Source organism: Chiroxiphia lanceolata, chromosome 16 (assembly GCF_009829145.1).
Source record: "Chiroxiphia lanceolata isolate bChiLan1 chromosome 16, bChiLan1.pri, whole genome shotgun sequence".
In the NCBI taxonomy this organism is placed as follows: Eukaryota; Metazoa; Chordata; class Aves; order Passeriformes; family Pipridae; genus Chiroxiphia; species Chiroxiphia lanceolata.
In genome coordinates, this window is record NC_045652.1 from 11,393,627 (window position 1) to 11,463,204 (window position 69,578).

At 48.5% G+C, this 69,578-nt stretch overlaps 2 protein-coding genes across 3 annotated transcripts in view; both read right to left on the bottom strand.

Moving 5' to 3' along the window:
* Positions 1-11,943: 11,943 nt before the first annotated feature.
* MICALL2 (MICAL like 2) lies at positions 11,944-36,177 on the bottom strand. Its single transcript, XM_032704280.1, has 17 exons — positions 35,966-36,177; positions 29,550-29,598; positions 25,850-25,991; positions 23,730-23,890; positions 22,977-23,098; positions 21,936-22,607; positions 21,562-21,731; positions 20,617-20,692; positions 20,184-20,299; positions 19,523-19,672; positions 16,702-16,757; positions 16,070-16,193; positions 15,397-15,487; positions 14,967-15,040; positions 14,549-14,663; positions 13,578-13,624; positions 11,944-13,486 (listed from the first exon to the last, which is right to left on the bottom strand). The coding sequence occupies exons 1-17, from the start codon at positions 36,106-36,108 to the stop codon at positions 13,389-13,391; spliced, it is 2,406 nt and encodes an 801-aa protein (XP_032560171.1). The 5' UTR covers positions 36,109-36,177; the 3' UTR covers positions 11,944-13,388.
* A 9,501-nt stretch (positions 36,178-45,678) lies between these two features.
* INTS1 (integrator complex subunit 1) overlaps positions 45,679-69,578 on the bottom strand; it is a 27,410-nt gene continuing 3,510 nt past the window's right edge. Inside the window, exons 8-47 of one of the 2 annotated variants that reach the window (XM_032704248.1) lie at positions 69,574-69,578; positions 69,154-69,295; positions 68,614-68,790; positions 68,256-68,364; positions 67,500-67,620; positions 66,762-66,839; positions 66,084-66,241; positions 64,979-65,075; positions 64,483-64,574; positions 64,093-64,153; positions 63,498-63,695; positions 62,971-63,100; positions 62,645-62,824; positions 62,404-62,553; positions 61,641-61,820; positions 61,351-61,455; positions 60,351-60,518; positions 59,891-60,002; positions 59,400-59,558; positions 58,514-58,660; positions 58,016-58,114; positions 57,525-57,649; positions 56,571-56,825; positions 56,128-56,287; positions 55,374-55,514; positions 54,811-54,991; positions 54,604-54,727; positions 53,952-54,070; positions 52,845-52,932; positions 52,000-52,226; positions 50,871-50,994; positions 50,268-50,401; positions 49,675-49,867; positions 49,282-49,409; positions 48,694-48,806; positions 48,456-48,569; positions 47,482-47,552; positions 46,877-46,968; positions 46,692-46,801; positions 45,679-46,294 (exon numbers count right to left, since the gene is read on the bottom strand). The exon at positions 69,574-69,578 is cut by the window's right edge and continues 141 nt beyond it. In XM_032704248.1, coding sequence (XP_032560139.1) covers positions 46,179-46,294; positions 46,692-46,801; positions 46,877-46,968; positions 47,482-47,552; positions 48,456-48,569; positions 48,694-48,806; positions 49,282-49,409; positions 49,675-49,867; positions 50,268-50,401; positions 50,871-50,994; positions 52,000-52,226; positions 52,845-52,932; positions 53,952-54,070; positions 54,604-54,727; positions 54,811-54,991; positions 55,374-55,514; positions 56,128-56,287; positions 56,571-56,825; positions 57,525-57,649; positions 58,016-58,114; positions 58,514-58,660; positions 59,400-59,558; positions 59,891-60,002; positions 60,351-60,518; positions 61,351-61,455; positions 61,641-61,820; positions 62,404-62,553; positions 62,645-62,824; positions 62,971-63,100; positions 63,498-63,695; positions 64,093-64,153; positions 64,483-64,574; positions 64,979-65,075; positions 66,084-66,241; positions 66,762-66,839; positions 67,500-67,620; positions 68,256-68,364; positions 68,614-68,790; positions 69,154-69,295; positions 69,574-69,578 — 5,283 coding nt within the window. In that variant the 3' untranslated portion in view covers positions 45,679-46,178. Of the gene's footprint in view, positions 46,295-46,691; positions 46,802-46,876; positions 46,969-47,481; positions 47,553-48,455; positions 48,570-48,693; positions 48,807-49,281; positions 49,410-49,674; positions 49,868-50,267; positions 50,402-50,870; positions 50,995-51,999; positions 52,227-52,844; positions 52,933-53,951; positions 54,071-54,603; positions 54,728-54,810; positions 54,992-55,373; positions 55,515-56,127; positions 56,288-56,570; positions 56,826-57,524; positions 57,650-58,015; positions 58,115-58,513; positions 58,661-59,399; positions 59,562-59,890; positions 60,003-60,350; positions 60,519-61,350; positions 61,456-61,640; positions 61,821-62,403; positions 62,554-62,644; positions 62,825-62,970; positions 63,101-63,497; positions 63,696-64,092; positions 64,154-64,482; positions 64,575-64,978; positions 65,076-66,083; positions 66,242-66,761; positions 66,840-67,499; positions 67,621-68,255; positions 68,365-68,613; positions 68,791-69,153; positions 69,296-69,573 lie in introns of both variants that reach the window. The other variant, XM_032704247.1, reaches the window with a different exon arrangement.

A 69,578-nucleotide genomic window follows, 5' to 3' on the forward strand; every position in this document is an offset into this window, starting at 1 on the left:
CTCCCACTGTGTTTCTCTCTGGAACCCTCTGCCATTGTCGTCAGCACTGTCCCATACCAACCACCCTAAACCACCTAAATAAGACTCCAACCAAAGCCCCAGCTCCTCTAAGCAACTGACACTGCCACCAAGTTCAAAATTACTCAGTTGGTGCCTCTGTCTCTTCTGTCCCAGGCTACTTGTTCCTCCATCCTACTCAGTAACAACCTAGAATCAGGTGGGAGCAGAGGAGCCCTCACTCTGTGACCAATTGGGAGCTGCAGGAGTGCAGCATATCCCAACCATTCCCCCCTCCTCTCTGCAGCCCGGTGTGAGGAAGGCAGCTTGAGGCGCAACTATCAGCTTATTCCTACTCCATGACAGCTAGAGAAGCTTTGTCTGCCCTTCCTGATGTGCAAAGCACCCCCAGCCTCCCCTAGCCCACTGAGCAGCACCATCCCATGGCCTCTGATGGACATCATCCATCCGATCCTGGGAACGTCCCTCCCCACCATGGGCAGCACTGCCAGGCTGTTTGCTGCCGGAGATTTCTTTCCACCCTCTGCCTCCTGGCTAGCTCAGTGCTCCAAGCTGGAGGCCGGCTTGACATCTCAATCCAGAGATTAGGATGGAGACTGGTCACTACCCAGTTCTGGCGAACACCCTTCAAATAATTTGATTAATCATCTTAGCCCCACTCGGCGCAGTTGGCATCCTCCAGAATCAAAGCTTTTCCTGAAATGCTGTGTCAAAAACACATAAAGCTGCTGTAAAGGTTCAACCAAGCATGGACCAAAGCAGAATCCGGTACTCCAGAGGCTGTGCACTGGGTTGGCTAAATACTCCCTCTAAATATCTCAACAGCTCACAGTCAGACACATATGAGATCTCTAACAAGTTGCACAGGGACTGCTTTCCTTCTCTCACTGTTAGGAAGAGATTTTTTTTTCCCCTCTTGCATTTCTATTTATCACAACGCAAAAAAAAGAAATGTGCCAAAAGGATTTTATATTTTCACTTGGAACCACAACATTTGGACAGCCCCAAGGATAGCAATTGCAGCAATCATGAAAAAGTAATACTTTGCGCTTCTGTAGTCCCTTTCATCCAAGCATCTCACAGCACTTTGCAAACGTTGGCCCTGATCCCGTGGAGGCCCATACACATGGATCATCCAATACAGGAATTCATTTCACTGGGTTCAGCAAATCAGGACTGTGGGGCTCTGTGGGGCTCTGGAGTTGCTCACCTCCATGCTCGCCGAGTCAGCTGCTCCATCAGCACTCACATTGCATCCTGAGGTATTTGTTGATATTTAAGTCTGAGCTCCTGGAGTCAAGGGATTGTGTTTCCATTTTTCAAACCTCTCTAGTTTGTCATCTTGGTGCAATCCCTACAACAGGAATCCTAAAATCCCAGAAAGCAAAAGAAAAATAAGACAAACCAAACATACTCCCTTTCCAGCGTGGTGCTGTTTTGCAGGCTCATCTCTCTTTGGACTCATGCTTCAGGACTTTTGTATTTATTTTCACCAGAAGACAGCAATTCCTGCACTACAATACTCATAAAAGAATAAACCCAGCTGATCTCAAACTGCTCAGGGAAAACTATGGCAGAGAGAGCAATTTGCCAAAATCTGCAGCAGTGAAAAGAATAAACCTCAAATGTCCTTGTTCCCAGTGCCTCCCCTGCCAGACAGACAAACACAGTCCAAATAGTTGAACATTGAGTTGGAGTTTCTACTGTCATTATTTTCTTAAATAAAATCAAAAAAAGTTGTCTTTCTTGCTGTATCAATGCCCCAAAGCCCCACCAGGTTTGGGAGGCCAAGAGCCCCCATGGGCAGAGTCCTTCCTTCTCCCACTCATGCTCCAGTGCCAAAGAGTGGCCAACATTCACGACAAAGCTTGATCTACAGCCCTCAGGGCTCCTGAGGATCATCCCCCCTCAAATGGAGACCTTTCATATCACCCTTTTGGCCCTGGGCTTGGTACCTCCATGGAGGATGACCCCACATCCCATCACTAGTGAAGCTGCCAAAGTGAAGCTGTGGGAGACAATCAGCTATTGCTATGAGAGCAGTTTCCTTTAAGCATGAAGGGGTGGCCCCTTCCTTTCCGCACCCCAATCCTGGCTTTATTGGGTCACCAGATTCCTCCCGAGCGTAGGGACAACGATGTGTTTGCAAAGATCCCTGGAGAAGCCATTGGCAGTGCATCACTGGGGCAGCTCATCTGAGCAGGAAGCATTCACCCACAGAGGTGCTGGCACATCATCCAGCGCTTTGCTGGGCAACTTGAAGGTGTTTACGGCTACCCTGGCAAGTGTGGCCTGAAGTGACCGGCTACCAGCCAGGGCTGATAGCCCTTCGGGGCTGTTTTCTGCTCCTGGGGGCATTTCCAGCAAATGATACAGCCTCTTTGTGGCCCATCTCCTTCCTCTTGTGAGGAAGGACATGTTTGATGCACTCGGAGATGATGTACAGCTGAGCAGTGCTGCAGCCTGCGGTTAAAATCCAGCAGAACTTCAAACCACCCTTTAACCTCACTTACCTCTGTGCTATCTTCCAGTGAAATGAACCTCTCCTATCTGCCCACTCCAGCACCATAGTCCCAGCAGAGGCTGCCTCAGCCTTGCCTTCCCTGACCCCCTTTCCCTCCAACGTGCTCCTGCAGACACACGCACGCAGGAAGAAGCGCCCTTAGCAGTGGACGGGAGCGAGACGCCGAGGAAGAGCATTAGGTGGAATGAGAGATAGCAAAAGCACAGGCATATCAGACGTCTCCAGGCAAGATAACACGATAAATAATCAATCAATCCCTACAAAATCCTTAAGTGCTTGATGTATCCTCCCGCAAATTGAATCACTTCTCCTAGCAGGAAGTTCTCTCTTGTAAATAAATGAGAGCAGAAATGGCCCATATTGAAAAAATAATGTTGTTTAAAAACCACTGATTAAGTTTTACACAAGCATATGAGAGCAACTAAAAGGTTTTAGCTTTTTAATTTAAGAAATGAGGAATATGATATAATTTCAATTTGTGGAGATAAGATGTTCTCGATATGGCTTCAATTGGATTATATCCTAATGTACTTTTATAAAGTGTCAGGCAGCTGCAGATTAAGGTTATGTGTGTAATATCTTTATTAACAATTTAATGACTTGCTTCACTCTATCCATCTTAATCAGTGTTTCCAGTCCACCTGGGAGATCTAGTTAGAGCAGAACCTGAAACTCCAACCTGATGAAAGAGAGAACTCAGTGATCCGTCAGTGTCAAAAACAAGAGGGAAGCACTGATAAAAGACTGTTGAGGATCATCTTTAACCTCCTGTCATCAGCACCACTCCAAAAGCTCTCAACAACTGCTCTTGAGTCACTCAATGAGACATATGCCCTCCTTAGATCTGCATCCTTCCCCTGCCAGAAAATAAAGGGGCTTTTGGCAACAAGCAGAACTTCCCAGATCACAAAACGTAGTTGCCTGATCTCGAGAGACCTGCTCCTAATCCTATTTTACAGTCAAACTCCAGTGTAAGACAGCCTGTTGTGTGGATCTCCAGCGCTCGACCACAGTTCTCTGCTCTGGTGTTAGACACTTCCATCCCATTTCTCTCTAAATTTATTCATGACTAGTTTATATCTGCATGGTCTGGTATCAACATTGGCCTTTAGCTTAACCAGCTCCTCTCCCCCCTTGGTTATCTGCCTGTGCAACCACATCTCTCAACCTTCCTTTCGTTAGGCTAAATAAGCTGTGCTCGTTTAGTCACCTCTCATAAAGGGGCTTCCTGACACTTTCCCCACTCTAATGACCTGGCTCTGCACCTCTTTCAGTTTTCCAGACTGCACCACACCATCCAAAATCCCACTGTGCTTCTAGTGCAAATGGTTTCCCACCTCTCTAGCAAATGCCATCTCGCCAGATAGCTCCAAGAACCAAGGTGCTACCCCAGCCAGCTCCTGCTCTCCAAGCCCTCACCTCTCCCACCCTTAGGCACCCCATGAGGGGTGCGTCCTCCACCCTAATGAAGACCTTTCATACTGCAGTTCTTGGTGAGAAATTGCTATTTCACACACACTTCAGCCCACCACAGGGTGACCAGGATGGCTTGAGATAACGCTGCACGAGATCTCACCACCGGCCTCCCCTTCCCCGACATGGGACTGCCACGTGCATGCACAAACAGGGACTTGGTGCACAGAACTGTGAGCAGCAGCCTTGTAAATAATGGCCAATCAGAGGAGGGAAAAAAAAGTATGCACATCTCATCTCCTTTAATTCCCTTGCAATGCGATGATTCTGCAAGGGTGGGTTGGTCGTAGCTGCAGGTGCTCCTGGACGGGGGAGGAGCACAAAAATGAAGTTGTTTGCGGCTTTTGATTCCATCCCTGGAATTATTTACAGCTGCAGGCAATATTAAACTATGTAGAGCAAGTGTCCTCATTTACATGCTAATTCATTTATACCCTCTGGATTGATTTCTCCAATTCATTTTCAGCCCACTAACTCTTCTGATATGAATTATATTATCACCTCCAGAACAGCAGCAGGGAAATGTGACGAAGCTACCCCAGCTCTTCTGATCTCTAATTGCCCTGGCTGCTCAGAGCCGGCATGGCCAGCTGCAGCTTTGCCTCCCGGCTACCAGCACCCAGCTTCCTTCCACCTCCTGGAGAAAAACCAGCGGTGTGGCTCGGAGTGTGAATCATCCCACCTCCATTGCTCGCCTTATTCTGGGGAAGACCCAAGCGAGAGGACCTTGGGCTTGCTGCCTCTGGAAATCATTCCCTCTTTCTGCCCAGGAGAAGGAATCGCTTCATTTCAGAGAGCAAAACTGAAGTCCATCTGTGTTCTGCAGTGGGAAGTCCTGGAGCCGTAAAGAAATTGAATTAATCCTCGATTTCCCAATGGACTTTCTGAGGCTTCTCAGCTTTTCACAGCAGCCTCACACTGTACTGGACAGGCAAGATACATTCCCAGTCCTCCCTGCCTTGGGAATGAGGTACTCACCAGTGGGAAGGACATGTGCCCAGAGGATGGAGGAGAGCAGGGAAGTCTGTCCATAGGTAGCAGTATCGGGCAGTAGTAGGGCTTTGCTCCCATCACCATCACTGGTGGATGACAAGGTTTAGGCATCCTTTTCCAGGAGGCATGTCCAAATGCACGGATGCCTCTGGAATCTCTGGTTAAGGTCTGCCAGGATAACAGCAGAGAAAAGACCCAACTCCTTCACTACACCTAAGCAGAAGGGCGAGTCTCCAGGACAACAGATGGATCTGAGAGAGTGGAGAGAAGCCATCAGCAAACAGCGGAGGGCACATGCAATGCTGGGGGGCAGTGAAGGCTGCCTGCACCCTATCTCCCTCAAAATAGCTGTGAAGTTGTGCAGGTTAAACCTCAGATTCCATAATGGGAAGGATTTTAGCAGCCAAATCTCTCATTAACTACCCCTGACACCAGTTTTAGTCCTGGACCAAACACACAGGCCAGATTTTGCTCATTAAAATCCTACCCCTCTGCAGAATGGGCGTTGCACTCTCCTTCCTCATGATGGTTCAGCATTTAATTTCTCAGTTTTCAATATTTTTTTTTTTTACAAATATTGAAAAAATAAAGAAACACTGAACTTAATATAACTCTATGCTCAGGGATCATTTTTCCCTTGATCCGTGACATGGGTTGATGGCCTTTTAGCAGAGGACATCCACATCCACTCTTTGACTCAACATTTCAGCATGGATATCATTACTGGTTATGACAGAATTCAGCATAAGGGACTCTGCAGAGCACTTGTGCATCCACCTTCCTGCAGCCAGACTTGGGTGCATCAGTCCTCTCCAAATCCACCTCCTTTAGTGATTTGTGGCAGGACCCCCTCTGTGTATATCCCCCAGATGTCACAACAATGCTTTATAGGCACTGTTTAATCAAGGTGCAAACTCAACTCCAGTACCTGAGTCAGCAGCTGAGGAGCTCATCCCAAAGGAGATGTTCAGCTGGACAAGACATCCAAGTCTGGACCACTGTGGTTCATGCTGGCCACATGCTTCCCTCCCCCTTTGGCCCAAAGAGTTGTTCAGCACAGAAACCCAACTTGTGGGATAGATAACAAGGCTGTGTTACATATAGACGCATCCAAACTGGATAAACACACATAGAATTGGTATTTGAAGACTTTCAGAAGCCTTCTACAGCCTGACTCCTTCCTCATTCATATCCAGCATCCTGTTTGAACAGCACAATCTGCCAGGGGACCAAATGGTCCAGGACTGCTAGAAGTTCAAATGGGACCACTTCCCCTCCAAAATCCTAAGCAAATGAAAGCTATAGGGAAATAAAGGATTTTTTTTTTTCTAGCTGGCAGGGAAAGTGCTTTGTTCCTGATTACATCATCTGAAACAATTAACTTGTGAAAGCCACGATCCCATTCCCCTTGGCATCCAGTGTTTATTATGCTTCAGACCATTTCAAATGAGCACTTGAAAAGGAGAAGGAGCCCCTCTTTCTCCTGATCACTGAAGGGAGGGAGAAAGTTGTCCTAAACAGAACAATAGGGTGTCCCTTCTAATGCCACTTCAAACGCTCCTCGGACAGGAAAATTGATAATTGCGTCAAGTACAGTTTTTCTAAAACTTCATCATTTAGCGCTGAAAACTGGGCTATTGAATTCATACAGTTCTTTGATCAAGACCAGTTAATTAAGTTATTCCCTTGATATGACTCTTATCACTTTAGTGCCAGACCTACATCACACTTACGCAATTCACATCCTGGCTTTGATATGCATCGTATAAGCTTCCCAGACCACAGTCACTGGCTTTCTGCAGATTCAGTGCTACCTTACCAGTTACACCCACAGGATGGGCTACAGGTCAGTTATTAATGGAGAGACAATGCATCCCAGACGGCTCCTGGGTTTCTCTGCTCCATGCAGCTTTCAGTGACTCCTGTCAGTGACTCATTCCTTCCCACCTGATACCTCCTGACCTTTCATCTTCACAGCCATCCTCCATTCACCCTCCGTTTCTGACCAACCATACAGGGCCTCTCTCAGCAAATCGTCCTCCTCCTCCATAGTTCTGCTTTCCACGGGAGAGTGACAAGCTCCAATTTAGGTCTCCACAGTTTTTCTTGGGCTTATCCCCTTAAACCGGATTAGCTAACGTCTTAATGCCAGCGACACCAGTCACAGCTCACCATCTGATCCTGCCTTTCAGGATTTGCAGCATCTATGCACTTTCTATTGCTAAACTAGATCCTCTGATCTTTCCTTCCAAGCCCCCCAACTCCCTGTCACCACCACCCTGCCACTGTGGCCTGCTCGTTATACTCCTCATATCTAGGAGATGCCCAGATCTCCTCCTCCTTTCCTCATCCAACACCTCCAGGCTCTGAACTCACTGACAGCCTTTGCACTTTCGCTGTTTTCACCTACAGCTTTCTCTTCCAGACTGTCTCCTTCTCTTTGAGATACAGCTGCTCCTGGAAAACTCACAGCACCCCTTCCTTAAGCCTCCTTTTTCTTTGGTATCAGATACAAAATCTTGAGGCTTCCTTCCCCACCGTCTTTTACACACAAACCAGCCATGTGGTGGCCTCTCTTAAACCCCCTTTACAGACCCACATCCTTCCCAAGCAGTCCTTTACTCTCCATCCATCACCATCACAGGGTGGAGATGCCACTGCTGTAGCATTCTCCATGCATCAGTGCTGAGCAGTTGCATCAGGAAGTCCTTTTTCTCCCACTTCCACCCCTTTACCCCAAACCAGTTCAAAAACATCTTAGGGTCAAACCAAGTACTTCATCAAACTGTCTGTCCCGACCACCTCTGTGTTCCTGAATTTTAGCTGATCCCCTGCTCTCTCGGTGGAGGTGAGGGACTCTTTTTAGCCCAGGAAAACAAGTATCACAGGTCAGTGACCAATCTGCAGCTCCTCAGGAGGTTCTGCACCTGGCAGCCAAGAGAAGGGATGGTGTGATGTACAACTTTCTGTCATGGCCCTTCCTTGCTGGGATGTGATGGAGGAACCACTGAGAGCAGTGTGAAGACAAGACAAGCACTGGCAGCCATGGCACTTGGCCTGCTCACTCCCACCACACCTCTGGGTGCTCTCCAGCATCCCACCACAGCTCACTCTGATTCCCAGCTCATTGCATGATGTAAAAACCAGTCACGTTCTCTGTATCGATCAGGCTGTCCCTCCCTGCACATGTTCCCTTTGTCCCCCCATAAAATAAAACCCCAACTGAGAAGAGTCACCAGCTGGAGTTTAATTTCAGACTCCAAGGCGTATCTGGAGCCAATTTGCAATGCGCTTACTCCGAAAATCACCCTCCCCTGTGACGCTTGACAGCTCCAGACCACAGTCCTGCTCTCAGCTCCGAAGGAAAAATGTTTTAATTTGTCACAAACCAATTATAGCGTCTCATCTATCCCTGAATTACTCATCTTGGCTACAGTCTAGGACAAAGGGCCCCTCTGAGAGGAGATTAGACATGGATATTAACAAGAGAAAAAGTGTCCACTGTCTCACCTTGCTGGGGACGCAGCTTCCAACGAGACAGGAAAAGGAAACCCCTCCTGACTGACAGCCAGAGGGAGGGCTCCCATCCCACAGCAAATCCCTCGTTTCACGCGGAAGAATAGTCACGACAAACTCCGTATTCAAATAATATTCATGCATGGCAGATAACAGAGTCACGGCTGGCAGAGCTGCAACATGAATATAAATAACCTTCGCTCCCTCAGTTGCTGCTGCAGACGCTTTGCCACTGTGCTGGAGCCAGTGGTGCACGGGGCAGGGATGCTCTGGTGGGTGCACTGCCTTGTCCGAGCTCCACGTGCTACCCCTCTAACGATGCCCCTTTCCCTCAAGCCCTGCACTAGGTTGGAATGCCCTCCCATGGACTCCCAGCAAAGCAGTCCTCTCCACCCACCTCCTCCAACTCCAGCTGCCAGGCGTATTTGTGGCTCTCACAGGGCACACCAGCACCTCTATGAGTTCTTGCTTTGGACCAGACCTAATTTCCCAGGCTCCAAGTCCCTCCATATCAGTCCTCCTTCCTTCCCTTCCCAATGCTGCGCTGTCCCTCCCCAAACCCACACTGGTCTCAGACATCAACAGCCAAGAAGGGGGTGTTACCTTCCAAGCTGAGACACAGCCTTGAGGATGCTTTTGGACTGTCCCATCTCCTGAGCAGCTCGGGTTCCGATCCATTCAGCTGGAAATGGGAAGTGAACACTCAAAAGCAGCAGCCAAAGCTCTCATGGGCAAGAGGCACTTTGAAGGTAATTGCAATGGTGACGAGTCCCAGCCACTTTGCTCAGCAGTGGAGACAAAAATCTGTGGGCAGAGTTGGCCTCTCAGTCAGCTGGATAAGCTGGGTGAGTTGCTGCTCCATCTCAAGTTGACTCAAAGCATCTGAGGGCAGCCACAACACTCCCTTCCTCCCCATGCCTACTGCAGATCAGCTTCTTCCCTGGATGAAGAGGGAGACGATGAAAGCTGATTTCCCTTTGTGCTCATGGCGAATAATTTGGAGAATTCCCCTTGTTTACTCAGAACTGTTAATGATGCGTCAGAAATTACCTCGGAGATTGTAATTAAAGAAAACGGCAGAAGAAAGAGACATACACACACACACACACACACACAGCCTAATCACAGCTTCATTTGTGAGTCTGAGCTTCGTTTTTCTCGTCACTCCAAGCCTGTAGAAGGACCCCCAGGAGCCTCCTAAGTGGCAGAGGCTCGGGGTGCAGCCCCCAGACCCTGTACAGCCCCTCTGCTCCTCTTCAGCTACGAAGAAAGCAGTGGCAGCACGCCAGGTATCCAGGAGGTGGCAAGGCCTAGAACCCAACTGGAGGCCATCAGGAAACGAGCAGGAAGCTCAGCCCCCTTTAAACCATTTTGGAAGTGGAGCAGCTGACCTAGAAGAGTAATTAAGCTCTCAGTCATCACTGAAATGCAGACACCCACATGCACACAGCATCGTATCTGTCAACCCCCTGCTAGCCTGACCTCGGTGCTTGGTGTCTGATGGGGCTGGAGCAGAGCACAAAAAGTCCTTTCTCATGGAGAAGGAAGAGGAATTTGATTCCTGTTCAGTTACAGGAGGGTGCCTGGATTGCCTAATTACTCAGGGGTGACCGCTATGGAGAGGCAGCCGCTATGGAGAGGCAGCTGAGAGCTGGTTTCCCAACACCCCCCTCCCTTCTCAGACCCAAGGCCAAATCCTCTTGCTTAGCCCTCTGAAGCACTTCCACAGGGTGAGCAAAGCTGCTTGTGCCAGGAGAGCAAACGGGGGTCAGGTGGGGGAATCGGCTCAGCCGAAAGCAGCCAGCTGGAGAAAAGCCATTCCTTTCTCCACCTTAGCCAGCGGCTTAGTTCTAGGGCTCGTTTCGAGCACTGAATTAAAGAGAATGCTGGAATTACAAATCCTGTGAGTCCCAAATTCAAGGCAGAGGAAGGAGGAACAAGCTGTGTTGTCCTCATGCTCACAACTAGCAGTGTTGAGGTGTGCAGGAGCTGTGGGGCTGTGCCAGGCTGTACAGGGCTTGGTACTGGTAGACCCTCCCCATGACCAGGGAGAGTTCCACCAATACAGACAAAGGTTTGGGACTCCAGGCAGAGTGTGTTTGGATCATTACTCCACTATTTACCCACTCATCTTTGGTGTAGAAATGATTGAGGTCAGTCTTGCAGTCAGCCTCACAGCAGCCCATCACCTCCTGTTCCTCCTGGTGTGGTGAGGCACGTTGGGGTCCTGTCTTCACTCCCGTTCTCAGTATTTCTCTACCTAGAGACCACTTACACCTTTTAAATATTCCCTAGACCACGGTTACCATCTCCAACAGACTCCAGATGGGAGAGGCAGCAAAGTTTTCCCTTCAAAACCTCTTCTTGGAGGCAGGTAAGCACACAGCTAGCAGGTGAATGAGTGCCTGCTGTCTGCCCTTCTCACAAAAGCAAACCCTACAGCAGGTCCAACCGTGCACTATTGCCAGCACAGGCCCCTGGGATTATTGTTTAAGCACCTTGTTGATCACGGTCCTGCATAGGCCCATTTCCAGCCTGCCTTCAAGATGGGTGAAGGTTAAACTGCCCCTTATCTCCTAGAGAGGGAAGGATTGGATGAGTTTGGCTGATGCTACCACCTGCCAAATCCATGCAGACTAAACTTCTCAAGCCTGGGGAATCTGAGCCTGAAAATATGAAAGCCCAGCAATAATGACAGCTTGGGACAGCTGTAGGAAGGCACCCACTCATCAGGAGGGGTATTTCCCTCCTGCAGCAGAGGTGGTTTCAGCTCCCTCCCTCTCAGCTGGCAGCCCGCAAAGGCAGGTTTAGTTCTGGGGATTTGCTGCTACTGCCCAGGTCTGAAAGAAAGGGCTCTCCTCCCTCTCCTCACGTTTACACACAGAAAGAATGAGCTTCCCAACAAGCAACCCAGGGTGACAAGGCACAGCATGCCAGCCCCTGTGGTCAGCATGTACCCCCAAACCACCCTCTGGGTGAGCACAGGCTAACATTGAGCAGAGTGTGGTGACAGAGCCTCCATCAGTGTTTTACCCGATGACACCACAGTTCTGCCATTTGTGTCACCGGTGCCACAGTACAGCTCTGGCAGAACAAAGCTCTGCCTCTTGTCTCTCCCACATCCTACTGGCCAGGGTGGGACCCCACAGGCTTTGGGATATGCATGATACTAAAGCAGCAAGGGGGTAAATAAACTTACCTGAGAGCTGGGGGTAGTTTGACACTTAAACAAAATCAGCAACAAACCCCTCGGTGCTGCTGGTGTCTCAGGACGTGCAGGTGGCCTGCAGGCTCTAGGCAGGGGAGCTGCTCCATCACAGCTATGCCAAGCCCCAGAGAGGGATTGTTAGTGCTCACAGCAACCAGAGCAGTCCATACCCAGTATCCCAAAATCACACTGGGATGCTAAGATTTGCTCCAGCAATTCTTTATTGGGCAAAAGCATATGCAGGTACGGGGTGTCCCACCACTTGTACACACATGGCACACACTGTGGGCACCAGGAACTCCCTCGGGCACCGAGTTCCACCCCGAGCACATCCCTGCCCGGGACGGAGAGTCCCACTGCCACCTCGTGGGAAAGGGACGCATCGCCTCTGCTCTGCCAGCGGCACAGCGGGAGCAAACCTCCTCCGTGCAAAATCCCTGGTCCTGCTGGTGAACAGGACCCGCAGAAACCTCAAAATACCTGCCTGGGAGGCAGGAGGGAAGTCCATGCATACCAGAGCTAGAGGCATCGCGAATTAATCTGATCTTTCCATGACTGTCTCCATCGTTGCTCCCCAGGTTGACTGGGAAGAGAGGGTGATACCACACAGGGCAGGTGCCTGGCTGCAGCCACTGGACTGAGGGAAGAGTAGAAAGACTCACTGCCAAGAGGCCAGGATCTGCTCCTACGCTCCTGGTCTCACCCAGGTGAGCCACAGCACCCCTTGAGGGCGCTGGCTGTCCAGGGACAGAGCCTCAGGCATTGAAATATTGGTCCCATGCAGAAGACTCATGGCTGAGGCAAACCTGTTAATTCCATTCTGCTCCCAGTTAGCACCAGGTTATTAAAAGAAGAATTCTGTTCATTTTTATCAGGATGGGCCACAGACAATGAAAATCCTGCTTCAATGTGCAGTCAGAGAAATAAGGTACCTACAAACCTCCCCCACAGAGGGAACAAAGCAGTGAGCAACCCCTCATGGCTTTGAGAAATCAGCCTGCAGCAACTCCCAAAAGGAGGTCTGGAAACAAATCACTATTGCTGTGGGTTGAGGACATCCCACCTCACAGACACAGAGGTGGTTCTGCTCTCTGCTCCCCCCCAGGCTGAGGGGGCTGCAGCTCCAGTCTGCACTGGTGTGATAATGGGGAGACCCTCAATCCGTCTTGCCCCACAGCATCTCCCTCTCTGCATCTCTGATGCTGGCCAAAGAGCCACAGCACAGGCAGGGAGGGAGGGACAATGGCCCTTCCACAGGCCAGCAAAGCGTCCTGGGTGAAACCCTGGGTGACAGGAGTGGGGCACTGTGGGGTGCCATGCAGGGCCACACTCCTGCATTCAGGACTATAATGACCCAAGCACTGGATGGGCAAACTGAGCTCTGGCCTCCTGAGCTGCCAACAGGGCTGAAGCCAGCTCTGAGCTAGAGGCAAAGAAGGAAAATAGTCTTAAAAGTCCATCTTCTGGGAAAGGTGTCCTTGGGCCCCATACCAGGGTCAAAGGGGATTCACACCATCCCTTTGGTCCTCAAACCTGCAGTCTCCATGTCAGGGAGCTGAGGAGCCTCAGTACAGTCCTGCACAGCTCCAGGAAAGCAGGACTGAAGGAAGGACCACACCTTTGATGGGCCTCTCTGGGCTGCTGGGCAAAGGAACATCACTCCTGAGCTTTACTCTTATTTTTCTGCTTCCATATTTTGGACAAGCGGAACTTGTTCTCCTTCCTCTTTGGCTCCTGGCTCTCAAAAGATCCATCTGCAGGAGAGGGAGTAGATACAGAGCAGGTTGATACCCACAGCTCCAGTACCCCCCAGTGCTGCTCTGTAGGAGTACAAAGGGCCCTTACCCAACTTCTGGATCATGTCTGCCAACATCTGGTCCTCCTCTAGCTCCCTGAAATGGAACAGCACGGTATTACGAAACTTTGCTGTGTTCATGACAAGGTGTTAGACACCAAAAACCACACAAAGACTGCTGTTATTCCCCCAGTGACTGCTGTTATTCCCCCAACCTCCACAGCATACCCTGAGAAGGGTGCAGGAAAAAAACCCAACAGTTAGAGTCCTGGACATTAGCAAATTGCATCTGCTTCCCTTGAAAGCAAGAGCCTGTGTGGGGATTTCCAGGCCTTCTCCCAGATGGCCTGTGAATCATCTGAGTTATGGAGTAGTGAGGCACCACCACACCCAAGGAGATGAATGAAGGCTGAGACACCAGTAGCCCAGGGTGCTATGGAGGTGCTCTTTGCAATGGGGACAAGCACACTGCTATCACTTCCTTGGGCCTGGGCATTTCTAGAATCCAGAAGCTGGAGTTGGTGCCCTGAGGTCAGGAAATGGAGGCTGCTCTCAGCATCAGGAGGCACAAATCCAGCTACTTGACACAGCAGTCTTCCTTTGAACTTGGGAAGGATCCAGCTCTTGGCTACAGTTGTTCCTTCAGTTGCTGCAGCAGACAAACACATTCCTGGCTTCATGTTCCCAGAGTCTTCCTGCAGCTCCCATACTGCCTCCAGCCTACTCATCTCCAGCCTCTCCCTCTCTCCCCCCCCTTCTACACTTTCACAGCCCTTGTTCTAACAGCAGCTTTAGCTTGAGAGAACACTGAACAGGGCTGCAGTCCTGATCTCTTTCCAACAGCTGTCAAAGACAGCAGCATTTAGGGCAAGATGGTTGGTGACAGGTGACCACCCACCTCTCATGGAGCAGAAGTCTGGACTGCAGCCATTCATCCATCCCTACAGCCTGGGCAGCAGTAGAAATGTAATGAAAATCATTCCTAGTGTTGGCTCATTTCCCACCATCCAAGGGCCCTCACCTGAGTCTGTCCTCATCCAGGCACTCCACAATATTATTCCGATCATTGACCGTGTTTAGGTACGACTCCAGAAGCTCCTTCTCTCGCTCCTTCTCCCTGTTTGTCTTCAGTTCTTCTGCAAAAGACAAGGAAAGCCCATCTTACAGCTACAGGTAGTACCTCCCCACTGTGCCTCCCCACTGCTCCAGCAAGTCTAATTTTATTATCCTCACACTCAGAGACGCATCCTACATTCCCTTGGAAAGCAGAGGTGGGTTGGATGTTACAGGGAGTCTGCACCTGACAGCTCAACAGCACAGTCAGGGGACACCCCACAGTGCAAGTGCAATCCCAGGCAGTGCCACTCAGATCTGAAGAACATCCCAGGACTGTGGGATGTGGAGGGATCCACACAGCCTGGGGCCAGCAGGACTCCCACCTGGCTTGCTCATGAGGCGTCGCAGTTCCATCTCAATATTCCACTGCTGCTCTTCCAGCTCCTGCTGCTTCATCCTGGAAGGAATGACAGAAGTGATGAGCTCCTGCCTCGCCATGCCCCAGGGCTGGATCCTTCTCATACCATGCTAAAGTCCCAACTTGTATTGCCCACAACCTGGACAGGGGCTGGTGGGTCAGAGGAAATCTTCCTCCATCACATTTGTGAAGTTTCCCTCCACACAAGCTCTTCACAGACCCTGGATGCTCAAAGGCCCATCAGCTAATACTGCCAGCAGTTCTCCCAGGGACATCCTCAACCCTCCTCATCCCACCAATTGGCACAGTATTTTTTGGGGCTGCCACACTCCCTCCCGTTCGCTGCTCACAGGTGAAGTGCACAAGCAGACAGATGAATTTCTAGTTGTACTCACTTGTACATCAGTTCTGATTCCTGTCTGAGCAACAGCTGTTTCTCATGGATCAGTTTGAACCAATCCACCATAAGGGCATCCTCGGACTCATCTGCAAAGGAGACAAAGGGCAAGATTCCAGAAGCTGCAGTTCAGCTCCCCTGGCTCAAACATACAATCCCTTGAGGGAGAGCCTTGGATGAGTTATATGAGCCACAGGCAACCTCAAGTGACAACAGGTAAACTTCTAGGTACAAGGGATGCAGGTCACTCCCTGGGAATTCAAGGAAGCTGCTCACAGATACTCTGCTACAGGACACCCAGCTCATCTTCCACATGGCTGCCTCAACTCTGCCCTTCTGCATGAACCCACTAAGCCCTGTGAAACCAGAGCCAGCCACGACAGCCAGCCTGGCTTGGGATCCAAAAGCCAGATCAATAGTGGCCTTCCACTCCCAAAACTCTCTGGTCCTCAACCAAATTAACACAAGACCTTGCTCAAAGCTCAGGTTATGAAACAGTCAGAGAAGGTTTAAAATTCCCAGGGCTTTATCTTTCTACACTAGGTACCTCTGGCAATCTGTTGTCTCACATGTAGCTTGAGCTCTTAAAAATGGAGCCAAGAGTGCCCAGGGGTAGGACATGAGCCTCACACCTCCCCACCATGATAGAGCTGGCTCATGGTCTCCTTTACCTCCCTCGCAGGCACGCAGCTGCTTCTCCAGATCCACTCCTTTCAACTCCAGCTCATCCAGCTGCTTCTCAATGTCACACACCTTCTCCTGGATTTTATCCTCAGGCATGTAGTCTGGGTGCAGCTAGGAGAGTAAATGTAGGACTGAATACAGCTCAGTGCCCTCAGAACCCCCTCTGAGGTCACAGCCCCAACAGAGATGGGAAGAGGCATAAGGAGCCCAAGTGCAGAGCCACATCCTCCTGCAAGAGCCAAGCCAGCAGAGACGCAGAGCTGGCTGCTCACAACAGGATGGTGGCCACTGCAACACTACAGCACTGCAATATGTTTGCTGTGAGTGATAACTCTACCCACACCTGTCAGTCCACAGAATTCTCCCTCCTTTGTTCGGGGACACAACGTCTGCCATAATTTTGTTTGGCTCTGTCTCATTCCAGCTTCTACTGTCTCCCTGCATAGGAGATAACCAGCAGCCTCTCCATCTTGTTTCTGCCCCAGAGCCTTTCACCCTTTCCCTGGGAATCCAAATAAACCCTCCCAGTAAGACAAACTTAGATATATCTGGGCAAGCACTCCAGAAGGATACCAAACAACCCCAGCCTGCTCCCCTCACACCTGGTTTACAGCCATACCTTGGTTGGGGACACCACTTGAGGCTCATATTTGCTTTTTGGAGTAGGGAGTTTAACTAGAAAGGAGAAAAAAAAAAATCAAACAAAGAACATCAAAACAACCTTTAAATAATTTTATGGTGTGGGGCAGTGCCTACACAAGCAGAGCACAAGTCCCAGCCATCCAGCAGAGGTCACAGATGACACACATGCATCTGCACGCCTGACCAAGGTGAGAGGTGTGTTCTCACAGCCTGATTTACTCCTTGTGGCTTGTCACTCAGATATCCCCTACTCACAGGGTGCTGCTTTCAACCCCAGGGTATAGGCAGTCACCTAATTCAGGTGTGACTTTGGAACTTCCACCCAAGAATATGGACTTTCACATTCATTCGCTACCTTGTTAAAACCCAAAGATATTTATTGTGGCAAAACCCACCCCTTATTAAGCTTCCAGAGGATAGCACAGAAAAGCTGGGTTACTGCCACAGGAAACACCAGGCTATACTTTAAAATGTCCCTCTAGTGCTCTTTCGCAAGGAAGTATCAGTAAATACTGATGAAACAAAGATGGTCTAGGGTACCTCAGCATAGGTCTCAGGAAACTAAGGTTCAATTCCTCCCACAAAACACTTCCTAGGTGAGAAGTCCCTTAGGCCCCACTACACAGCATTATTTAGGCCCTGGACACCTATTAAAATCAATCCTTAAGCAATATGTATTTGTTCCACTGTGCCTCAGCTTCCTCTGCCCAACTGTGCTGCAAGGATAACTACAGAAGAGTGTGAGGTATTTGGATACCCAAGGGGCTGGGCTGGATAATTACCACAGAGAGAGAACAGAGGCGTACGTGGATGATGTGATAACGAAGGAAAACTCTAATTTTCAAAAGAGCACAGCTGTAAGAAAGGCAGCAGCAGTGCAGGCTCTGCACACACAAGGAGAAAGACAGGACAGACAGACTAGGGGAGCCTCATGAGAGTCTCTGGCAACTGAGGAGGAGCTCAAGGACAGCTCTCCAATTGCTCAGCCCTTGCTCTATTGCACTTTCTTAGGAAGAATGCAAAAGGAGAAGATGCTGGACGTGGCTGTGTTGTCCCTGAACTGTTGGCCTCCGTCAGAGATCTCTTCCCTCTGGATGCTGCTGTTTTGCTGCCCCATAAACTACCTGTGACTCACACTTCTCTTAAACATTCCTCCAAGAGGGACCTGGCCTGCCACGAGCTGTTTGCCTGAGCAACAATTCCCTCTCCCAGCTCAGCCCTGCATCTCCAGGCTCCTTCCAAGTGACCTCTGCAGCACCTCCAACCAAGGCAGAAAGCTTCACCAGTGATCATGAGAAGACCAAGGTCATTGGAGGGGAAGAACCAGTAAAATGACACTCTCTGACCATCTCAGGGTCTGATATCCCCTGATATCCTCAAGTTCTGGCTCGACAGACACAGGATGAGTTGGCTGCTTGCCAGCAAACTGGAAGTAGGACAGTTGGCAAGAAAACCGTGGGGCCTCCTTTCTCAACAGAAAACACCACCTACAACGAAGAAAATGAATGATCTGCAGAAATGCTCATCATCCACAGCCCCACACAACCACCAGGACTAAGGGCAGGAACAGCAGCTCTCTGAGTGCTGAGGTAAAACACCTACACAGAGGAGCAACAGTCTGCCCTTAATCCACAGTGTGCTCAGTGACAGCAGCAGCAGACCAGCCTTTCAGATGGCAGACTTGGATACACATGAAAAGGTGGGGGGAGACTGCTGGGAAAGTTTCCCAGAGTGGCACTCCCCAGTGGAAACATTAAGCTTTCCCCAGTGGAAACATTAAGCTTCAGAAAGATTGATATAAACCCTGGCCTCCCTTATCTGAACAGCTCACTTCCTGGGAGAGACTAATGCTGAACTTTGTGGCTGAGCCCAAGGAAAAAAAGAGATGGAAAGTTTTAGGAAAATCATGGCAAAGGAGGCACACTAAAATTTTAAAAAAAGACAACTGGAGTTTGAATGCTTTGTAGCTGTCAGAGGTCCTGGCTAAAGGACAATGCTGGAACCAGCTAACAAACCAAAGCATGAGGCCACCAAGCCATCGGGACCCATCCTGCTTGCTCCAAGACAAACATCAGGGGCAGGGCTGAGCCATGGTGTGAGGATCTTCTACTTCAGATAGATAAGACAGAGCTAGATTGGGTAAGGAAAGGGGAGGGAAAAAGGCTGAGCAAGCAGGACAGCAGCAAACATCAGGTTAGTTCCAGAAAATTTCATTAGCATAGTGGTGGGATATGATGGAGCAAGGACAAGTGGGCAATGGAGGAGAGGTGCACAGTGAAGCTGTGGTAGAGCACACAGGGGTAAGGAACTGGATTATGAGTAGGGACAAACTGGTCAGAACTGGTCAGGACATCTTTGAAAGTCTAAGAAACAGCAGTCTTGGCTCCTGCTGCTGTGGGTCCTGCCAGCTGAAGTCTCTGGCTGACAGTTCTCTGCATTCCTTTTATTTCCCAAAGCCACTCAACTGAAGAGGAACAGAGATATCAAGTAGATCTCAGTTCCCCAAATTAGGAGATGGTCCTCTTCATAGCATTGAGTCTAAAGAATGACAGGGCAGTGACCTTGACAAATCCCTATTTTAATTTCTTCCTTTCCCACTGAATTCTCTGGCCTTGCTGCTTCCTGCTTTTAGGCCAAGCCGGCTAATAAGAATTAATTACACAGATTTTCCCCTCATGACAACAGCCACAGCATTAGCCACAGAAAACTCGGGGACACATCTCCCACAGAGACCAGTTAGGCTGTTCCCTGACAGTGCAGAGGAGAGAGGGCTGTTCAGTAGGCAGAAGAGATCTTACTTGTAATGGTACTTGTCTTCAACTGGTTGCCATGTTCCTCCTTCTTGGTAGAGCTCCCAGGATCTTTCCAGTCTTCCTTTGAATTCTGACAGCTCTTGATAAGATCTGAGCTGGGGATCAACAACTTCTTTACGAATCCACCAGAGGAAGCTGGATTAAGAAGCACAGAGAGGTTTTGGGTAAAAAATTTCAACCCTCATCTCATAACAAATTCCTCTTTTGCTCAATACCTCTGGGACTCATCACTAGCCAACTCCATTTCTAGTCCTAGTTCTCCTCTCTTGGTGATAATGAAGGGCATAAGCCCAAAGTAAACAGGGAAAAAGCACTGATTACAAGGCCAGAGTAAGAGAAGAGGAGAATAAACAGTTGGGAGAAGAATAGACAGTTGGGAAACATCACCAAGATTTCCCACCATTACACAATCATGCAAGAGAAAGTGAAATCTTGCTGACTGTCTCACAGAATGGCACCCTGTGAAGACTGAGTCCCTCTCCTTGGGGAAAGATGGCTCTCCAGGGCCAAAGAAGGTGCAGAGAGCAAAGATCCCTGAAAGCAAGGCACAGTCTCCACCAACATGTTCTTCAGTTGTGCCTTGCAGCACTACTGCCTGTCCCCTGCCTGATTAGCAAAATGAAGGCAAAGCTTTTATCCTTCATACCAGAGTCCTGCTTTGCTGGTGGGACAACTAATGGACTTGGCTTTGTCTCCTTGTGTGCTGGGCTCCCTGTTCCCACCTGGGAGTTATCAGTAGGTTTCTTAGAGCCACCTTGGTCTCTGCAAAGAAGAAAGACAAAGGTAGGAAACCATCCCCCTTGCAGAATGGTTCACAGGAAGAGTTCTGGACATCCTGGGCTGGATCTCCATCTGGGATGGTCATACTTTTCTAATCAGAGTCCAGCAATTTGAAATATGCTTTCCCTCCCCAGAAATGAAAGCCTTTGTGTTTTTCATTAATTACTGAAAACAGAAGCAGTAAAACACAGTAGCTCTTCCCTCCTATGTGCAGACAGACCTGCAGCAACAAATACAGATGCAGGCATGGACATCCCCATTCACTTGTTACGGAGACCCTTCATCTCCAAGACACTCACTTGTTGGCTACAGGCTTCAGCCGAGATCTCCAGTCTGCTGGGCTCTCAGACTTGTCTTCACCAACATTCGTGCTTCCTGAAGAAAGGAACACAGCAACATAATATCAGATCCAATAAAAAGAAACAAGCTGGATTTGAGTCTCAGGAGAATCTTAGGAGATACGCCATGTGCTGGGGCAGATATTATGATGTTGCTGCAGCAAACCAGCACCAGCTCAACAAGTTTAACATGGACAGATTCAGATACAGTATGTAGTAAATCATCTTGGTGGCATTTTGTTCCTTTCAGTTCAAATGCCTTAAAATCCGTGCATCCACAGAAACACAGACACAGAGTAAATGAACAGGCATGTTCAACAGCAATACAACACAAACAGCTCAAATCTCAGAGACCAAAGGCTGGGGCAGTGTGACAGACAAAAAAACCCCACAGAGGCACAGCAAACTGCAGAGAGATAGTGCTTCTTGCCCCAAAAAAGACAGCCACCTGGAGGTGCTTGAGACACTGGGAATCCCCAGAATATCATCCCTTGGCCCATTGCTCAGTCACCACGATGGAAGCTTGATTCAAAACAGGCAAAGAGGCTGAGTGAGCCCCAACTGCAATCAAAACATTATCACAAAGTTCTGGCAAGGTCTCCCATCTGGGAAAGTCTACCTAAACCTCTGAAAGCCACCAGGATCCCAATGTTTGATGACAGCAAGTACAGCTTCAAATACCTGGAGGTCCTCAGAGTAGTAAAATTCACCAGTGCTAGAAGGAGAAACTGCACAGGGACAAATGGAGGTGTGTTGAGCCCCACAAATCTTGAGCCCCACAACCCTTATGTGATGGTATAGACAGAAAGTACGGGAGTCACGGACACATTTGCTGTGCTGGTGCAAGAGGAAGGCATAAAGTTGGCATGTTATGTCCAGGCAGAGCTGTCTGTGAATCATCCTCACCTTTGTTGCTTTTTGACTCTGGCTTGTGCAGAGAGTCAACAGGTTTGCTGGGAGCCTGGTTCTTGGGCAGAGGGTCTGTAATCTTGTCCTGCTTTGGTGCTGTGTACCCTGTTTTGCCAGACTGTGCTTTTGGAGCTGGACTCTGAGAACTGGCGGGAGAAAACTTGCCACTGCAAAAAAGAACAGCCTAGTGAGTCTTTTTTGAAGGGATAGACCTTTTTAGGTCTTTCCAAAGATTTGTATGTGTCCCTCTACATGTCTTTAAATCTGAGCCACAACAGCAGTCAGGACAAAGGGAAGAAAGATGCAAGGACTTCTCTAAATTATCCCAAGGAACATCTTAGCAGTAAAAAGGAAAGATAAACAGTGCTTACCTGCTGGATGCTGAGGAGCCAGTGGAACTGAGTCCTCCTGGCCTGCTTGGAGAAGTGTTTGATCCAGCCAGAGCCTGCATAATATTGTTACGTGCTTGATCCTTCACAGCATTCACTCGACTGACCTCAGCAGTGGTTTTGGCAGGGCCAGTTTTGTCAGGGCCATGAGGAGACTGGGCTTGTTTTTGAGTGTCAGAACTTTTATTGCTGGAGGACTCTAATGACCGAAAAAAATTCTCCCGGGCTTGCTGTGTTTTTGTGGTAGAGGTTGTCCAAGGAGGCCCTGCTGGGGCACCTCCATGGGGATCTGTTTTGTTCCCCAATGAGGTACCTTTGCAGTCATCTGATTTATTTACAGCTGAAGAGGACCATGGAGTATTTACACTTCTGAAGCCAGAGCTTCCAGAAGATGAAACAGATGGCTTGGTTGAAGTAGTGAGGCCTTCCTGGCTGGGTTTCTTCAACACCTGCTCTGGTTTCTTGGGTTCTGCTGCTTTCTGGAACGCCCTGGCAGCAGTAGGGGCTGGGGTACTCTCAGGTTTCTTCCCAGTGCTGTGGAGACCAGAGATCTGGACATTGTCTGGCTGCTGGTGGCTGGTACAGATGAACGTGCCGGGCTCAGGCCCAGCTTTGTAGCTTCCAGGAAGAAGCAAGTTCCAACACTGCCTGCACCTGTGGATACAAAAGTATCAGAAAACATCCTCCAGAGTGCTGGGAGGCCACTGACACACAGCTGAGAGTGCAGGCACAACTCCCCATCAGCACACGGAGAGAAGGTACCACACTGGCAAGGAGAAGACCCTGTGTGCACATTCCTCAGGCACCAGAACAGGAGCTGTTCACAGCACAGCCTCAAGTAGGAAAGGTGTGGATGAAAACAGACCCGTGCAGAGAGCTTCCCTTATGCACAGGTCAAGAGCAAGCCCAGGTTGCCTCCACTTCGTAAAAAATGTTCCCCACCACTCTCTCCAGTCCCAAAAGATCCAGGCTGCCCCTCTGCGACCCACAGGGCTGTGCCCCAGCTTTGATGAGCTGCTGTACCTGAAGCAGTTCCTGTGATAGAGCTTCCCATCGACCAAGTAGCGCTGCACCAGGTGCACATGTTTCCCACAGACCCCACAGCTGCTGCTGGGGACATTCCCGCTCTCTGCCAGGACCCTTTTCTGTGGGGAGAGGCAGTGGGTGAGCAGGCAGCACCATGGCCCCATGTACAGCTACAAATCTCCCAGGCAGGTAAGCATTTGGCATGCACAGAGGGCAGAGAAGTGATGTCCAGGAAATCCCTGCTCCCTACAGCCAGTGGAATGGCCCTCAGAAGGACAGAGTATGGGGAATATGTTCCCACAAAGCCAGAGGACCAGGGTGTCCTGTCTGCCTGTAGGAAAATGAAGTGCAAAGGTCTCTGATCTAAATTAGCTGGGAAAAGGCTTCCCTTCTTCTGCCCTGTTTTCATCCCTACTCTGCTTTGAAACTGTTTCCAAGAATTGAATCAATGTTTTCTAGCAAAAATACCACATCCCATTAAAAATCTCCATCCCCAATATCTAGGAACAGCATATCCATGTCCTAAGACAACCACGTCCTGTTCACCACTAGATGAACCCCAGGTGGCTGATGGTTTTCCAGTGACTCCCACCTCAACCTGTGCAGTAACCAGACCTCTGAATCAAATCCCTCATAGTGAGCAGAAAATTTAGACTAAGTCCCTACCACTAGGAGTCTTGAACTAGCCTAATACTCTATATCCCACTGAACAGATTTAAGCTAAACAACACCCAAAACCACATTTCTTACTGTGGTAACTGGAGAGGTTTCCTTTGGCTTAGCTCTGGCTGGTGGGTGGGCAGGAGGCAGTTTTGGTGGCACTGGCTTAGGAGGCTCTGGAACAGTTTTCTTCCCAGGATGCTGCTCCGGTGGTTCAGAGGAAGGACGCTTGATTCCAGCCATGCCTCCAACTGGAAGAATAGGAGAAGGGAAGATTTTAAGGGAACATAAGGAAAACTCATGGGTTTAGGAGTAATTCTATAAAGAGTGCCATAGTGGTGCTGACTTGCCACAAGCAGCCTGAAAACACTCAATTCTCTTTGCAGATGAAATAAAACCCCTCAAAATTCACTACAGATGGAGAAAAGAGAATCTCCAACACACTTCAGTCAAGTAAGGAATGATGCCCTGTGCCCTCAGAAGTGCAGGGAGACTTCCCTGGGAAATGAGGCTTCATGCCAAGTTTTTACAGACAGGACACCCCCCCCCCCCCCGACTGTCTCACAGGGATGTTATTTTTGCACCAATTCCTATTCTGAATGAGATGTCTCTGTGCTCCTTGTGGGATATTTGTGCCACAGCTTCACTTCAAGAGCAACCAATTGAGTGGGCACCCATCTGAAAAGAGATTATACCCTTCTCAGTAAACACAGAGAGAGTCTGGGCAGGGAGCAGAGAGGGAGCCCAGTTCCCAGCAGTCTCCCCTCAAGAAAGCCAGCTATCCAAATAAACACCCAGGGCTCCCACCACAGTGACCAGGGGACTGGTGACAGCTGACCCAGTAAACAGTTCAGGCTTGGGCTGCCCCCTCACTTCCCACTTGTGCCATTTATTGAATTCCCAAAGCCCAGCACAACGATGGGTGGCTTCAGCTCTGTTCTTCCATAAATGCACGGCCTCAGTAAAATCTTGCCTGCTCCCCCTCTCTGTCCTCCTGTGTCCTGCTTATTTCATGGTCCTGCCAGAACCCATTTGAAGGGCACGGCTGTGATTCTGTGACTCTTCTTGGTGTCAGAGGGCACATTCCAGGCTGGGCTCACTTTCAGACACACACATTCACCCCAGCAGCAGGAATGCAAACAAAGTGTTTTGTGGGACACGAGAGAGTATAAAAATGTGCTGTGCTTGATGATGTGGTAGGCAAGATGCTGAGGGGGAGGGAGCAAAGACCCCAACCTGACCCAGATTCTCACCACTTGGCACAAACACGATGGAATCTGTTTGACTTCAATCAGAATGCTTTTCAAACAAGAAATAAAAAATGGAGAGGGAAGAGAGAAGTTGTTGTGGAGAGAGACAAAAAGCATACTTAAATGTGTAAAGAGATGGAGAAGGGGGAAGAGTTTAGACAGTAAGGTTAACTGAGTGAACTGTCCTTTCTTTCCAAGATGTAGGACATTTTCACTACATATCTCTCCATTTAGAGTCACCTTAACAAGTTAAGTAATTCATGTCCCACTTTCTAAAGTTTCCTCTGGAGGAACCTGTGAAATTGGTTTATCATATTATTTCATTTTGGAAGAGCTTAAATCCAAATATAAACCAAGACTACAATAATGCTCCTGCGAGCCCAGATAAACTCTCCAGTACGTGAATATAATGCCTTGGCAGCTCTGTGGCCTGTTTTATGTTTGACAGAATTGCTACCACAATTATGCCAGTTAAGGTGATAATTTTCTTCTTCCTTCCATCATTAATGCTGTGCTGTACAAGCACTACCACTGACGTTGTTACATTGGCACAGCCCCACAGACAAGCTCAGCCTTGTCTGACTCCATGTTCTCACCAGCCCTCCAGTGTGGCAAAGACTGGAACAGGGGTGGAGGTGCTCAAGAAAGGAAAGCTGAAGTAGGGACCATGGAGAGGAACCTCCAGTGCTCCTGTCTGGCTGGACTATATGAATTTTTAGGCTGTGTTTTAAATTTTAAGGCAGCAGTTTTAAAGATAAGACACGGTCCTGTACCCTTCCAAAAGCACTGGTACAACTGCAGGCTGGTGTGCAAAGAGTTCAGATCCCCCACTGAAATAGTTCTGGAAACAAAAAGGCCTCTGTGCAGTCTATTTTGCTTTTCCAAGCCTGTTAGGAGGCAAGAGAAAGCACGAAATGAAGCCCTGATCCTTCCCATCCCTCCAGGGAATATGGTACTTACTAGGAGACCGTCCATGGAAGTAGTTATAATACTGGGAAACATAGGTGAGGATGCTCAGCCTGTCTGGTACCTTCAGAGCAACCATATCCTCTGCATCCAGCAAGGCTGGGATCCCCAGCTCCTCCTCCGCCACTCGAAATGCCTGGAGAAGGAAGGGGAAAAAAAAAAAAGGGTCTTGTCCAGCCCAGACAGCAGAGCTGCTTCTCATCAGAAGTAAGAAACTGCACTGCAAACAGCCCCACTCAAATAATAACTGTACAGGGGAACAGCTGCACCAGTTTAACTCCTACATCGTACGGCCGTTACCAGAACCAATGGAGTCGTGGCTTCCAGCCACCGCCTTGAGAAATCCAGGCAGGGAGCCAAAAATCTGGCCTGGCAAGCTGGCCATAGCTCACTGCACAGGAACTCACCTGGGCTTCCCCTGCTCTTCCTCCAGCCTGCCTCTGTCTGGAAGTGCACAGCTGCAGAGAGCCAGGCCTGGCAGAAGGGAATGTGTCAGTCCAGGCTGGCAGACTCGTTTCCAGGCTTCCAGCCCAACCTGGAGCGCTCCCCAATTAACGGTGGGCTGGTAGGTGCTTGCAGGCAGCTTTCATATCCAAGTGCTGTGCAAATGTTAAAGCTTCCTCTCTACTACTGTCTGCTCTCACCCATCTGAAAATGGGAAATCTTAGGCTGCAGGAGGGACCCCTCTCTCCCAGACCAGAAAGGGGGAAGAGAGGCATAATGCAGAAGAATTCCTGATACCTAGCTCCCTTCCAGCTTAACTGTTTCCATGCTGCCTAACACGTATTCAGGGCAAATATTCCTCTTTGAGGTGCTCTCTGCTTTGAAACTGCAGGATCAAAGTCAGGTAAAGGAGGCAAAAGCCATTTTCTTTTGCCTCTGAACAAGAGACTTCATTAGAGGACCAAAAAGAAATTGGAACATCCATGAAGCAACTTTGCCCTCACTCAACTCAATGTAATGCTTTTACTAAGGACTTTCTCCAACCTTGTTCCTTCCCAGCTTATAGGAAAAAATCCTTTCCCTCCCTCTTTGGAGCATGCCCTTTGAAGTGCCAACACAGCAAAGCAAAACAGCACTTGCAGGACCAGAGGCACAAAGAAGGCTACTGTTGAAGCCCACAGTGAAAGGGTTAACAAAAGACTTGAATACATTAAAATCCTCCGAATCTGACCTCTGGCACTGACACACACAGTGTTGGTGTACAAGCCAACCACTCCTGCTTAGAAGAAACAAACAGCCACTATTTTTCAGCAAGATAATTACAATTTTTTTCCATTGGGTATCCTAGTAAAAATGTAACAGAGCTGACATTAAAAACGCTTTCAGCCAGTTACCTCCTCTGTGTCATCCCAGCTGCCAGCCCAGTCTGGCACTTGCCTGTCTTGTAAACTGATATTTAATATATTCTTTGGAGTGTTCCCCATTCACCGGCTGCACAACTGGTCTGACCAGTGGAGTTTTCTTGCTGGACATTCCTGGTGTGCAGAAAAGTGGGAACATAGGTCATGCCACCTCCTGCCACACTGTGCCACAGGTCAGACAATGCGACAGGCACAGAATAAGGCAAGGGCTGCCTGGACCACAAAGAGGAGGGTGTTCTATGCACACAACAGGTTTGGCCAGAACCAGGTGAGCAATGCAGAGAGCAGCACTAGGGTGTTGTGTCCCATGTGCCTACAGCATCCTCATATTCCTGGGAACTGCTCTTGGCTGGAAATCCAACAGAATCACCACCTAACAGGGTCCAGCTGCCCTTCTCCTCTACCTACCTGCCCAGGTAGAGGAGCAAAAAGAAAGAAGCAACACATCATTTCTGCATTATGCTTTTCATCAGTGCAGCTCCAAGTGCTTTCCCAGGGAGGGAAGTGCCACTGCTGCCTCATCTATGCAAAGTGGGAAAGTGATACACTCGAGGCCACTTGAGCCAGCCTGGCACAGCCTCCTTCTGACACAGGCTCTGTCTGCTGCACCACACCACCATCCACCAGCACTGAAAGAGCTGGACCCAAAGCCTCTAGAAACCTTTCTCCTCTTTATGTATTTTTGAAATCTTCAACAAAAATTGCCACCAACTGAAATTTTTCTAGGGCTCGGGATTGTTTTTTTGGCACTTGAGAAGTGACACATTCTTCCTTGGCAGAAGACCTTATTTGGTAAATCGCAGCTCAAACAAGCCTTTTTCACTTGCATAATACAGCCCCTGAAAAGAAGTTTTTGAATGGTGAGGCATCAAGGAGAGTCTGAACAACAGCAGAGAAATGGTGCTGGGAGAAATCAGACCCACTCGTATCCCAAGGGCAGTCAGAGCAAGAAAGTGTAGGAGGTGGGATGGAGAGTAGTCTGATGGGGGAGGCCAGCCCAGGAGACAACAGGGAGATGGAGGCTCAATCCCACTGAGGGCAGAACCAAAGCAGCAGGATACCAACAGTTAAAATGCAACTTAGTCAAGTCATCCTACAGCAGGTAGAAAAAAGAAGAGAGAGCAAAATATAGGACATAAAAGAAACTAAGAAAGGGGGGGGGACACACACAGACTGTGACAAAGGAGGGGAGCGAGTCTTTATGAGAGGCACAAAGAAGCTTTTCATTAATAAAAGCAGTGGAGGCAGCTCGTACAGCTCATTTCCCAGAGACAGGCAGAGCCAAGACCATCAGCCCAGCCAGGGAAGGAGCAACACTCAGGGCTCCAGAGAACCCCAGTCAGGATGCCCGTCCATGGCAAAGGGGCCTTGATGTCTTCCCACTTCCAAACCTCCAGGGCAAAACACATGGTCTGAATCTCACCTCGAGGAGAAGAACAGGCAGGGCTGAACCCCAGACTAACTGCTCACACACTGCAGCATCAACTCGGGAGAGGGGCACCATCACAGGCACTGTGGGTGAGGCCAGGAATGAAGGGGAGCAGAAGCAAAGGAGCCAGGGAGGGACAAGTTTAACTCTCCCAGCAGCAAGAACCACTTCACCTCAGCTCACTGTGTCAGAGGATGTCAATCCTCCAGCCCAGACAACAGTAAGCTGCCATGGTTCGTTCACATCCCAAGCTCCTGCCAAGCAGCCATGAAGCTGCGTGGAGTGATGCCAAGGGAATAGAAGTATTATAATCCACCACCTCTCTTTTTGTGATGGAGAAAGGGAGGGGAAAATCCTTCCTTGGGTTACTAAGCCCATGCTTGAATCCAGTGCAGGAGGGGGTTGGCCTGTGTAACTTCTACTTTCTTCATGGAAAGAACATGAGAAACTCCAGTGCCATGCTGCAGTGAAGTGTCCAGGCAGGATCAGGTTTTAGGATGTCTCCACCTTGACTCCCTGTACCAGGAAGGAACCAAAGTAGGGGGATACTCCCTGTGCTTCCTCTCTCATACCAGCAACCTCCCAGCTCCTGCTCTATCCCTCAGGAGCATCACACACTCAACATGTCTATGTTTTGACCTCTAGCATCTCTCTCTGAGTTCCTGCTGCCACTGGAAACAGGCCAGCAAAGAAGTGTGAACAGTCGGACGGTGATTTCAAGCAGCCAACCAGTCTGGACATTGCTGTTCAAATGAGAAGGTTAGGAGGTGCAGAATAAGGCAAAGGGTTTGAATACAGCACACTTGGCACACAGTGTCTGCAGGGTTTCTGTTGCTAAATCACACAAGCAAGGTGTCAGGTTACAGACTAAACCAAAAGTAAAACATTAGAAGTTACTTACCAACTTGTTGTTCTCATAAACATTTTCTTTACTGAGGGAGTCGAAATTTCTGAAATATAGAAAGAAGAGAAAGATCTCAGGCTGGTGTTGCAGAGCAAACTGCTTCACTTCCAGCTTCTCAAACCTCTTGGAGCCTCACTGGGACAGAGCAGCTCCGTACCCTCAGACAGCTCCAGAGAGAGCAGTGTGGCAGATCCCACCCTAGACAGTCACAGACCTGCTGTACCTCCCAGGGCAGAGATGTGCAGCAGGCACAGCCATCTGCCCACAGGCAGCACAAGACAATTTGACACATCTAGCCTTGCAGGGCTGACTCCCACAGCTGCCAGTGGACAGGACATGCTGATGCCAAAACATCCCAGTCAGATTGAGGGGTTCTGCTGAGATAGCCAGGAGCAACCTCTAACTTACGGGGTGGTTTCTGTTCCCCAGAAAAGCCTTGCTTCTCTCCCATCTCTAAAGATACACCAATGCCTGCCAGCCAGGTTTTAACACACTCTCCCTGAAAGTACTTTCCAGTCACATCTATGTTCTTCTCCTGTCTTGAAAGTTGTCTCCACACAGAGAGACCTCAGCTCCAAGGATCCCTCATATGCTGCACGAATCACATGCTTCTCCAACACACCCATATCCCCTGATCTCAGAAGATCCTGGGCCCAGCAGCACCCAAGTTCTGGCTTCAAATCCTCTCTTCTCTGTAAGAGCTCCATAAAACCAGCACCAGGAATCTGCCTGGGAACTACCTCTGCCCACAACACCACCCTGCAGCTGATAACACCAAAGTTGCCAACTCTGCTTACTCTGCTTTCCCTGGGGCTGTACTTTTGATCTGTAATCATAACCAATAACTGAAAAGGAAGCAAGAATTACTGTTCACAAGTTACATGCTAAAGCCAACAATTCCTTTCCATTGTCCCCAGATATCATCTCCCTCTTCCCCTCTCCCCAGGTTTGCTCTCCCCACCTCTGGTCCAGCCCAGATGCCATTCTGTCTGCACTGTGCTGCAAACTCAGAGCCTGGGACCTGGCAGGACAGGGATGAAAGCACAGAGAAGAATGAGTTTGTGCTACTGAAAGCAGAGCCACAGTGTGCTTCCCTCACCCATAGCAGAGCGTGTCCCTGGCTTAGGAAACAGCCACAATCAGCCTTGTTTTAAACTGACAGCCACTTGCTAAACTGTGAATGCAAAACTTGCTGTTGGCTGGCAGCCCTGCTCTCCAACACTGCTCCCTCCTGCCCAGGCAAGCGGGCGGGGTCAATTCCCTGCCGATAACCCCGTTTCACTTTACAATCCCTGTGTCTGCCGGCACAGAGCTAAGCGAGAGGGCTGATATCCGAGAGGAAACTCTCCTCACTGATAAACAGAAAAGGCCACAGCACCAACTTCGCATGTTCTGCACTTCTGCACTTTCTACCCGGTGTGGACCTACCCTGTGAGCCAGTCCCTCACCTGCGAGAGGAGCCAGGGTAACAGTGTGACAGCCGGGGCAAAGCCGGCTCACAGCGACCTATTCACGAGACAAACATATGATCTGTACCGCAGCAGGGGAACTTTTTCCACCACTTGCGACAGCAAGGAGCAAGCCAGGTCCTTCATCTGCTTAGTACAGAAAGTGGAGCATTACATCATAAATAAGAGAGGCACCTTCAGCAGGTTTGCTCATCACGCCACAGCTTATGTCTCCTCCCCGCTTCCCACATCCGGTACTGCTACGTGGGATAAGGAGGGAAAGAATGACAGATAAGACCCAAAGGTCTAACTCCCCCAAGGAGCACGTAAAGAAAAGGCACATCCCACTCTAAATCACAGACTCTTTCCTGTGCAAAATCAAAGGGAACTGAGGAGGTTTTTCTTCAAGCAGTGCTCCTGCCCAGAGATTTCCCTTCCCTGAGACAATGGATTAAAAAGAGCAACAAAAATAATCAAAAGCCAAAAAAGTTTCAGTGAAACAATAGATATGATCCTCCTGGTTGAGTCTGGCGAGAAAAATGTCTTTTTCTAAGAACCAGCTGAAGGAAGTGATTGCAGTGCTCTGCCTCACTCCCAGTTCTGTTCCCAAATAATCTCTGTAGCAGGAAAATGAATGAAAACACCTGCAAGAGCAAAAGGGAGCTCCTGCTTCCTTGGTCATGCTGACACTTAAAATATAACACGCTGGAATTACTATTTACTGTCAGTTAATGTCCTTCAACCACGCTGAATGCTGTTTGCTGTGATGGTGTGTGCACTGCCTGGCATGGAGCAGAGACCTAAAAACCCCAATCTTTTCAATGTGAATGTCTCAAATCCCCTTCTATTCCTCGAAAGAGACTGTAAACAGTCAGGTTATTTGGTCATTTCAAGAGTCTCCTGATGTCTCAGCATCACTCCTTCCCTGGATATTCAGGTGAACTGCTTACATATAATATTTCTTTTGGAAATTGATCTTGCTGGTGCATCTCCTATCTTGGAGTACCAAAGCTCTCTGGACCAATGTAATCCTAAGACAGTAAAACTAATACAAACAGAGAAGTAGGAGTTCTCCACTGAGAAAACACAGGCAACTGAATTAACTGGAAGAGGTGAAAAATATAAACGTGACCCAAGAGAAGGCCTCCAGTGCTGGAAACAAATCAGAGTGGATTTCACTAGCATAGGAATAAAGGCAAAGTTTTTAGCTCCCAAAAAAAATCCTTTCCTTAGCAAAAGAGTGGCTGTATATTTCTCAGGTCCACAAATCTCCGTGACCACCCACTGCTCCAGCTGCAAACATGCCACAGTCCTCTGCAAGCACATGTGCTTCCATAGGAGGAATCTCTGCTGCTGCTACTGCAAGCACTAACTTGATTGGAAACTTGACCTTGGAGCAGACTGAGAAAAGAAAGTAAAACCCAGAGCCATGATGGCACCAAAAAAGTTTCTGCTTCTTGGCTCTTTTGTGCTGTTTTCTCCATAGACAATGAGATATGAGCAGTCAAAAGGATCACTGAGAAAGAGTGAGGTGCCCTTTGCCAGCTCACAGTCCTTGGACAGGGGGCTCAAATCCAGTGTGCCCTGCTGGGAAAAGGACCTTCCAGCTGCACTCTTGCACCTTTCTGGAGGTGCAAACACTTGAGGGAAAGGGACAGGCTGGGAATTCCAGGTGGAAGATGGCCCCCTTCCACACTCCTGCTCATCCTCCTCTCAGGAGCGCTGCTCCACCCTGCTGTGCTCTTGCTGGCAGCTGCAGTGTGCTGCCGGGGTGACCGACAACAGACAAGGCCCCCTGGCCCCCAAACCATCCTCCCCACACCTGCACCTGTCACACAATCCACAAACCCACGAATCCAAGCAGGAGGCTCTGCTTCACCCCAGCCTCTTGCTAAGGACATGGAAACTGCAGGCAACCCATCCTCAGCGGGGTCAGGACCCTCCCTGCCCGCACTGGTGACCTCAGCCTCGTGACCTGGGAAATGCTGCTGAAGGAAAGGGCACCCACTGCTGCTCAGCTGCCAAGAGGGATTTCACAACCAGCCCATTCACCAGCTTGCAGTCTGTGAAAGAGCAAGATCCCAGACGAAGAGAAGGTTCTTAATCAAAACCTTTCCTTGACATCTGGCATTAATATCTGAGCGAGCGTGCACAGCTCCCCTGCCTCTTCTAACTCACTTATCAGGCCAAGGTCACTAAAACTGTGGCTGGAGCTTGCACAACCATCACCACCACACATGGTAGCTGCTATGCTCAGCCTCCCACCACGCTGCCACGAGGCTTCATGTCCCTCTGAACAGAGGAGTCTCGGGACTCCACAATCATCCCAGAAAACGGGCTGGAACCTGCCTGACACAGCATGTGTGCCTGGCTGGGGCTGGCCATGAAGCACTCCTCAGCTGGGACGAAAAAAATGAATTTCCATGGTAAATCAGCATGCATCTTCACTCCCCCTGAGCATCCTTGTATGAGTGGGAAGTGAGTGGGAAATGCATTTCCAATTTTACACAGCCTGCCCTGTTCACTGATAACACACAAACCAACATCAGCTAAGTTCTGGAGAAGTTACCATAGTTTTTTGTTTTCCATCAAGAAAACAGGAAGGGAGGAGAGACCCCCACCATCCTGTCATCTGAGCCACATATCCCATAAGAGAAGCCTGTGATTATGTCCATGTTTTGCAATTGCTTGAAGTTTTCCTGGTAATTTCTCAGGCTCTTGTAAGGAAAAATCCCCTGCACTCAGCCCAAGAATGTCATTTATATAAACCAAGACAGAAAACACACTGTTGCAAAACTCTGATGCCGTGACTAAATTGTTCCGCAAGCGATTTATACAGCAGAGCTGCTGCAAGCACACCAAGAGCTCCAAACACCAATTACCCTTTCCTAGTTTTATATTCAGTCTGACAGTCTTAATCTTTAACAGGGATCTTTGCTAGAAGCAAGGGCAGGAGCCCAGGATGAGCCCCTGGGAAGCAGGAGTGACAAGCCACATGTGCACCCAGCTGCATTTCTCTGCTGGTGTCTCCTGCACCAAGAACAGTCAGAGAAGCTTTTACAGATACAATGACAGTCTGCACAAGTATTCTGCTCCAGGATCCAACACATGACACCTGGCAGCCCTGGCCAACAGCCACCTGAAAGTGTAATTTCTTTCCAGCAGGACTTTGCCCAGCAAGGATACACCTGGTGCTTTCCTGTATTACAGCACTGACACTGAGGAGGGAGGTCACAGATAAAAGCTTCTCCTACTTTAACCTCCAGGCAGTCCTTGCCGAGCTGATCCAAGTCAGAAAGAGCTTCTGTAAGGTCCTGAATAAAGTCAGGCAGAGTGTCCATCATAAAAGAAAATGAATGGGAACAGAGAGATGCCACAAGGAACATCTTCCCTCTTCAGCACAGAATTTATTTAAGATATGTCTATCCACAACCCTTGCTGCACAGTTCAAGGATTATAAACAACCTACTAAACTGGGCAATGGGATTGTTCCAGTTCTCAAGTTGCTGAGCCCCTGTGTTCAGCCATGCTCCAGATGGGCCAGCAACAGCATCTGCCAGGAAGCAGCCACAGCCCCCCTATGAGCCCCTCCTGGCCACCTCAACCTTTCTGCCCTGGCATTTTGTATTTTTGGGACTGTGAATCAAAGGAAGGAAAGGAAATATCTGGAGTCACATGGACGTGACAGCATGTCAGGAAGTCACACACAGCAACACCCTGGTGACTTGCCCAAGCACTGGGGACAACACAGAAAGTGTGCCTGAGCCTCCTGCACTAACCTCCTGCTGCCCAGGCCTGCTCCAGCCTCTTTTCAAGTTTCAACACAACAGAGGAGAGAAAACAGGAGGAGACCTTCTCTTGGGTTCCACCAGAAGTGAGATACGTGTAAGAGGGATCTCTGCACACAAACCCATATGGCAGGCTGTCCTGGGAGCGTGAGGAAAAAGGCAGAATACATGGGACAGGAGGAAAACTGCAGTAAAGACCACCCAACCTGTTCCTCTACCAGCTGGACACATCTGACCAGGAGAGACCTAATGCTTCAAACAATACTCCTGGGCATGCTTTGAGCTGCTCCCTTGCCTTTACCTCCCCCCTCAATTCCCCCATCTAAAAGTCCAAAGAACCCAAGAGTAAAAACAAAACCAAAAGAAAAACCAATTATGAAGCAGGATCTGTGACCCCCTTTTGTTAACATTTGGGCAGGGACAGTTCAAAACCCTCAGGGCATGGAAAGCACTTTAACTTCCCACAGGCAGAGCTCTAGATGGGAAAAACAAGGATGTGCAGGAATACAGCGGCTGTCGGGCCCTGCCCTTTTACTGCATTTTGTTTAAATAGCCCTCGCCTCCCGACTCCTGAGCGCTGCCGTCGGGCTGAGCGAGGAGAGCCCAGCCAGAGCAAACACAACAGCAAAGAAGGAAACGCTCCCTCAAAGATCAGTGCCCGAACTTGTTTTGCAATGGAAAGGACACATTTAAAACATTTATAACTCAGCCACAGATGGAAGAAAAGGGAAAATATAGGTGGGGGGGAGGGGGAAAAAGCGCATGTAGGCAGAGGGAGAGCAGAGCTTTTCTCCTGGAGATTTTGAGCGTGGGTGTGAGCAGATTGCTGCTGGTGGGTGATGTGCATACAGGGAAGGCAAAAGCCCAGGGGCCGGGGTCCACAGCTCGATGGACGGCGGGATGACCGCAGCCTGGTGAGGGGTCCTGGGCAGATGGAGGATGTGGGGCCGCAGCCCGATGGACAGCGGGATGGCCACAGCCCATCTGCAGCCCGATGGCTGGTGGGATGGCCACAGCTCAGCAAGGGTTCTGGGCAGATGGAGGATGCCGGGTTTGCAGCCCGACGGACGGCGGGATGGCCGCAGCCCGGCGAGGGTCCCCGGCCACGAGCGGGGGGTCCCAGCCCCGCCGAGCCGGCAGCCCCAGCGCGGACCTCGACGCCCAGCCAGGTACTCACATGAGGTCGGGGCGGTGTCGGTGCAGGATGGCGCAGAAGGCGAGGCCGTCGCGGAACGAGGTGGTCATGTTGGTGATGCTGACATCGCGGTAGCCCTCGCACTGCTGCCGGCACCAGAGCTGCAGGTTCTGGATGGCGGCCATGGCCCCGCGGGGCTCGGCAGGGCCGGGCAGGGCTGCGGACCCTCCGCCCCAGCCGTGCCCAGCCCGGCCGGAGCTGCCGGCGGGGGGCGGCCGGACCGGCCGGGAGGAGGCGGGGAAAGGGGCGGGCGAGGGGCGGGGGCGGCCCCGCGGGGCCTCCTCCCCTTGGGCTGTGCCGGCCGGGAGCGGGGGAGCGGAGGGGAACGCGGGGATGGGAACGCGGGGATGGGGCTGCGGGGCGGCCTCGCCCCACGGACACCGGGGCAGCAGCACCCCCGGGACCGCCCTGTCGCGACACGGGACCCCACACAGCGCGCTTCAAGGGCTTTTCTTTTTTTTTTTTTTGCTCCCGCACAAAAACATTCGAGTGTCCTCCTTCTCGAAGGGGCAGCCGCAGCGGGGGAGTCGCGAATCGTTTTTAGTCGCTGAGATGGGTGTTTTCCCCGCCATTTGGAGGGAAAAGGTTAAAAATCGCAATAAATCACCTGAATTTAACTGTCCCCTGGGTAATCCCGCGCTGGGAAGGCGGATTTACGCCCAGCATCACCACTCTCTGTTGGTGGAAACCAAGTACAAGTGCTGTGCGGGAGCCACCACGAGCCCCTTTCCCACCCTCCTGAGATACCACCGGCCAAAGAACGAGGAGGAGGAGGAGGGAGGACGAAGCAGGGTTGCCCAGAGGTCTCGTGGTGGCCGGGGAGGGAGGGAGGCCAGCTGGAGCCAGAGGGTCTGTCCATCCTGGGGCAGCACATCAGGCATTGGCAGCTGTCATGGAATCACGGAGTGGTTTAGGTTGGAAAAGACCCACAGCCACGTACCTCTGCACCCCATCCCCACAGAGAAGCTTGGAGTGGTGGGTGAGGGAGCGGGAAGGTGGCCCCCACTGCCGTCCTGCCCTGCTGGGCTCCCTCCAGCCAGCACTGTGGTGGCCAGTTCATTACAGCTGCCCCACAACACACACATCCCATAAAATAACTCACCAGACCTCATGCAGCTGCCAAAACAGCAGAAGAGACAAGGTAACACTTAAAGAGCTGCCTATAAATTAGGTAAAAATAATTAATAATACATATAATATATTAACAGCGTTTCTGTGACATGATATGGATAATATACATTAATATATAAATACCTCACAAATAATTCAGGGTGTTTCCATTTCATCAACAATCACTGGCCAATGTATTTACTTTATGGTAAGGATTATACATTTCATTATAAATGGCTTGCTGGGCATGTCAGCAACTTTTACATCTCCATTCACTTTATTATTAATGGTTTCCTGAACAGTAATGGCATAATAATGCACACAATGCAGCATGAATATTTGATGTGGCATCTATAGTCTCCCATTTATCATTTATAACAGGCTACAAAAACATTATAAAACATTTATTACAAATTTATAGATCACTTTATACTAAAACAAAGTTGTGTTATAAATACATTATTAATCCTTTATGCCTTTTATAGGAATCCCTTGTAATAAGGCCTTAGCATATGTTGCTGCACAACCATAGCAAGAGTGGTGTGGTGAGGAGGAAATACGGCACGGTGAGCCTGCTCCCAAGTCCTGGGCGTGTTCTGTGAAGGAAAACAGAAACATCTGCGCTCAAAATTAATCAGACTACCAAGGGACCAATCACAAGAAATGCAGGATTAACTCAAAGTTGAGTTTTTTCACCCCTCCCTCAAAAAAGACGCTTGCCTTTGTGGCACCGGAGCCCTGAAAGCTGAGCTGCCCCACAATGCCACGCCACCTTTTCATTAGATTAATAAAATTTGCATAATTTATGAAAAGCCTGGCTAACAACGGGCGGCCCTTCCCATCCTCAGGTAACGTAAGGCTTGGTGAGAAATAAAGAGGGTGTGCTGGGTTTAGGAGATGTATTTGTGGGGTTTCTTTCTGTAAGTCCCAAAGACTGTTTAGCAGTGTGCATCCCCTGCCACGTTTGCAATAGATGTAGTACAGCACTGGGAAACGAGGAGAAGGAAATGATGTTTGAAAACGGAGTGGTTGCCAGTTGCTGTTCATACGAACAGTGAAAATCTGCTTCTGAGCACAGCTTTGACACAGCTGTACTTAGCCCTTTCAGATTTAATGGCCCAGATGGGGCATGGTGCAGGGAATGAGACTTAGTTTTTTAAAAATATATTTGTTTAACATGACAATCTGTCTTCTAACAGACCCGGTTAATGAGCTGATGCAGTTAGTCCCTTCTCATTACCTCTGCTTTGGGAAGGGCAGCTGGGGCTGGGTGGCAGGGGATGCAGACCCATGGAGTGGAAAGCCAGGCTGGACTTGGAGAGCAGTTGTGATTTCCTGTGTATCACAGGCCACTCTGTTCCACCTTGTCCCTCCCTCCCACTGAGCCCTGTTTTTGACCGAGTCGGTTGTACCACAAAGGCATCCAGGCTTGCAGACACCAGAAGTAGAAACTTGGAATTGCTGGCTCCAAGCTGTGCATCCCAGGAGAGGGTTAGGCTGGAGGTACAGCCCTTGGTGCACCAGAAGAAGCAGGTCTGCATTATACACTGAAGTGATTAAAATGACATCACTGAAGGAGTTTGCTAATGCAGTAAGAGTATTACTGCTGGGCCAGTAATGCTTTCCAAAGTACAGGTATCAGAGCCTTGTGCAGTGTTCTTAGTTGGTGATTAAGGAGAGCTCTGTAGGAGTTTACAGTTATGATGAGTCTTTAATGCACCAACAGGTAAACTAACCAGCACTAGAGAATGGAATGGGGCAGGAAGGGAGCAGAGCTGCCTGCACAGCTGCCTACATATTACCCACAGCTGCTGTGCTGCCAGAATGCTCCTCATGGGATGATGGTTACAAATCCTGACTCTGGATTGTATTTTTCCTTTCTACAACTTTTCCTTTGAGGAGCCTTACATGTCCTTATCCTGTTTTGCAGACCTTGCCCCTGCTCACTGAGCTTTTCCCAGTGCTGCTGGGTGAGGTTTCCCACCTGCAATGCACAGCTGGCTCACGGAGCAAAGCACATCCTGGAAGCAGTGCCTGCTCCCCTAGATCCCTTCCCGAGGCATGTTTGGAAGCTTGTTGGAGCAGCATACCACAGACATGGACTGATTTATTCTTCTCTACCTACAGACACTTCTCTTTCTCAGTCCTTCCCAGTTCTCTTCCTAGATACCAAACTGCAATGGAGAAATGCTGAGTGCTTCCTGATAGTTATGACTGTGATTATTTGTGATCACTCTCTGCCATCACCTCTTAAATTTATCCTGGATCCCATATGCAGCAGCATGGACTTCACCATTAGTAGAGAAAAAACCTTAAACACGTGACTAGGACCACCCTAAAGCCCAAAGAAAAACAACCAACATTTGTTAGCTTGAGGACTGGAAGACAGGAAAGGTCAATTCCTTGTATCAAACAATGCTGAGGCCTCATGAAGCTGAAAATCAAGTGATGCTTTTTTTTTTCATAAGAGAGAGTAACATTGTAGAAAAATCACATCTTTTATCTATTGTGAGAAATTAGCTGATCAAACTGAGCTACTTCCTAATTTTGCTGCAGGCTGTGTGCAGGGCTGTTCACTCCCAACAATAGGAAGTGTGTGTTGTAGCCAAGAGCTCTCATACATTCCCGTGCCAATGGCTTGTATTAAATTGAGGGATTCAAAACAAGAAGGAAAAAGTATGCATCTCATCAGTAACATGCCTCATCAGCTCTCTCTTCCCAGAAGGCAGCCAGGCTGACTCCACAGAGACAGAAAAGCCCAAAACAGGGAAAAGAAAGCCCCAACAATTTCACAGCTACTCACACAGAAATGCTTCTGTGTGATAACCTGCCTCTCCTCTGAGTCTGACTAGTTTGACCTGCAAAAGTAGCAGAAAAAAAGTTATTACCAAATTCAAGTCTGAACAAGAATTTCCACTGAAAAAAGATGAAAGTGAAACGTGAAGTTACAACAAAAGGCACTTTGGGAAAGTTCTCTGCGACACATGCCCCTGAGAAGCTCATAAATGTAAATCCTTTATCCTAAAACCTCAAAGAAAAAAAAAACCAGTGAGCATCAGAGCAAAGTGTGTCCTGTCTGTCAATTGAGTATAACACAATGTCACATCAAAACAGAAAAAAGTCTCTCTCCTTTGTCCTTCCTGCCTGCCATCCAGATGATTTGCTGGCTTTCCTGTCCCCTGAAACAGTGAGGTGAGGGACAGGCTGAGAAAGTTATTTCCAGAGACTGATCACATCTTGCATCCTAGTCACCAGGTGAGAGGAAAAATAAAAAGGCCATAAACAGCAGCTTGGTGGGTCACCAGTCCCAGGGAGCTAAAAGCAGGTCTCCAATAGTATTGGGGATGGTATTTATTTCAGAAGGTGATCTCCCCTTCTGTTCCGAGGAAGGGGAGACAGGTGATGGTGATCCCCAGTCTTCGCACTGCCATGGCAGAGTGCTCCCTCCATCCTCTGGGAGCTGCAAATGTCACCATTCTTATCATAAAGCAAAAGCAAAGGTGTTCTGCTGATCAAAAATTTTTTGGATCACGAGATTGGGTGAGGTGACCCCATGTTTATCAAGGCATCACCACAGGAACAGGACCCACCCTGGAGCAGGAGCTGGCTTGGGCACTTGGGAATGCGTGTCTTATCAGTGGAGCAGAGTTTAAAACCTGTAAAGCCAATACAATTTGTTAGTCATTAACAGTGTGAACGTGCTGAAGCAAAAAAGCACTCTGCCTTTTCCAGGCCCTTTGTGGACATGAATAAGTGAAGCTTCCTTTTCCTGGTGGGGGGGGGGTAAATGAGGTCTTGTTTCACAGGAACACAAAGACACTTGCTCATCATTCAGCTTACTGCTGAACCCTGAAATCCAGCTGGAACCTCATCTGGAAAAGAAGCTTGCTCTTACCTCAGGTTACTAACTTAATAGCAATAAAATCCTTGAGACAGAGTAACTCTAAAGGCCAGAACTTTCCACTTTTGCACTGAATTGATCTGACAAAGTACAAATTGCCTTGTTTTCACCCAGACCAAACCTGAAGCACTATGTGATTTCTTTGGGGGAGAACAGGGACTCCCACAGAATATCTATGATAGTACAAAATTTGGACTCTCTCCAGTCCTGTCCTAGTAGCCACTGGTGTCCTCCAAAGCCATCAGCACCTGCTTGTCCCTGTGTTGCTGCCTGGTGTGGGGGGCACTACAAGCTCTGTGAGACAACTCGTGATAGGTGTGGTTTGGGATGTCCCCTTCACCCTGTGCCGAGTGCCCTTAGAGGTCTCACTCCTCTCCAAAGACATTCCCAATAAAACTGTAAGCATCACTTTAGATTTTGAATCTCATTATTGGTTAAAAAAAAAACCAACAAACAAAACAGAGAGAGTGAAAGGGAGGTAATATTATTACTCTTCTGGTATGTTTTCCATTATTTGCATAATTGCTTAATAAGACAATTAGTGATTCTTACAGCTTAATAATTACGCAGCAATGACTGGCCTATTGTAGCTTAATGAATTTTTTAATTGTTGCTGGGGGTCTTGACATTTTTTGCCCACTATCTTGCGTTAGAGATGCTGTTCATGCAAACAGGGTAATGCCGAAGGCACGACACCACCAACTGCACAGGACAGGCAGATTTGTTATTATAGAGGTCTAATTTTAAAAGGACAGGAAATTGCAAGCTCTAAATTCTGCTGCTGTAGGGCCAAATTATCTAAATACAAGGAGAGACAACACAGAGATCAGTCCACCTTAGGCAAATGCTACCCCTGTAGCAGCCAGGCTATTTAGCTGGCGTGGGGCTGGCTTTGACATTCCCAAAGCTAACAAAAGTCTTACCATTTTTAGCTTCTAGTGAACTACTCCGTGAGTTAAACGTGAATCATACTGTCCTGAATGGTGGCATGGCCACAAGGAAGTTAATTGAGGGCAGGCAGGGGTGGGATTGTGTTTGTCACTGATGGGAGGTCACAGATGAGGCTGGCTGGAGGAAGAGGATGGCAGGGCCCTGGGGAGCAGTCCCAGGAATAGACTCCACAGCCCACATTTACTCACAGATGCCAGGTAATGGAGATAGAGTTTTCCTCTCCTTTTTTATTTTGCACAAGACTCCTTGCATGCTGTTCCTTGCAAAGTGAGGCATCTCTTTATCCTTTCTTGTTTTCAACGGCTGGCCCAACGTTGGTACCTTTAACCATGAAATCCCAGTTGTTGGCTCTTACCTGGGCACCCCTCCCTGCTGTTGACGTAGCAGGTTGGGCAGATTTTCCTCTGAGCTCAGTGTTGGGACTCTTCCAGCTCCCCAGTCCTAAGCATGTCCCAGAGGCAGCGGCCACTGAGTCAGGAACATGCAGGCACCTCCCTGGTTCATCATGCCCTGCTCATGGACAAACTCCCATGATATCCCTCATGGTTCCTGGGATGCACAACCTTGCCTAGAGCTGGGTCAAACAGCCACAACCCTGCACCAGGGCATCAGCACCTGCAAGGGGCCACACTTCCAGCCACAGGGGTCTGGGAGGAGTGTGGTATGGCCAGGTTAGAGATGCCCACTTGTGCCCAGCCAAGCAGTGAAGGTCTATCATGTGTATGCTGGACAAGTGTCCATCTCCCTTCAAGGCTGCCACATGTGGGTCAAAACACCCTGTTTTTATGACCACGGGTCATAAAAACATTTATCTCTGCAGCAGAGAGAAATAATTTGCAGCAGGAAACCATCACAGAAAGTGCCTGGTGTTTGCAGGGGATTTGTGATCCCCTGATGCTTGCAGAGTATGGAGGTGGGAGCTGGTCACCTCTCTGGGGAAGCATCTGGGCTTTGGGAGCACTCAACCATGGGGTGAGGAGGTGTCACGTCCCTCTTCTCCCAATCCTCATCTCTCCTGCTGCACTCTGCCTACACCATGCCACCAAGTCCACCCAGGCATGCTGGGGCCTCTTCCCAGCCTTGATTCAGCTATTCCTGCCCCATCCTTGACAGTCAGTGCTCAGGGAAAGGGCTCTGCAGTCCCTCAGCTGCTCCAGGGCTGCCCAGCTCCTCCTGGGTTCCCTTCACTCCCTAGCCCTGTACACTTCTACCCAGTGCCAGCCATGCAGGTACCCAAGCAGGGCCAGCTGATGCACAAGGGTTGTGCCAGCCCTGCCCTAACTGGGTGCAGCTACAGGCTGGAGAAAAAACCTGTGGCCAGTTTTCCCTTCACTTCATGCCTCCCCTGCAGCTGGAATGGGATTCCCAGTGTATCTGAGTAGACAAAAAGCCTCCCCATGCCAGTGTTAAGCACATTCCCCAGCCCCAGACACCAGCCCTGGCAGCCCAGTTCTGCTAAGGAAGCTTCTTGACTACAGGAGATCATGGCAGAAAAGTGTCTAAGCAGGGATTTTGCACCATTTTGGGATGTGATGCCTGAAAGGCAGATGGGAGCAGTGACTTGCACTGGGTGAGTCATGGGGGCCCCCAGGTTTGGCCAGGAAAGACTCTGCAAACCTCCCCACCGCTCCTCTTCTCAGCAAGGCACCAGCTCAAGACAGAGGAGACAGCCCCAGCCCCCAGGAGGAGCCCAGCAGACCCATGAAGGGTGACACTGTCAGCTCAGCCAGGATGGGAGGAGAGAAGGTGCTCAGCCAGGCAGAGATGAAAGTTACAGAGCACAGATTAAAAGGCGGGTGAGTGTCAGGCCATCAGTGCCGCTGTCACCAACCATTTGAGAGCTGTCACGGCTGCCTTCCCTGACAGCAGCGATGGGCTCCTGCCCTGAGCTGTCTTTGCACAGCCAGGCACCCCCTGACAGCCCTGTTCTCAGACCTGATCTGGTTTTGGTGACGTGCTTCAAGCCAGGGCAACCTGCTTAGCTCCACTGGGTCAAAGCAGAGGGTGGCAGCAGAGCAAATGCATCGTGGGAACCTTCAATACAGCAAAAAAGCAGAGAGATCTACAAATCACAGATGATGCTTTTTGTACTGGGAGATCTATGGGAAGGCTTAGCTCTGCAGAGTAACTTCCACCCATGTTCTCTCCCAAAAGATGATTGCTGCTAAAGAGATCCTTCCACCTTCACAGGCACATCCCTTTCCACACTGCTTGCAAAACCTGGCCGTCCTGGTCCGAGGGCTCATGAGGTTGTTCTGCCAACATCCAAGTGTGCCCTGCTCTTCTGAAATAGGCATCCCAGAGCAGGTCTGCTCACCACAGGCATTGCCAAACAGACACAGTCGAATTTGGGTCCTACCATGCTGTTTGGTTTTGCCTGCAAATATTTCCAGTTGCAGCCCTGAAGCAGCATTTCTGGAAAGCCCCAGTAGGAGGGAGGATCTTCTCCAAAGCACCACCACTGCATTTGACTCGCTGTCTCTGTGCAGTAACAGTCTTGAGATATTTTCCTTGCTCCTTGATTCGAAGTCCTGTGAAAAGCCCTTTTCCAGCCAGTCCCACAAGTTCCCAGCTGCTTTAGGCCTGCAGCAGCACCAGCTATCTCCCTGCTCTGACAAACTGAGCAGTGTCTTAATGATGTCTGATAAGGGACTAAGGTAAGGGTTCCCAGTGAGATTACTGGCTCCCCTTGGACAGGCGTTAATCCTGCTGTCACTGAGCCCCTCAGGAAACCCATTCCACTGACTTGATCTCCTTCAGCTGTTCCTCCACATAATTTATATGTGGCTAATTGCCACAGTAGTGGCTCCGGATGCGAAGCAGATGCTGCTGAGGAAAAGAGCATGTTGCATCCATAACTGATGGCTCTAATCTCTGTTTAAAGGCAAGGCTACTTACAGTTGATGGGAGGTTAAGATCTCCCCCTTTCTTCTCTGTCTCTCTGCAAAGCCAGCTGGACATTCATTCATGTTTTGACACACCAACAGAAGTGCTCAGCTGTGGTATTCCTCAGGTGCAAGAACAGACGATATTTCTCCACCCTGCCACCCATGAGGTCACAACTGTCCCTGCCACCAGCAAGGAGATACAGACTTATTTACAGCTACCTATAAAATTCCCCCAGGACCTTTGTCATGAGAGTACTACAGAGTTTCTCTGCTAACAAGTGGAGTGCCAGAGGAATAGAGACAAATGCTGTGAGAACAAACTGGTGACTGGAGAGCAAACATGCACAGCAGCAATTCCTCTGGAGCAGGGGGAAGGAAGACGCCTCCTTTTCTGCCCTCAAATGACAGCTGGCAAATAAGCCATCACCCTTATCAGCAGGCAAGGACCAGACAGGAGCGGTCAGAAGAGTCACAGGGAGGAACTGGCAGATCCCAAAGAGGAAACCCAGCTGTTTGTTCAAAGACTCCACTGTGACAGTGGCCAGCTGCTGGGATGTTTGCAGATGTACCGAGAAGTTTGTTTTACTTGTTTTTAAACAAGTTTTCCAAGAAACCTCTTAAAAGTTGTCCTGTCAGCAGTTGGTGCTGACCAGTCTCATCCATGATACCCCACTGACCCTTCCAAACCTCCTCCACTTCCTGCATATCCTATAAAAGGCCAAGACAGTTCCATTAGCTCTTGGCCATGGAGACAGGTCTTCCAGAGATCCTTTGTATAGAATAACAAGACTGAACAACAGGGAGAGAGGGATGTCAAGCTACACCCAAGAGAGCAGGAAAAGGCATAATGGAAACAAAGAGAATTTTAATTATAAAATAAAAAAGTCCCCGAACACCCACTCCCAGAAACCAAAGTGGTCTCTCCCCTTGCACAGATCTGCATGCTCCCTCTAACACAGAGGGTGCAGACACTTCAAATGCAAGGGCCATCACTCTCTTCTGCTCTCCCAGGAGCTCTGCCTTCTTGGAGAGTCAAGAAAACCCAAAAAACAAACTGACACCCACTGCTCCAAGGCCCCATGAAGGAAGTGGTCCCTGTTTGGCACAATGTTCAGGATATTTTTCTCCCACAATAATGGCATCTTAGCCAGGCAGGTTGATTCTTGCCCTTTTCTGATCTTCAGTCACCACACTCTCCTTTTCCAGCACAGTCTGGCTGGCCACATCTTCTCTTTGATCCTCCAGCACACGGGTTCCAACACATTGTCTTCTTACAGGGCTTTAATGCAGCTGATGGGTCCATTAAATTAACTCCTCTGGAAGTGGAACTCTCAGAACCACATCTTCATATCGTGGCCTCCATGTGCAGAATCTTCAAGGCCTCTGAAATCTGAGAGCTGGTGTCGATCTGGCCGTACATGCCCACCAGGAAGGCCCTGTGCAGCAACACTGCTGCGTGCTCTGTGGAAGGGATGGACACCATGAGACTGCGAAGCAAGAGCAACCCGCCAGCAGACCCTGGGGTGAACGTTTGCAGCTGCACAAGAAATTCTCTCCTTCCACGAGAACATGGCACAATCCACCCTCTAACAGGTCTGTGGGTATGTGATCACGTGAGGGATCACAACTCAGAGAAAATTTGTAAGGGAGCAAATCTGCTCCGAGGAAGCCTCCCTTGGCTCTGTGTCCCTGTGATGCTCAGACCAAAGCTACTATTGGTATAGGTGTCTGTTTGATGGCCTGGTCTAGGCAACACTGACCCTTGGCAACTTCCCAGGGATGCTGTCCCCAGCACAGGACCCCAGCTTTGACCCTTGTGAGGCCAACCACGCCCCAAAGGCAGCAGATCTCAACTTACCTTGGCAAAGGAGGGTGTATTCAGGCAGGTTCCTCAGCGCTGTCTGCACCACCTCGAAGTCTCGGCTGCCAAGGCAGTACATGTAGGTGGGAAGGAAATCTGCAGCAATGCTGGGAGTAAAACATGATAGTGTCAGTACAGCCCAGATCACCAGTCAGGACAGCCTAAGTTCCAGGGGTCCTCACCTGGGGTTGTTCTGAATGGAGCGCAGAGCCAGGCTAAAGGCCAGGTTTCGGCAGGAATCCTCTGATGAACTCATCAGCTTCTGGAGGTTTGTCTGAAAAGTGGACAGATCTGGATCACAAGGCCATCCAAGGAGCACAAACTTCTCAGACTGGCAATACTACCCCTCCACACCAATCCAGCCCAACACAAATCCAGCAGGTACTGGCTGACCCTGGAAATCCCTCTCTGTAAGAAGGATTATCCCGGTTTTGAGCACTTTGAAGTACCCTTCTGTAATCTTACTCCACGTGGGACAGCTGAGTGTTCCCCAGGTTCCAGTTTTTCCAACAGAGCTGTTCTGTTCTCTACTTGCCCCAATACTGGGAAGAAAACAGAACATTAATTCTTCCTCTGACATAAAATGGATAATGACAGACCCAATGTGCAATGGAGGGAAATACTGCCTGCTCTCAGAAGGCCTAACTGAAGATACATTTTTCCTAAGATTCTGCAACAACCACCCAAAAAGCAGAGGAAGGGCAGTGCTTAAGCTGGCTGTGCAACACAGACCCTGGTGAAAAAAAATCTCTTCCTTCCAGAGGTAGTTTGAGACACCAACACTCACAGCAAAAAAGGAGAGAATTTCTGGCCTCCGTCTGGACATTTCATCGATGTCTGTCAGCACTTCCAGGATGTCTGGGGGAAGACACAGGTTGAAAGGGTGACTGAAATTCACTGATCCAGCAAAGGATCTTTTCCTTTTTCCCTACAAATCCAATCTCCCAAGCAGTCAAGTTTTCCCACCTGCACACAGAGTTAGTGTAATTAAGGCAGTTCTTCAAAAAAAGAGAACAGAGATGTGCCAGATCAGCACATCCCAACCTGCCCAGGCAGATGTGACCAGCACTTCATACCATGGGCAGGGGAAAGAGTGGAGTGGGGTGTGAGGTTTGCATTCCAGAACACTCTCTTCTGCAACTGAAAGATCTTCACAGAGTGTCTTTTTAAAACCTGTCCAGGCAGGACTCTTCCCTCATATTCTTCCTTGGAAGGAAAACTGTCACCCCAATACCACAACTTGGTTTTGAACACAACTAGGTTTGAACACTGGACACTTGTAATTTCAGAAAACTTTTGGAGAACATTATTGTTCCCATATGCCAGGTTAACATGATTTTCTTCCATGAAGGGGATTCCTAACAAAATCCTGCTTCTCATCAGTTTGGTATTTTTTTATCATTAAAAACATGGCATTTCTTTCAGCACTCCAGACCTGGCTTGACATGAACTGCAGCACTCCTTGAATTACTCATACCATCTCCCAAAACACTTAAAAGATCCTTGAAGAGCCCCAAAGTAGAGGCAGTTGAAGTACTGCAGAGCTAAGTGCTAACAGCATCATAGGAAGCCTCTGTCACAGAATCACAGAAGGTAATGGACAAGTTAATCCAAAAGTGGAACAACATCCTAACTGCTGGAGACTTCCAAACACAAGACTGAAACAGGAAACTAGCCTGTAGCTGACAGATTTTCCAACAGGGTTGGAAAATGTCTTCATTTGCCCTGTGCCTTTGCACAGCTCTGCAGGTCCTCACTTACCCTCCACTGTTTGGCCCCTGGAGAGCCTCTTCATATATGGGGCCATTTCAGTTGGTGTGAGAGGAGTGAAGAGAGACACACTGACAAGAGGGAGAGAGCCAGCTGCTGCTTCATCTGGGGGGGAGAGAGAGAGCACACAAGAAGAATGAGCACAGCACACAGCCCATTGTAAGGACTTAGCTCCAAAACATACTGCAGGTTCACCAGCTGGAATAACTCTTCCCCCACACAGACTCACCATCTTTCTCTTCATCAGAGCCCCTGTCCAAGGTGCCACTCTTACTAGGCAGACTCAGCCCAGCCAGGAGGGACTTTAGCATTGCTAGGTCACTGTTGTCTGATGACAGGTCACTGAGGGAGAGAGGTGGCATGTTTGGCTTTCAATAGTAATGACATGAGGACAAGTAACAGCACAGATATGTACACTAAACCAAACAATTTTTCAGAAGCAGAAAAAAGGTTTTTCCTTTCATCATAACTGGAACTCAAATGCATTTTCCCCACATATCTGCAAGTGGGACCCTGCAGCCCTCACTCCAGGGAAAGACCCTCCAGCTGCCCCTCTGGAAAAGGTTGCAGGGCATTATAACACCTCAACAGGACATTTCAGCCATTACATAAGTTAGAATCACTATCTGACTTCCTCGTGTTCAGTTTTCATCTATAAAAAAGGGATATGCTGCTCATCTCAAAAGAGAATTAAGGGAGCTAAGGGTGAAAAAGTGCCATATTAACAGCTATTTTGTCACATCCTCCTGCTGTCTCCTGTCTGGTTAGCTCCTGGCAGTCTGACTGTGCATGGGTCAACCAGCATAAGGAAACTTACTGGAGTGGATCAGAGTGCTTCTGCAAGAAGCAGACAGCTGCCTGGGCATTGCATGTGATGTACTTGTGGATAAACTGGACAAACTTGCTGATGAAGGCAGCCAGGTGCCGTGAGGATTTTCTGTAGTTCTGGGAAAGGATCAACAAGATGAGAGTTAATGGAATAAAATGCAGCAATGCACTGCCCCACTCTGCACCTCTGGGTACCAGGGAGCAGTTTCTTGATCTCCTGCCTCCTCTTCAAGCTCTCCAAGGTACTTAATACACTTTTTTGTTCTTAGGCATGTGAAGGTTTTCCCTTCAAATGGGAGAGCTGGGCTGGCCCTGTGTTACACAAGCTTCCCCATCTAGTGGCTGGATGATGGCATACAGAGGGAATCAGGGATTTTCTTACCAGCAGCAGACGGATGAAGGACAGGAGACAGTCCCAGAGTGCCGCCTGGTGCTCGTTCTGGAAGACCTGCGGCTGGAGCAACTCCAGGATCCCCAGGACGTGGATGAAGAAGGTCAAGTGGTTCTGCTGCCTGAACTCCTGGAAATTGAGGTGAACACGGCCGTGCAGCAGCGCTGCAATCATTGGCAAGTGCCTGAAACGCCAAAGAAGAAAATCCAGATCTAGCTGCTTCCTAGAAACAGTTACATGTTGCTACACCTCAGGTGCTGGAAGGAAGCATCCCTTATCCTCACTCAGGGTTCTGGACTTGATCTCTGTATCTATAGACTCAGCAAGCCCCATTTCCCACCCATATTCTGTTCTCTAGTCTCCAATTCCAAGAATATTATTTCCTGACAGACATGGAACCAAAAAGAGGTGCTGTCTCATTGTAAGAGATAAGACTTTGCTGCCCTTTCTCTTGACCTCTGTATGTGAAGGTGAATTCCCTCACCATCATCATGATTGCTGCAAGTTTGTTCCCCTTCCAGGACAAGGGTGGATGCTTTGCAATGAACCCCAGCCACACAGAGGGAGAAAGGGGAGAGAGGTACCTAAGGAGGAGGATGGGATGAGCTACAGCCAGCTTCCTGCAGGCCATATTGGCATCCCACACGCGGCTTTCAGATGACTTGGAGTCACTGGTGTCTGCGAGGAGGTTAATGAATCTGTGAACAAGGGCATCAAGCTAGAAGAAAAATAATGAGTAAGAAGTTTAAATTACAATCCAGCCCGTGGCTCTTCAGCAGTGTTTCCCAATCCCTTTCCAGCTACAGAGGGGGGTTAACAGAAATTATTTTCAGGTAGAATCTGCGAGAAAATGCAACGTTCCAGCTGGCACAGGATCTGAAGCCCACAGTCCCCACAGACATCAAAGCAGGATCAGACATCTGCACACTTGCGTTTTACAGAAGCCTTTGGCACACAGAAGCTTGTGGAGCTTATACTATTTTATAGAAGGACACTGCAAAATAAACCACACCAAAACTTCTGCTCCTCAGAGTGCAGGCAGGGAAGGGGTAACAGAAGAGCAAGGTAAAGAAACCAAAGTCATCCAGGAAGCTTTTGCCCATCCTCACCTTCTAAACTGGGCATCAAGGTAGCATCTGCTCTGCATACACAATTGGAAAGGGGCTTTCCTATGCCTCTAACTTTACCTTGCAAGTGCTGCTGTCTCTGGCTCCTTCACTGGTAAGAAGCATCTCAGGCATAGGCACAAGGAGCTCAGGCAGCTGCAGGTATATCTGCAGCAGAAGGTCCTGGCAACATTTTCCCACAGAGCTAAAGGAAAAAGGGAGAGGTCAGCCACTGGTTACTACATTAGTTCAACCAGCAAACATCCCAGACCCATCAGATTAGTAACAGCCTTCCTGCACATGGCAAACAGACCCTGTAAAAAGGGCAGCCACCACTAATCTCAACAAGTGTTTTTAAGTCTTTGCTTCTTTTGAACTACTCAGATGATTCACTTTCTACAGGGATCCATCCACAGTCTATGAGGATCCATCATTACCCAAATTAGGCCATTTGGAATTAGAAAACTGCAGTTACAAAGCAGCACAGGACAAGAAAGCTCTGCTTATATCTCCAGTGAAGAGTCCTTGCACGTGGTACTCATGGTCATCCCCATCCCAACTGGAAGAGAGTCCAAACCACAACTATTCAGACTAGCCAACATGTTCTCTTCACACCTGAAATCCCTGTAGATTCCTGGCATAGTCTGTACTGGGAGGCAGGTCAATGCAATAGCAACTGAGATTACTCAGTATGACCATAAGCGAGGTTGGAATTAGGTCAGTTCCTTTCACTGCCACAAAAACATCATCTTCCTGTTCTTTCCACAGCACTAAAATAGCTGTTAGGAAACAATCTGGTCTCCATTCATCTTTGAGAGCAATCATAACAGCCAGAAGCAGGAAGTATTATGGACAGTGACTCAAGGGATGAGTAGACAAGACATCCCACGTTAGGAACTAGCAATTAAAAATAAGCATTGCCTTAAAGAAGGAAAGAAAAAAAAAAAAAGCACAGCAAGCACTTCATCCTGAAGTCCTAAAAGCAGAAGGGCCCATAACTTCACTTTTGAAGTCACCTTCCTGGTCCAAGGACTCCTTAAAATGACCTATTATTCCCCCAAATCTCTGGGAGGACAGCATGCACTTTTAGTACGGGCTCTGGAACATGATGTTCTTAATGAAGACATGCTGGCAAGTCTCACCATTACCTGACTGCCTGTGCTCCAGAACTACAATTACAGCAGCCAGTGCTCCCCATTTGCAGCCTCACCTGCTTCCCCACTGCTGGATGCAGCTGGTCAGATACTCTGTCACTTTTTTGATGTTCTCAAGGTCCCCATGAGAACAACTGAGCAACAAAGGCAGCCGAGACTGGATGAGTGTGCAGGAGGCCTCGTCAGCGTTCTGGTACCTGGTCTCTGCTTCAGCCAGGATCAGCTCCACCATGCTGATCAATTCTGATGCCTTCAGGTGGAGCACAAATTCCTCACGGCGCTTCTGTAACGCAAGAGAACACTCCAAATGATTCCACACCAAATCCCAAGACCCTTAGTTCCTTCTAGACACACCCAGCTAGAATGGAACACCTCTAGACTTAACTAGACTTAAAAATTGCCCCCATATCTCGAGCTCTGAAAGCATCACAGTCCCAAATGAAATCTCTTTACCCCTCCTCCACTTTCTGAATTCATTTACTTCTATCCCACCATGTGTGATGGGTCAAAAATCATAGTTCAGTCACCATAACAAAGCAATTCTGTGGAGAAGAGACACAACCTCCTTTTCTTCCTAAAACGGGAATTATCCCACGCTGGGTTTTAGCTTGCTCACCACTCTAGCCTTGTGCCTTTAACAAATATTGTGGCAATTGCTGCAGGGGAAATGCCAAGTGGGCAAACTTTGTGTGTTCCTATCAGCTTTTTGGACTCCAAAACTGCCACTGTAATATGTAACATAGCAGAGCAGCTAAGTAACCAGCTGAGGTACAGGCAGCAAACTTGGCACGCTGCACCTGAATCAATCCAGCTACCTCTTGGCCATGGAAAGATCAGGCACTGTGAAAACATTGCCTCTCACTCCATCTAGAGAGGAATCTTGGAAGAACTGAACCAGTACCTGAGGAGTTCTCTGGTCCCTTCCCTGCCAGATCCGAGGAATGTGAATACAGGCCCACAAGAAATCCAAGGATGCAGTTGGGTCAAACCTGCCAGAAGACAAAAGAAGACAGATTTGCAATTAGAGTCAAGGCAGCCCTGAGGCAGCACACAAACACATGGAAGCATCACTAAACATGATGAGTGCTGTGAAGAAAGAAACATCTGCAAATGTAAAAATAGGATCCATTAAGTCCCGAGAAGGGGTTTGGTTCTGTTCCCAGATTATGACTAAATATTTGTTGCAATAAGCACAGCACAGGGTAGGGAGCAGAACAAATGGCATTCAGCAAGTGGGGGGGCTACATGGAGCCTTGCACCACAAGGTCAGGAGTTGGTCATCAACACAGACAGTTGGTACAATCAGATCAGTGACCTTACTGTCCCAGTGTCTAGAACATTCTATCACAGCTGTTATCTTGGATTGCAGAAATTCGTGTAATTTTGAGCAAGAAGTCAACAGTAAAATAAAAAGCAAACTGAAATACTACCAGCTTTAGAAATATTGCTGTTATTAGGTGTCAGCATTTCCTGGTCCATAAGTGTAAAAAGTTTAAGCACAATACTACTACAGTGGCTCTTCATTATTTGAGAGCTGTGTATATAAGCTGAGAGCTAGGGCAGCTCCAGAGATCAGAACTCGGAGTCTGACATCAGGAAAGGGCTAGAGAACGACTGACAATGGAGTTTAGTACAACCAAAAGATCCAACAGAGCCTGCCAGGGTCCAGAGACAGCCCTCAGTTCACTGTCCAAGCCAACTTGCAAACCCTGTGTTCATAAAGATTATCAACAAGGGCAATGCAAGATGGATTATTCACTGTTAGCACTTCCTGTTTAGAACACAGCCAAATCTTTATGTGCTGCTTCCATCAAACAGCAGGTAATATTTATATCAAGGTACAGAAAGCAGCAGGATTGAAATCAGCATCTTTCTCACAAAGCCTGTTTTTGGCTGAGTTACATCTCCTTGCAGACTCACCGTGGAACGTGGCAGCTCTTGTTCTCCCTCAGACATAACGAGTGGCCCAACTCAAAGCCCTTTGCTAGGCCTGAAAAACAAGACCCACCTTTGCTCCCTGTTTCTGCCAAGCAGAAGCCTGATGCACTGGTGCAGCGTGGTCCAGCTGGACTGGTGGGTCAGCAGAGCCAAGAGGTAGGGGCGGAAGGAGGGCACCTGGGACCCTGCCTGAAAGGACCAAATGAGCAAGAGGTGTAATGAAACAGATCCTTGCAACGAGGGGGGTGAAGGAGTTACTGCGTGTACTGCATAAGGATGATGATCCAGGGACGCAGACAGCACAGCAAACTTTATTTTCAGGGTTTAGGATTTGAACTGAAGTACATTCTAAGAGAACATGGCATCAGCCATGAAATTCGGTTTCTGTCTTAGCTTTGGCACAGCACTTTTGGGCAAGCTATTGATCTGTCTGCAAAAATACCAACGAAAACACAGCTGGTTGGGCTGTTATGGATGTCTGTAATACACTTAAGTACTGAAAAGAACACAGCTGAGGAGATAGAAGGATAAGATGAAATATTAACCTTGCACTGAGAAAAATGCACCAGAGCTCCTCTCCTAGTCAGCCTGTACTGCTTTGGAACTCATACAGTAACATGTGGCAAAACATAAAACTACCCCTTGCCCCATTTCCAGGTACAAGTCAGTACCCCTGAAGGGTGGTTTCAAGCACAGCAGTCCCTCTACCAAACAACTCTTACTTTGTTCCAGGAGAACAGTAGCTTCTGCTGGAGATCAGGGCAGCTGCTGATCACCTCTGGGTCTAACATCTCCAGCCAGTCATTGAGAAGGCCAGAGGCAGGCCCTGGCCAAGCTGATTCCGCACTGTGGAGGAAACAAAGCCAGTGTCACTGGTGGTATCAGGCATCCAGACATAACAGTGAATTCCCATCATTCCCTGGGCTCACCTGCAACTGTCCACTTCCTTCTTCACCGGTGTTTCTTCTTTGTCCTGGAGCAACAAGGAGCTCACCACAGCAATTGGTTTCATGGCAGGACACCTGGCAGTGGTCTCAACAGTAGCTGAGAAGAGGACAGTCAGGAGTTCCTCCAGGTATGGAGAGTGAGTTTCAATCAGACCTTGAAGGACTAGCAGAGGGAGAAAGATTCACTCATCAGCTTCAGGATGTGGTGAGAGGTACAGAACCTTATGAGTATTACTGCTGATAGCATGGCTCAGTGAGGAAGGGGGAAGCCTTTTTTAGCTGGGATAGGAGGCTTCCATTTCCCTTTTTGTTAGTGGAATCCAACAGTATGCTGAGAGACCAGCCCCAGATCACAGTTTATAAACCCACATGCAGTGCAGGGGGGAAGGAGGTAATACAACACAGGACCAAGCTTACATCAGTTCACATTTTCTGATTCAGGGAGAAGGCATATTCCCACAGCCTGCAAAGTAGGCACTCCCTTGCTGGGCTGGAAGTTCAACCAGCTGCTGCAAGGGGGAAGGAGAGCAGAAGGACATCCATACCTTTGCTGATGAGCTCTGGCTCCACATTGCACTTCTCTCCTGATTTCAGGGTGGCAATGATGGCACGTACCGTGGAGCTGATCACGTCAGCGTCATGATGGAAAGTCAGAGCTTCTGTCAGGTGCAAGAAGCCACCTCGAACTGCAAAGAAATCACAGCATTGGCATCACAGGAACAAGCCAGTCCCCACATCAGACCTCTTCTACAGATGCCCCACGTGGCTCCAGGACACAACTGCTCAAACGCTGGATTCTGCTGCCATTTACTCCCACCAAAATCCTTGACAGCTCTTCTGCACGTTACAGAGACATGTGGCTAAGAGAAAGCTCTGTAATCACAAACCCATTGCCATGTCTAACATCTGGATTACAGACTCTTCCTCCCAACAGATGGCAGATGATAAACAACTCTACCAGTCATGATGTGACCTGTTCCAGAGACATTCCTTCATGCTCAACTACCAGGACTACAGCTCACACAGAACTCCTGGCCTGAGAAACTGGAGGATTTTCCTGAGAGATCTGCTGTACATGGTGTGATGCTACCAGGTGTCTACTGCAAAACCCCAGTGCCAAGTCACTTTTCTCATCCTCGTGGAGTTTCTATAGCACAGTGTACTACTTTGGCTATTCCTTAGGACACCTCTCTAAAAGGCTGCCCACCACACCTCCTGCTCTGGGTGCAGTTTTGTTTCTGTCCTCTTCTCGGCCCACTTTATCCCCTCTGAGTTCCATAAGCTGCCCAATGCCAGTACCGTCATTGATCCTGTGCCTTGAGGAGTACTGCACAGCAAAGGCCTTCAGCTGAGCACGCAGGGGACCCTCTTCCACTGCGGGGTTCTCCAACCACTGCAGCATCTGCATGAGCACTTTGAAGAAGAGCGAGGAGAAGGCAGTGTCCTGTGGCATGCAGCGCTGGGGAGTGCAGTAAAAGAGACTTGCTTGTACACATATCAACAATACAACAAAGATGTCAGGAAAGATGCAGACAGTGGCACACTCTGCCAAGAATACACGGAGCACACCTACACCCGCCAGCCTGCATCCAGATGCCTATGGCCGGGCAACCTGAGCCCTTGTATGTCATGCTCAGCGCGACACAGATAGAGAGAGGGTCTGCACACAGCAGAGCAGATGCACTGCAGGTTTTCTGTTTCTTCCTCACCCCTCTCTGTTAAACACTCCCAAGATCACTGACCTGGTACTGGTAGAGCTGTCGCATCAGCGGGCAGGAGATGAAGTGGTGGCGGTGCATGGCCATGACCAGGGCACCGCTGTGGGGGGAGTTCAGCAGCGCAGCCACCGCCTGCAGCAGCCGTGCCGTGATCCCGGGAACCTGCGTGTTCCCCTGGCGGATCCGAGCCAGCTCCTGCCCCAGGGCCTGCTGCAACGCCAGGGCCAGCGGGCGCAGGTTTGAATTCTGCCACCGTGGGTCCGGGTTTAGTGGGAAAAGCTGGTGGGATACAGAAGGGAGTAAACTTATGACAGCAAATGAAAGGACTTGCTGTACCATAAACATCCTGAGGCAGAGGACTGATTTACCTTGTACAATTATAGTGACTGTGGGTTAATGGGAACTGTCTGATACAGCTTTCTCAGTATTTTAATGCCTGGTACATGAACATAAGCAGCATCTCTGCAGCCCCGACATGACTATCAACACTGACACTGCAGGGGAACCATACTACCCAAACACAGACAACCAACTTGGCCAATTAATTCCCTGTAGGCTCCTTCTGGAGTCAATGGAGAGAGGGAGGCTCTGTAAGCAGACATGCCAGAGTACAAATGCTGTTTGCACACAGCTTTGCTGCCAAGGCCCTGTGAGCATTTCACAAATCCTCCTTCCACTGCTGAGAGGAAAGGCACTATACACAGAACAAACAAGGTGCAGAGACAGTAACATGCTAGTAGGCACTGACAGTACCAGGCACTATCAAAAGCCACATCATGTTCCAACTACGACAAAAAAGTCCTGCCACTATCAATTCCACCAGGCTGTAATGGCACAGCCTCATTGCATCAGGGCTTTCATACTTATGGCCTGCAAACACTGCAGGAGGAAGGGGTCAGAAGATGCAAGTAAAAGAGAAATGGGTTTTGTAAAGCTGCTGCAGGGAAGCAGCTAATCAGCTGGAGGTTATAACAGTACCTGCAGAAAGATGCCTGCCAGATCATCTTCTGGGCCCAGAACACGGACCTGGCTCAAGGCCCGGATCCGGCTCTGACTTTGAGAGTTCTCAGGACTAGATTTTGACCTTGCAGTCTCAGCACTGTCTGCAAAAGAAATAAAAGGAAAGAAAGGAAAATGCTGTTATGGTAGCTAGCACCTGGAGCCCCAACACTGGATCACCTTCAGCTTTACAGTCTCCAATTACTGAGGAATTCAGCAGCTAGACTCTTGAGTCCAAGCAAGACCTATTTATTTTTCCACATCACTCAGAAAAACTCATTGTAGTAAACTCCAAAAATATTGGAATTTCTCCTTTTGCCGGGAGCAAAACACTCTAGCAAGGCCTGGTGTCTAACTGTAGCTTGCTGGTATATTGCAGCTCAACTATTTTTGAAGACAGCTCCCCCCATCCCTCTCAACAGTAAAAAAGGAGGGAAGTTTCGAAGATGACTTAGAAATTTAGGCAGTACCTCGGCGGGCTGGTAAGGAGGCAGTGAGCAGGGAATGGAAAGTCTGGCCTCCTGTTGCCCCTCTCTCATGTTGAACCTCCACAAGATGAGCCATGTAGTCTGAAAAAAAAATATAAGAATACATCATCATCTCACTCTCTTTAGTAAAGAAGGACGGAATTGGCTGTTTGTACAGCTCCCACAGATAAGAGAATCTGCTCTTCCTGTGGACTTTGTACACATGATGCCTTGAAAACTTTGTTTCTTTTACAAAGTACCTTCCAAAGTACTTTTTAGACTCTGCACACTTCAATCTGCAAAATCTTTCTCTATTTGAGAAAATACAGCCAAGGGCAATTCAGACAAGCACTAGGGAGGTGTCTACAGTGACAACAAGCTGCCAAAGCAGCCTGTGCACAGTTTGCTGAACTAGCTTGGATTTTTCCAAGGTAGTCACAGGAGATAGTCATAAAAACTGTTCAAGTAAAAAGCCTAGTCAGCCTCATCTGAAGCTCTTACTCTTGTCCATGATGTTCTGCTCCAGCGTCTGTGGGTCATGAGACACTGCCTGATCCAGGTACTGCAGAAGTTTGCTCATGCTGGAAACTGGGATTCCAAAGGACTGAACAAAGAGAAGCAGCTGCTGTGGCTCCAGGTCCTGCAGGGCTGAAATACACCATACACTCAGACCTCCAAATTGCCATGGAGGGTCATCTTTATTACCTGATCTTTGTGCTTCTGGCTGGACCAGCAGTGACACATTAATGACAGGGCTGCAGAGAGCCTAAAGCTAGAAGTCAGACAGCTGCCTACTATGTTTTCTTCCCTCTGCAAATCATTGCCACCTTATTGCATCTTCCAGTTAATTCACTCACTGGCTAATTTGATCCTTTGTTTAATTTTATTAGAATCTCAGTAACACAATCATTTGTATTAAAAAATAACTTCCACCCTATCTGTTGATAGCTGCAGGCAGGAATTACTGAATAATTCAATCACTGGCTATAGACAGCTGTCATTTAATTAGTAAAATGGGACAAAAGCTCTGAATACCAAGAAGAGAGCACAGACAAGCAGTGCAAGGACCAAAGCAACTACAGGTCTATGGATTTCCACACTGCACGCACTGCATGCCCTATGGAAGCAGCGCTGTGCCTCCTGTCTGGTGACTGCATAGCTTAGTTCCATCTGAATTGTTGTAAAAGAGATGGGGCTCCAATTCAGAGTTGCCCCTTTACAGACAGAATACACAGAAAGCACAATATCCATATAGACTCACTCCCCTACTTTGGTGACTGATGGCCCCACTGAAAGGCATCCAAGTAGGATGGGCTGGGCACACTTGAGCACTCTCCCTTTCCTTTCAGGAGGGTCTGAAACACCAACAAACAGGCCACAGGCTCACCTGCATCCACGAGCCGCGGGACCTCAGAGCGGATCATGCGCAGCTTCAGCCAGTCAGGGAGCAGCAGAGCCTCCTCCGAGGTGTCAACCAGGAAAGCAGTAGGAAGGGGCTTTTTCTCCGGGAACCATATGTCCAGTAAGGTATAAAAATCACCATCCCCTGCTTAAGAGTGGATACAAAATTATTTCCCATGTTCACAAACACCTAGACCGCCCTGCCCTTCTCTAGCAAATCAATACACCAGAACACACCATTGTTTTAATATTTCCTGCTGTCTGCAGAGGGCAAAAAAAAAAAATCAGCCTGCAAATCCCTTCACTCTCTGCAGCAATATTCTGATAAGTCTTACAGTTGCAAACAAGTACCGCAAGGTACAAGCTTCTGAGTAGAAGGATTAACATCAGTCTGACCTGTTAGGAGATGGAAGATAAAGAAAAGGCTCTCTGTATTGCCCATAAGCCCCTGAAAAAATCTGAGCATACTTCACTAACCTTGAGGCGGCCCCAGTGTCAGGAGAATAACCATGGCATGAACCACAAGGATGTGCATAGTGGCTGTTTCCCCACTAGTCCAACGAAGGAACACCTGATCCTGGGACTCTGACTGCAAAAGGAAGAAAAAGACAGTCCAAGCAAAGGTGGGGAGAGAAAGAAGAATGAAATCTTTGAGCTACAGATGAAAGGAGAACATAAGGATGGACAAATTTAGTCAGATCAAAGTTCCCAATATGTTCAACAGTGGCCATAAAAGATTCTTGAGGAAAAGTTAAAAAAGTTTTTTATAAACACATACACTTGGCTCTGATAATTATCTTGGCATCCAATTATTTTCAGATCAGGGAACTCTTGAACCAAAACTGGTTTATACATAGTCAGTAACCCACAAAGGGCTTCTCCTTTGTTAACATGTCCAGTTTCTGTTACTTGCTCAAGAGGGGCAGGGGGCACTCACCCAGCTGTACACCTCCTCGCCCTCCTTGCTCTGCCGCATGCGCTTGATGTAGCGAGAAAAGATGGAGAGAAGAGCCACGAGCACTGCATCTGATTCAGCACTGTAGGAGAGCTTGGAGAAGAGGTGGGACATGATGGTGGAGCGCTCCACTATCAGTCGGGCCACATCCTGCAAGGGAAAACGACCCACGAGGTCTTTACTCCTGTTTCGTTGCATCACATTCTCTGGTTTCCACCACCAGCCCAGTTAACATCACTCTGGAGATCAACATGTGGAGTCAAGAGTAGAACTGACACAACAGAGAAAAGGCCAGTGCTTTGCAGGCACCTTACAGTGTCCCCAGCTGAGCACAGCAGCATTCTGATGCATCCCATTACAAAGTAAGCATTTACATAGTAAAAATCTGCATTTCTCTGAAGAAAAAAATCTACTGACTCTTATAGTTTAACCTTCTCTATGTGTCTAAACAGATCTATGGAGGCAGGACCAGTATGTGAGCCTTAAAAGCAATGAAAAAAAGCACCCAGAGATAGAACAATGAAAGAGAAATCATTGTTAAAAAAACCCAAACAACTACCAAAAGCTTTTTAAAAAAATTAAAAAAAACAAACCCAGAAATCTAGCTTTGGTCATAGGCGAGTGCATGTCCCACCACTAACATTCCTGACTTCCCATTCTCTCCCCAGATACATGTGACTGCAGGTTTAGCACCTCCTTGCTTATGAAACATTGCCAGGTAGTGGGATTTCCTTCAAACCACTGTCCACCCTTGCATTCCCCATTCCACCTCATGGGCTGCTGGATTGGAGGTTATTGCTCTGCTATCATTTCATGATATGACCTAAAGACACAGGTTGCCTTTCAACACATACGCAGAGACACAAACATGCAGTTATCAGTCACATGCTCCCAAAAAACCCATCCTGCTGGTACAGCAAGTCCCATGCCTACCACTGTCCTGGGACATGCCACGTGTCCCCCACGCAATCCCTCCTCTCACCAGAGCAAGGTCGTTGTGCTGTCCCTGCTCCTCCACTGGGGCATGCTGGGAGAGGTACACCAGGTAAGCACTGATGGTCTGGGGATCTGTCTCCATGTGGATGGCCTAGAATAAGATTTCCTTTCATCAGAAATCCAGATTTAATGAAAACAAGCACCAGCATAAGAAAAATTCTTCTGCAAGTATATAAAGACATTGATGTCACACCCAGATGGTTTGTTCAGATTTGTTTTAGCACTAGTAGAAAAAGAATAAGCTGGATACTCATGCCTTCAGCTGCCAACACCCACCTGCTGCAAAGCCAGAGCTGTCGTTGCTCTCACACTGTCAAACAGTGGCAGCCTCGGGAGGTCCCTCAGCAGCCACTGATATCCCTGCAGCAGCTCAGAGTCACCAGAGTCTTCTTCCATGGGGTGATCTTTCTCCTCTCCATCACGCATTCCTCCTTCTGACAGCACCAAGGACAGGCCCTGCAGAAGTCACACAGACACAGCTGTTGCATTTGAAGCCACTGCTGGACTGCTAGTTTCATACTAGTGAATATAACAGAAACAAGCTTCAAACTCCATGGAACGATCCAGATGTAGCACACAACAGGTTGCATCTCTCATATAATATGTTCTCTTGACAGATACCCTGCTTGAAGTTTCAGTCTTCTCTAAGCACAACCTTTCTGAGGTCCCTGTAATTCTCTTTGTCTTGACTATGCTCTAGAGCATCAGACACTCACTCATTTACACTCCCCACAGACAACAGCCTCTGCCAATTACTCCCTGTAGCACACAGTCTGCTGAGTCTACACCTAAACTTCACAGGAAACAGAGCAAAATCCAGCTCTATCTTGAGAAAAAGTAAAACTTGGCTGTTGAAAAAACTTGTGAGCAGCAGGGAGGAGAAGTGCATTTGATGGGGTTTGGAGATTGAGACAAGTCAATCTCCAGTGAAGGAGGATGACATGAAACAACTTCACTTTGCTGGCTCTGAACTCAGGATAATCCAGGGCTCTGCCCTTGGCTTCTGACACACCCCAGCCAAGATTTTCATTCTGCTCACCTTCATGGCCAGGACCCGTGAGGCCACTTGGGAGGAACTCAGGCGTCGCAGGAAGTAGTCAAGCACCTCGCAGGTTGTCTGTTCATCTGCTTTGGGACCCAACAGCAAGTCTTGCAAGCGTCCAAGCAACTGCCTCTGTTTCTGTTGTCTCTGCGGAGAAAGAAGTTGGCCTGTTCAGTGAAATCAGATCTGGGACGCACAGAAAGTAGGTAACAGAAGGGATTCCCAAGAGACTACTCACCTGGCGTTTCTTGGCACGCTGGTCCTTACTCTCACCCTCCTCTTCTTCTTCACCTGAGGTTGATTCATCAGCAGCATCGTGAAGCAGGAACTCACAAAGGCACTGCACGGGTAGGACATCCAAGGAGCCCTCGCTGGACTGAACCAGATCTGCCAGCCATGGCATTGACTGCGAGGAGGCCTAGGGAGAAGAAGAGTAACAATATCAGAACATGGATGCATCACACTGATCATTTAATTCCTGAGCAATATACCACCTTCCCCTGCATCTCTTTTGCCCCTCACTCAAGTTTCAGAGGCAGGGGATCAGATCCCAACACAGCCCACCTGTCTTTGAATGATGTTGAGGAGAAAGTCAGGATGACGACTGCGACAGAGAAGGTGGCCCAAGCGAAGTGACTGGTTCAGGCTTTTCACTTGCTCCAGGACATGTGGTGGAGGTCTGCGAGGGGGGCCCCTGCCAGAGAAACAAGAAGTTATCCACAGGCTGACAGACTTTCACTCTGGTATGATGAGGATCAGTCAGTTCAGTACTGCACAAGGGACACATGCAGGTAGCAAGAGAAGGACAAGAACCAAGTGTGACACATATTGACATGTGCAAGGCCAGGTTGGACAGGGCCCCAAGAAACCTGGTCTAGTGGAAGGTGTCCCTGTCCATGGCAGGGGAGTTGGAACTTGACAGTCTTTAAGGTCCTTTCCAACACAAACCATTCTGTGATTTTATGATCCCATGGGCTACCAAACCTCAGGGTTCTTCTTGCCCACATCAACTACCCTGTAGAGCAGTAAGGTTTCCTGACTAGTGCTAACTAGAATTTTGTGATGGCATCAGAATGCAAGAAGTTACTTACTGAGGGTCCAGACTTGTCAGCTGGGACAGCAAGAGGCTGCTGCTCTCTGTAATTGTTTGTTTTGTGGATGCAGCAGCCAGATGGCCCTCAAATGCAAGAATCTCCTGTTTTTCTCTCTGAGAGATTTGAAGTTCACGATTAATCATCTCTGTGCGCGTCTCCTCATCCGTCAAGGTACATTGAGGATAGGAATAATTACTGAGAAAATAAGTGAAAAAAAGGAAATAGTTATCTTGTTCTATGCAAAAGTCACGAACCACAGTCAGAAAGAACCCAGGAGGTTGGCTCTGACAGACAACATAGAAAAAACAAGGCACTTTCCCAATGGAGCCAGGAGACTGAGACCTTTTCCGCTAAGCACATCACAGTCAACCTCCCTTTTTTCTCAGTTTTATTCCCTTACTTATAATATTTCTGTTGAGAGAAGGTACTTTTCCCACTCCAACTGCAGTGCTGCTGCTTATTTTAAGCTTATTAAGACAGCTTATTTTACACCAGTCCCACTGGAAAGGAAGGAGCCACATGGCACAAACATAAATCAGAAATATGTTTTCAGTGGTCTATTTGATTTATGTAGGGATTTAACCATACTAACTTGGTCATGACCATTTCCATGAGCATCTTTAGAGAAGGGTACTCTTCCCATGCAGCCAGACCTGCAGCAGAAAAGAGAGGGACAATCAGGAATACAGGAAAAAAATCAGGGTCTTTATATATATTCTAATGCATTCCAAGGTGGGGAGACACAAACTCAATTGAGAACAGCTCATAACATTTAGAACACAAACAAGGTAATTCCAGCCACATGCTAGTCCAAATCCCACCTCTGTGTATTTTTGCACCCACAGGTAATACACAGTTATTTAACTGCAGTTATCTCACCAACCCAGCACAGGCCTTGCACACAAGCAACTGGACTCCAGCAGAAAGCACCTGGGCCAAGTTTTGCAGCAGAACCAGTATCCTGAGAAATGTCTACACTCACCAATGTTTTCAGGATTGAATGCAGCCACTACAAGCAGGAGAGGCCAGGCTTTCCAGTAGAGAGTAGAAATAGCTAGATTTGGAGGCTGGTACCTGCAAAAGCCATCAACAGACAGAAGTGGTCAAATCTGGTTCCTTAAGCCCATCTCAAGTCTGCTTTTCTCCTTAATCATGCACTGTTTAGATTCTGTCAGCTCAGTGGTTTTTCCAACAAACAAACACAAAAAAAGACCCCCTCAAGAGGGACAGCAAGGTTCAGCTGAAGATTTCTAGAGCAGAAAGGTCAGAGTGCTTGCAGAGCAAAGTTCATTCCATAACTCAGGTCTTGATTGCTCCAGAGAAATTCCCACCTGAACATGACCCTGGAAAAAGTCTCCTTGTCATTTCGTTATTACAAATTGTAGTAGAGAAAAGCGTCTTAAAATCTATGAGCAGGGAGTGTTAGTCAAGGTGAAAATGAGCCAGATCACAGCAAGATTATCTGTGTGATGTCTTACCCTGGGGGTAGCTGGATATTCTCTGGATGGTGATAAGTGCACAGATTTAAGACTGCATCGATCAGCTGGATTCTTTCTACCCTCAGGACCTCGACATCTGGAGGAGAAGAAAAGACTGAACAAGTTATTGACCTGTCTACTTACCTGAAAGTCCTTCAAGAAAAGCATCACAGTATAAGAAAAATTTTACTTCAAGCAACTATATTATTGTGGGCTTGCTCATGATATTACAGAAACAAAAAAACAACAACATTTAGAGAGCAACAACACTTAAAAAAAGCTCCAAGTCAATATATAAGGATATCAAGCTTTTCAGTTGCAATTCGGTTTAAATTCTTTAGGGTAGTTTTTTCCCCAAATGTATCCAATATACTTGTAACTTTTTCAGAACTCCGATACACTCCTTCAGCTGAGGAGTGAATCTGCTCAGAACTTCTGGGGCTCAGAGGAACTAAAAATGCATTTCAACTTCGTTGCAAGTTTTGAGACTCCCTTTAACTTAACTCTGAGTCTTCCAGCATTTCCCCTCAACTCTACCACAAACATGCACAGCTCAGCTGAATGGACATATTCCCCAGTGATGCAGGAATTTAGACAAATGTTAAATGGATTCATAAAAGCACAAGAGTAAAGACTGCTTTTGTAACTGCTATTCTGTAAGTGTTTGAATTATGGACATGGGAAGAGCACACAATATATTGGTTAATTAGTTTGATTTCCAACCATTCCATTTTTGCATAGCCTTAAAATTTCATTTTAAAGTATGTATAAAGGATTAAATTGAATTTAAAAACGCTGACTCAAAACTCTGGGTGGCTGTTCACAGCCCTTCATCCTCAACACAACCAATAATTTCCCAAACACTCCACGATACAAAATTAGTAACAGTGAGAAACAGTAAGAGCAAATAAGAAGCTTCTCTAGTGAGAAAGCAACAGCAGTACATGTCTGGCTTTGAGCCAAATGCTTGGCCATCATGACTAAAATATGCTTTAAGTGACGCAAAGGCTCTTGTAGGCGGTAGGAGCTGTCTCAGCCCTGGGTGGCAATAAGAGGACAGAGAGAGAAGCAACCACTTGCTGGCTGGAGCTTTGTGCAGCCTCACCATCTGCCTGCACAGCTGCAGCCCGCTTCACCAAGTGGTCAGCGAGCTCCATGGCATCCGCGGGGCCCAGGGGCAGGTCCCGAGACAAACCGATCACCAGGATCCGCATCAGTGTGTCCTCCAGGATGGGCACCTCGGAGCACAGGCGAAGGAAGAAGCTGCAGGAGACACGAGACATCAGTCACACTTCTCTGGACAGCAGTGTGAGGGCTCCTGAACCCTTCACAAACCCTAGAACCCTTCTGAGCACAAGATACATCACAGCTTAGTTTACAATATCTTCCCTGGTCTCCAGCTCCAAATGCAACTATGTGAAACAAATTATTATTGGAATATCAGTTGCACTGCCTTGTACCTCCACACTTCAGCTTGCTTGAGTCTGAGCTCCCTAATGTTACCCCAGGAACCCACACAGTGCAGGGCTGTCCTCCTTGCAACTATAGCATCAAGATACAGAACAGCTTGGCACAGGGAACAGGAATGAAGGAGGAAGAAGAACAGATGGAGAGTGGAACAACATCCCTCAATTTCACAGCAATGTGACAGATGAAGAAAATCTAAGCACAGTTCCAAGCCTTTCCAACACAGAGCTATATAAGGATCACCAGAAAACACCCATTCCTCTGCCTCCAGCTACAGCAGCTCCCCACCTGCACCCGTTATGGGAGGGGCACTCACTTGCGGTCACTCTCAGGGGGCCAGTTGTCCCACTTGTAGTAGGTTTCTGGCTGTTCTGTGAAGAGCACCTTGTGCAGGCTGTAGAGATGAAGAGGACAGTAAACACCACCTAAGTGAGGCTCAAGAATACATACAACAGTTCAGTCTCCCCAGACTCCTGCTAATGTTCCCACCCCACACATGAAGGAGCCTCCTCAGATAAGCGAGTCTAGCAAAGGTAACAACATGAATCAGAACAGAGAGGACTATACAGTATGGGCCCTGGGCTTTTATACCTTCAGTAACATATCCTGCTTACTACTAATTCTGGCTTAACCTGCCTCAGTAATGTCTTGTACCAAGACTCCAGGACACCACCTGTCCTCCAAGAGGCAAGCAGGGAAGACAGAACTATCTGTGGAGCCCTCAACCCTACAGCCTAAAAAAGAATGTCAGACAAAAAAACCAAGAAGGGGTCCACAGGGATTGTGTTTGGTCAGGTAATTAGAAATCCCCTATTGAGTGGACACAAATAATACAAATTGGAAAGATTTTCCATTATCATGTATTTCTGGTAAGAGGATGCATCTGAAGGAATTTCAGAGAGGGAGACAGTCTCAGCCTGAACCCTGCTAAAGCTGTTTCTGCTACTTCTCTGATAAGGGCAGAGAAATCTAACCAAGCCCTGTCATATGCCTGATTTTTCTTAATATATCACTCTGTTGGGGAAGGGACAGAGATGACCAGGCTGACTCTCACCAGTGCACATAGTCCTTTGGAGCCAGCTTGCTGATAGATGGAACAACTGTATGAAGCCACCAGACAGCATCACGTTGGATAGCAGCAATCTGGTTTTGGAAAGAGCGCAGCACTTCCAGGTCTGAAAAATAGTCAGGTCACAAAGTACACACACATGTACCAAGAGCCTCATCAGGAGCCAAGCAGGAGGGTGGCAGTTTCAAGAGCAGACAGGTACCAGGGCTCTGAGGCATCACAGAATGGTTTGGGTTGGAGGGAACCTTAAGCCCCACAACATAGGCAGGGATACCTTCCACAGAGAAGGGGAACCAGAGAAGGGGAGTAGTACATCAGAGAGCCTTGAGCACCCCAGTTCTGACAGCACACGTGCTGCAGCAAAAACCCCAACAGGTAGCACAGGTAAATTAGCTTTGTGAGGAGAAGGTATCTGGGCCATCCCAAAGGCCTGTGTTCTCAATCCACAGGTACTTGGTAATCCTTATGGCTGCCCCTTCAGGCTTAAGGTTCCCCCATACAGAGCTCCCCTTCCCCAGCCTCTCAACCACTGCTTCCATAGATACAAGAAACACCCAGACACACAAATGCCACATCTCCTATCTCTGTCCATCTCAGGATGATAGCAGGCTCCCCCATGCCTCTATTCAGAATGGAGGCTTACACCCCTTCCCAGCCCCAGCTGCAACGTTCCCCCAACATCAGAGGCAGATATCTGCCAAGCTGCCCATCTTCAGAGGGAATCTAGGTTCTTCTGCTTACTCTTTTTCTCTCCTTTATCCCAAGCAATTCCAGCCTCCTTCACCTGGGCTGTGATACCAAGCATCATGGAGACAGCTAGCAGATCAGTTATGTGGATGACAAAACGCTCCTTAAAATAGAAAAAGAAAAGTGAGTTGAATCAGCAATACCCAAAGCTGCCTTCTGGAAGTGTTTTCTCATAAAAAATGATGATCATGGATGTTTGGAAATGAAATACAGGAGTGCTGCTATGAGACACACAAATAGTGACTCACTCAGATACCAAAGAGCAAAAGAAAGAACGGTCAGAAAAGCAGATACAAGAACAGCCCAGTACATCACTGGCACACGCAGAAGCACGAGAGTCAAAAAGTGGTACCTTGAATTCCATTTCTGCATACAGGGCCTCCTTGCGTTCCTGCATAAGACCCAGACAGAAGGCCTGGAAGTTGATCTCGTGCTTTGTCTGTTTGATGATCTCTCGCAGCAGAGCCCTTGAGGCCCGCAAGTAATCGTCCTTGGTGGTCAAGAGGTCCTGGAACACCATTGCCAGGTACTGGGGCCACACAGAAAGAGAAAACCTTCAGTGCACTGTAATGAATCTGCATCTACAAAATGAAGACACAAGGAAACCACGCTGGTGGTATCCTGTCCTCCAAACTGTAATAAGTTTCTCTCATGAAACTGTATTACCACAAGATTGGTCACCCAGAATGTGGGAGTTAGAAAATGCCCATATATGTTTATTTCTACCAAAAGTAATAATACTATAATAGTATGGTACAGATCAGACTATTGTATGGTACAGATCAGACAGCTGCCTGTGAAAAGATTCATCTGAGCCTCAACTCAACCAAATCTGTCAAGTGGGGTTCTGGGGTCACCAGAACACTGGGGTCACACAGGACACTGCACCTACCTTTGGAGCTTGCTCTGAGCTGTGCTGAAGCACAGTATACAGGATCTGCATGTTGTTGGGATTTCTTGCATTTGATAGTTCATTGAAAATCACAAACTTAATGGTGGTGCCCAGGTTATCCCTGTGTGCATTCAGCAGTTCTCTGCAAGGGAAGACCAGAGATACCTGAACTGACATTGCATTGCAGCTGGACACACTGTTCTTACTTTTCTTTGAACTAATTAGCACACAAAAGTGAAAAGGATGGAACAGCGCATATATCCAACAATATCAAAGGACTATTGAAAGACTTCCAGGACAATGAAATTCATATAAATGAACACAGGACACCCCTTAGTCCAAGTTGGTATTTAAAACCAGTCAAGGCCAGACACATCTTCCACAGTGCTTTCTCTTCTGATCACAGACCCAGTCACTCACCTGAC

Coding starts and splice junctions, on each gene's coding strand:
- MICALL2 (XM_032704280.1), bottom strand. CDS start 36,108: ATGGCCGCCATCCAGAACCTGCAGCTCTGGTGCCGGCAGCAGTGCGAG. Junction 20,693..21,561: donor AGAGTCAAAAAGCAACAAAG/GTGAGGATGATT, acceptor TCCTTTCTTCAG/GAAGCACGAATGTTGGTGAA. Junction 14,664..14,966: donor ACGCCTCATGAGCAAGCCAG/GTGGGAGTCCTG, acceptor TGTCTTTTGCAG/AAGAACTGAAGACAAACAGG.